Here is a 72,089-nt window from a genome sequence, read left to right on the forward strand (position 1 = left end):
TGTACAAGTCGGACTTTCCCACTTGGCTTCATTAGTCCCATTATCGGTGAATTACATGGGCTGCTTACTACTTCTTTCAGTACTCCCTGCTTTACGAATTCGTCAATAAGTTGGGCAACTTTCATGAGGCATGTGGTATTGTGGGGTCTGGGGAAAGATCGCATTGGGCTTTACCATCACTTTTACTGGTTCTACTCCTTTCATCAATCCCACCTCTTTCCCTGTCATGTCCCACACTCCCTTTCCGACTGTTTCCCGTAATTCTGCTGGGATATCTTCTTCAGTTATCATTGGTAAAAGACAAATCAGAGGATACTCTTCGTCAACTGTTTCTATCTCATCACCCTCTACACTGTCCTCTTCTTCCCCATCACTGCTCGTCTGTATTGTTATTCCCTCGTTCGAGCACATTATCGAACAACCCAACTTGCACAATAGGTCTCTTCCTAACAGTGCAATCGGGCTTGAGTCACATACTACAAACTGATGTACCCCTTGATAGTTACCAATGTTGACTGGTATCGGATCTGTTATGGGGTTCGTCAGATGTCTGTTTGCTACCCCCACCACTTGAACTGTCCTCCCTGAGAGTGGCAAATTTGGTACTTCACTGCTCTTAACAGTTGAACGTGTGGCTCCCGTGTCAACCAAGAATGAGACACGATGACCCATTACTCTTCCCTCTACGTACGGACCCCTTTGATCAACTTCTAGGGATGCCGCAAGCACACAATCTCCTTCCTCTTCTGAACTTTCACTCTCCCATACATTGTTTATTCCACTCTCACTGTGTAATGGGAACTGTTGTACTGTGCCGTTTGTGCTCATTACCTGACCCGTTCCCTGTGGAGGAACCATCATTTGCTGCTGACTCATTGGTGCCAAAGGTATTTGCATTTGCTGATTAGGTACCAAAGGTAACTGCTGTTGCATCGGCTGCATTTGCGTCATCTGCACACGGGGCATCTGCATCTGCTGCGGCTGCATAGGTTGTAATCCCTGCAATTGATTTATGGTCTGAAAATTTGGGTTTGGACCTCTCATTTTCGGTCCTCTCATTGTCTGAAATGCATTGACATCATTGTTTTGCTGACCAACACCTACACCTGCACCTGCACCTTCCTGCACCACCATCGGGCACTCGCGTTTCCAATGACCTACGTTTCCGCACGCGTGACACGGCATCACCTTCTTCATTGCCTGCACACCCGTCACAACAGTGTTCAAATCCGGACCATTATTCACAAAACCTCCTCTACCTCTACCTCTGGCCTGTGGCTGAAATGCCATGTTTCCTTGCAACTGCAACTGCGGCTGCTGTTGCTGAAACACCATGTTTCCCTGCAACTGCGGCTGCTGTTGCGGTACCTGCTGTTGGAACCCTTGCATCCCTGTCAACCCTTGCAGTCCTTGCAAACCTTGCAAGCCTGTCTGAGCCGCCTTAAGCTGCATCATCATCACCTTCTCTTTCAGCTTTTTCTGTTTTACCTCAATTTCGTCGCTACAGTATTTCGCATAAGTCAAGACTTCATCAATCGGTTTCGACTGCCAGCAGATCAAATGCGATTTTATCATCTGACTTATCTCTGGTCTCAGCCCTTCCACAAATCTGAACACAAAATGAAGCATATCTTTCGCCTCGATTGCTTCCGTGCCACTGTAATTCTTGAACGCCTTCAACAACCTCTCATAGTAACTATGAATCGATTCTTTAGCCTCTTGGGCAGTTCGATCAATTTTCTGCCAATCCACATTTTTCGCGGCAACCTTCGTCTTCAAATGCTCAATCACCTTGTAGTACAGACACATCACCATAGGTGATGGTGCACCCGTCTCTCTGTCTCTCTCTGGTTCACTTGTCGGCCAACCTACAGCTCTTTTACAATCCTCCCACAAATCTGCCGGAACCACAATCTCGAATAAAGTGTTCAGGTCTTCCCAGAGACATTTGGCAAGCTTCACAAACCTATCAGTCTGTTGATACCATTCGATCGGCTTCTCCCTCAGTTTGGGAAAATCATTCGTAAAAGACTGAATATCACTCCTGTGCCATGGTACATGTACTAATTTTCCCCCTGCTGTCTCCCTCATGGGTAACATGGTTACGGTCTCGCTGCTCTGCGGTCTTTTCTCATTGTGCTCTGTGGCACTGTCCCTCCTCTTATCCTTCCTCTTTACCCATCTGCTTTCCCACTTGTCTAAGCACCTCCACACTTGGGCACTCTGCAACAATTCTCTAAGGTGTGCCTTCATGCCTGCTGATCTCATGTGTTCAAAATCTGTGGTCCCAAAATCCAACCTATAGCTCCTGCTCAAGTGTTTCGTCTTGCCTATGTCAATCCCGTTCCTGTCTGCTACTTCCTGCAAACTTTTATGTACCTTGTTTACCTCTTTCGTGATCTTTGGACATAGATACCTCAATTCCTCTTCCGTGTAGGATTCTAACCTGTTCACACCCATATTCCCTTCCACCAATTCTTGTGCTTCCATGTTCAGCCTCATCCTGCTCAAGTAATCGTCTCCTTTCCCACTGTCTGAACTTTGTGTGGAATTTAAACTGTTGAACCACTGTGTCAGCTGTTGCGCATTTACCCCCATCAGTGTAGCATTCACATCGACTGCCATCGATGGTTGCGGCAACTTTTCAGTGTTCGATGTTAATGGTATTATCAGTGGGGGGCTCGACCTCACCAGTGTTGATTGAGCGCATACGGGACTAAACTCCATCAAGGACCCGGACCCAGTTGGCTGAGTCGCTATCGGGGTTATCCCTGGAGTATTTTCTATGCACCTTCTTTCTGTCCCATTCTGCAGCATTTGTCCCTGACTGCTCATACCTAAGTTAGGCTGACTATACAAAGGTACCACTGGACCTACAGTAATGGGCAGTGATATTGCATCTGGATTCTGTCCATTTCCCATATTCTGAGGCATGTTCATCCCCATATTATGGGTCATCATTGCCGGCATGCCCATCTGACTCCCCGTCATTTGAGCATGAACATTTCCTCCCTGTATCTGCTTTTGAGGCATCATAAACTGAGTTGATTCAGCTTGTGCCATTGTTGGGTTGTAACCATTCTGTACGCCCCTTACGGTTGGATCTAGAATCATTCCTCCACTATTATCACTGCTATAGTACCCTGACATCTGCGGCTGATAATGTTCTGCTGGTTTCAACACGGGCACATCTGGATACATTCTCCTGACTTGCGGTATCTGTGGGGTGAGCAGTAAACTCGGATCCTTAGATCCCGATGGTGCTCCTGGATTCTGCGTTTCACTGTTCTGTATCGATGCTGGAGGGGCAGAACTGGTACTTGGACCTTGTCCATTCTCTGCATAAGGTGGTGGACGGTCGTTCAGCAATTGCATTATCAACTCCTCATCCTCTAGCTCCTCTTCTCTTCTCAACTTTTCCTCGTCCTCTCTGTCCTTGGAACACTTCCTGTCTGTCTTACAGGTAGCTTTCTTACCTGTCTCCTCTTCATCTTTAGTAATTGCGGGGAACAATTTTATTCCCTGCAATACATCTGACCTCCACACCTTCTGCGCATTATCCCACCTAGCATCCGCTAGTGTCTTTTCTACCTTCCTCATCCTTGTTTCAAACTTGTTTTTCTGTTGCTGTCTAGCCATGAGTTCCCAGATTGCTAGAGCCTCAAACTGTGCTGGCCTTGGAGGCACCTTCATGTCATACATCGTGAATCTCAAGTTCTCTAGGACCCTTATATTGAATGTCCCATGTATCGGGAATGCTACGCTCCCATGTTTTTCTGTCCACTTGTGCCATTGCTTTAGCCAAAGGCACGGAGCTACCCCCTTTTCCTCCATTACAATGTAAGCTGGTGTACCCTCAGGCGGCGTTTCCTCTCCTACGCTCGCTTTAATGTATGACTCCCCCTTCATCGCACTCCTGAATGCTTTAAGGAATTTCATTTTCTCGTCTTTTAATTCACAAATTTTATAATCAATAGATCACTGTTATTCCACAAGATTTGTAATCAATAGGTGACTTTAATTCCCGGAATACTCTTCACCTGCCTTTCCCCTTCCAATCGAGCCCCACGGACTGCGTCCAATCCGTGCGCGACCCTTCTCTCCAACCAACCTATCCCAGCGCGGCTCACAGTGACGTCACACTCACACACTGCGGCTGACAAAGCCTCGCGGCTAGTCTTCCTTCACTCAGGTCCTCCCGTAACAACTTTTTGCATGTATCGCGAGCTACCAAAAACCAAAACAGATCTGTCGGTTTACTACAGGAAGGGTAACATAATCGCTTCAGGACCTTAGGGACTTTTCACTAACCTCGGCCACTATTCGATCTCTTTCACCAGCCTCGGCCGCTATTCGGTCTTTCTCAGTCCCCACATGCGCAAGCAAATCTGACCCGCAGACCTACTCTCAACTTGTCAATGATCTGTTCTAGTGCACTTAGAATCTTGTCAAAGCCCGAAGTCGAAGTTTCTTTCACTCCCTAACACACGTGCCCACTCGTTGACCACGCCCGATCAACCTACTAAACCGCCCAGACCACAACATGGATCAACATACTCCGGAGTCTCTTGACCTCGCAGGGCCCGTCTCAACAACAACAACCACGTGGACCTTTTTATGCACAAAGCGCCAGACGCACATGAAGTTCGACGACTTCCCTACTCTCACACTCGGAGCCGCACCTCCGCTAACTTTATGAAGTTCGACGACTTCTCTAGTTCTACACTCGGAGTCGCACCTCCGCTATCCTTAAAAGAAAACCCTCGCAACCTTTTCACACACTCTGCGGCAATAAGCTGTGCAAGCGCAAAACCCTTACTTCACTCATACCATCACTAGTACCGCCAACGTTGTTTCCACATCTCCTTTCTCTCCATTCGCAAGCTCCGAGATCCCGGGAAAGTCGCGGTGGACCTAGCCCATCATCATCTTGTCAATTATTTTCATCCAAGAAAATCTAATTCAACTTCTCGAATGAGGCCTCAAATGCGTAACCGTTAGTTCGACACCATGTACTCTAATGGTACAGGGTCCCAAAAGACGAAACCGTCCTCTGCTACCATCTACTGGTAGAGCGGAACGTGGTAACAGTTTACCTGCGTTCGGACGCTCTTTAGGCCGATGAATCTTTTGACTATGTGGGAACTCTCTGTACTCTTAATCGATCAATCTCATCAAAATCAATAATCAATAACAAACATAAGCAACACCTTGAACAACATAACACTTAACAATTAATCCAGAATACATTTCGGCGAACCCTGACCTTTCAGCCAGGAATAACCACACCAGTTTAATGCAAAGTTAGTGAATTTATTTCCCTATATTAACAAAGCTAGCACGATATAGATGTGTCTCAACACCAAATGATAAACATAAATGAACATTAATAGCTGTCCATATCGTCGGAACAAGTGTAATCTATGTAGCATTTGAATCACAAGGCATTCGATAGTGGCAATGCAAAGCACTAATACTATAATCTGCAATGGGCTAATTGCGTACATTTAGTCAGCATAACAAGATCTCCAATTGCATCGTGCGACATATGGAATCCTCATCTAACTTCAAATTAGCATCAGCATGTGGGACTTCATGCAAAACAATTTAGCAACATCAATTTAGAAAACTCCTAGCTAGGGTCCTTATCAAAATCAGCAGTTGGTTACCTAAAAGAAACACAATGCAATTGTACAATTCCCTTTCATAATTACCAATTCCGATCAGCAATCAATGAATTCTTCGTCTCACAGGTATCGTTTCTCGATCAGCATAGGGCCGGGACAAAGGGGCAGGGGTGAACGGGGCAGTTGCCTCACGGCGGCAAGATAAGATTACTACTTCATGCAAAGGGGCAAATCAAAGTTAAAGTCTCTAGGGCAAGAATCATTAAAGTCTCTTTCTCTCGACTAGAGAAAGCATCAAAGTCTCTCAAAATGGCGTCGCAGCAAAATGGGTCATAGTAGCTACGAAGTCAAAATGGCGGGATGTCCGAAGATAGAGAGAGAGCTTCCCTCTCGTGCACCTGGGTTTTATAGACAACAGTTCAAGTCCAGTAGGGTCTCCATTGGAGGGTTCATAGGTTAGCTTCAAATTGACCAATCAAAGACGACAGTTCTCAAGCTTTTACTTAAGCATACATTATCCTTGGAGATGGGTACGCAAGTTGCAACATTGTCTCTCGATTAGCTTACTCTCAGAGCCTCCATTGTCCGCACCTGCAAGCCGACCTTGAATTAAGGAGAAAATATGCCATGCTGGCACCAACTTTAAGATAAGCATGTGAACAGTCTCTGTGGAAAAATACAGCTTCAGGCAAAAAAATACACGTTTAATAGCACAGTGGAAAAATACGAACATCTAAACCGTGAGACCAGGCAACTAGGCCAAAGCCTCCGCTAAAGTAATGCTAAGCTAAAACATTTCAAACAAGCAAATCGTAGCACACGTTTATGATTATGTCGGATTAGTGCAATTCTAATTCACCCCGTTATATAAAGCACGCGTATAAATGATGGCAAACTACTCTGGGGGCACATTTTGTCCCCGTACAATCTTAATTAATTCGGTTAATGTCACACATGATTATTTCAGCACTACGTTTATGCGTTAATAATTCAAAACCTTCATTTTCTGCTTCATCAACTGTTTCATCGTGAACCAAGGCAGGAAAAGGAAGTGCAAGTTTACAAACCCTGAGCTTAAGGTCCAGGTCAGGGGGGTAGTAAGATACTATTGCCTTTTAATGTGCCATTTCATGCTGAAGATGCCTTTAAAAATGAACAAAACAATTCCTGTTGAAGGAGATAATGGATTAAATTATTACGGAATCAATTTATCCACGCAATGTTGAGAACATTAAAAACAGGTTCCAAACCTTGAAGTTTTAGGTACTTAAGTGAGTTTCCAAGCACAGGTGCTACAACATGGAAACTAATGGTATTGCCAGAGCCCTCGTCAGGATTCCACTTTCACTTGCACCGCCCATTGCCTCTGTCAGCTCTGCCAATTGCAGTAACAGCACAACTATTAACCATCACACTGGTACAAGTAAGGCAATTCTGACTTTCTCAGTCCTCCTAAGCTACAATAGCTTTGGGAGCGGGTAAGAAACAGCTGTTGTTGTGCTCATCTACAAATTAGACAAACACCACCAACATGTGGCAGGCTGTCATAAGTGCTAATGTTGACAATTAATTGCTGGTGGCCAGTACTGGAAACAACTAGCTTAAATTAAGCACTGTTTCAACCTGTGGTAATAAAACATTATAACCATCCTGAACATGTCTGGATTAAAAGGCATGAAAGATCTCGGGGTTGGAGGAATCCAATGTAAGAGACAAGAAAATTGTAATGGAAGTAGATTTGTTGTTAAAAAGTTGATTTGGTTGAGATTTGTTTGAGAATTATTATCATTGGGAAGCATGACCAATGTAATTTGCTACACATATTACATTGATCCACGTATGTGATGTCATACGGGCTAACAACTCTCAAATGGCTCTGCTAACATGTATTGGACTATGTTGGAAGAGGCACTTTTTTGCATAGTCTATCCCCAGATGTTTGCCTAAAGTACCATATTTTTGCTGAGCCCGTTTTTGTTGGCTTTAGGACTCTGCACCCTTTACTCCTGCTAACTAGTGGTAAAGTGCCTGAGTTCTCCCTTTCAAACATGGTAACATGCTATGCACCTGATTTATTTTACTTATGCGTCCCTAGTAGATGGTACTACATGTACCCTGGCCTGTAAATTAAATGCTATTGCCTGCAGCGCTCATTCTTCTGCCCGCTAAAGTAGCATGGTAAAACGTGCTTGAGGACTGTCATTCCAGTTCTAAAACTGCCATTTCGACCTGGCAAAATAAACCTTGTGTTAGGCCTAACCGTTCCTTTTTAATATTTATTAGATAAAGTAGACCTTAAGGCCCATATTTATACTTTTTTAGCGCCGCATTTGCCTAATTTTTTTGACGCAAAAACGGCGCAAACTTGAAAAATTCAATTGTATTTTGTAAATTTGTGCTGTTTTTGCATCAAAAAGCGGCGCAAATGTGGCCCTAAAAAAGTATAAATACGGGCCTAAATGTCCAGGGGACAGGGTGCCTGGTATTTAAAAAGTAGGACATGTGTACTTAAGTTTTACATGTCCTGGAAGTGAAAAGCCCCCAAAGTCATTTTTAGGTCGCAGCCTCCCAGCGCAGCTGTATGGTTTGCTAAAGACGTTTTGGGGACTTTCAGAAAGTTGACCTAGGTATGCATTTAGCTCATTGATTACCATTGGCTTAGTGGTTTGCAGCTCACATTTTCTGGCTTTCTATTTGCTGGGTTTATGTACTTTAGGCTCTCCAGGTTCAGTTAGTCCCTCCCATTGCCTAAACCGAATTTACCTTTTTCCTCCACGTACTCCCTTTCTGTAAACAGGCCTTTAAATTGTATTCTCATCTTGTCACATTGGCTGTGCATTTAAAGACTGAGGTCAAATGTAAGGCACTGTCTTCCAAGTGCACTTGTTTACTTTTCTTTCTCTTACTTCAAAGTGAGAGGATTTATATGACAATCTTGCTGGATACTGGGGGCAGGAAAGAGGTTGTTTCTAGCACACATCAACATTTAAATGAACTGTATAAGTATTTCAGAATGTAACAGAATTATTTCTGAAGTGTGTTGAAAAAATAATTTAATATGATAAAAAAACACTACACTAGGTGGTGCAGTTTTCACACATTTTTGTTTGTGCACTGTATAGTTTTATTAGTAAAGCTGTATGTCTGTACAAATGTAATGGTCATTCCAATTGCAAATCTGTTGTCTGTAAGGCAGTGCGCTACCACACCATGCATACTCCGCTCTACGCCACTCCACTCTACTCAGCACCAGTCCACACCACTGCACTCTACTCTGCACCACTCCACTTTACATCACTCCATGCCACTGCACTCTGCATCACTCCACTCTACACCACTGCCCTCTATGCCACTTCACATTATGCCTCTCTGTTCTACCGTTTACCACTCTGCTATATGCCAGTGCATTCTTCAGCACTCTGTTCTACACCACTGCACTCATTGCTACTGCACTGCATTCCACACCACTCCATCCTAGGCCACACAAATCTACTCTACACAACTCCACTCTACTCCACTGTACTCTATGCCAATACACTCTATGTCAATGCAATTTACTCTGTAACACTCAAGTCTATGCCCCTCCATTTTATGCCAATCCACTGTATGCCGCTCTAATCTACTCTGTACCACTGCACTCTATGCCACTGCACTCTACACCATTTTAATCTATGCCAATGCACTGTATGCCACTCTATGCAACTGCAATCTACCCAGCACCACTTCACGATAAGCCACTTCACTCTACTCTGAAACAATCTGCTCTAAACCACAGCACTCTACACCACAATACTCCACTCTGCGCCACTCTCTACTCTGCACAGTATGCCACTCTACTCTTAACCACTGCACTGTACACCTATGCACTCTACAGAACTGTACTGTATGTCACTGCACTCTATCCTACTGCACTCTACTCTCCACCACTGCACTCTAATCCACTGCACTCTAAGCCACTGCACTCTACACCACTCAACTCTGCATCACTCCACTTTGCACTGCTCCACTCTGCACCACTGCACCCTACTTTGTACCACTCTAATCTATGCCACTGCATTCTACAATGCTGCATTATATGCCTCTGAATTCAAAGCTACTCCACTCTGTGCCACTATGCTGTGTAACACTCTATGCCATTTCACTGTATACCACTCTACGCAACTCCACACTATGCCACTCCAATAGACAGTCTCTGCCACTCCACTCTACAACACTCTACTCCACTCTTTGCCATTCCACCCTACGACACTCAATGCGACTCTCTCACCAGGCCACTACATTTTAGCCATACTGAACAGCAGCCACAACATGGCTAAAATGCATTGCAAAGTCAATAACTCTTGCATAGGCAAGATCTATTGGCTCTGCAAATGCTTGTTCACTGGGCAATACTAGCCTCCCATAGACTAACACTGTGCACCATATTACAGCAAATAAGTGATCAATTCAGCATGGGAGCAACTAGATAAATACTTCTTCCACTCATTTAATTGCAATTTAAAATCAGCTTTAATGGTAAATTTGGATTTAAAATGATGATTTGGAAAAGGTAACTTTTAGAAAGTTGGTATTTTTCTGCCTAAGTCCAATGTGCCTTTCTGTCAGTGTCCTGGGTCACATGGTTGGTAATGACTCCTGTGGTGTAATCTGTATTCCTTCCATCCAGTGGGATAGGAGCTGGGTGTGGGGAAAGCTGTTCCTTTCCTGAGTATGGTGGCCTGTGGGGCTATACCCAGTCTCTTCCTGAGCTTTAAAGGTAAGCCTAGGGACTGTACCCAGCCCTTTCATGGCTTCAGAAGATGCCTACCCTGTCACTGGCAAATACAGTTCACTCCCAGGCCTGCCTGTCTTTTGTTTCACTAAACAGACTGAAACAAAACCCTGGGAAAGGGGAAGAACTGACCAGAACCAGTTTTAAGGGTAGAAAAAGAGGTGACTCCCATCCTCAGGCTGGGACTAGGTATAAAAGTGCCACTCTCAGAACGTGAAATCAGAGCACTCATGCACTAGAGAAGATTTCGAAAAAGTACTGCCCTGCTGTCTGAGAAGGAAGGCTGGACCTGCTTGCTTTGAACCCTGCACCCTACAAGTGACTCCACGGGTCAGTTGGCTGATCTCCTCTTTGAGCTACAGGGACGCAGCAACCTTCCAGTGGTCTCTCCTGTTTTTCAGCTGACCAGACCCCACTGTTACGGACCTGGTCCCCTCTACTGACCTTTGTGGGAGTGAGTCCTGACCCTCCCCCCACCCAAGTCCTTTCCTCAAGGTCCTGGACCCTTGGATTAAGTCAGAGAACACTCCTCCCTGCTCAACTGAAGGTTTGACTAGGTCCGTCGTAGAACAGCACAGGGCGACACAGGGCCTTGCATCACAGCACCACACAACCCCTGATTGGCGGCCTTATGGAATTCAATGCAGAACAGCTCAAGACAACGCAGGGCCTCTCATGGCAGCATCATGCAGGCTCTGATCGGTGGCTTCACTGGATCTGAACCAGAGCAACTTAGACCCTCACATAGCAACACTGCACAGTTCCAGATCAGCAGCATCACCAGATTCAATGCAGAGTGATGCAGAGCCTTGCATCACTGCACTGTGCAGCTTCCGTTAGCATCTCGTTGGACCTGATGCAGAGTTTCGCTGTGCAGCCCCCATATGAAGGACAAATGGTACAACTCCCAGCAGCCTGGGCCAGGTCCAATATCCGACCGGCGCTCCATCACAGTCAGACTGAACATTTGACTTAGTCCCTGTCCAGTGGGCTACATACCCACAGTCTGTGGTATTTTCACCTTAAACTTTAATTTAGCTGGAATTGTATTTAATAAAACTTTCTATTCTTTTCTAAATTATTTTGGGATTGTTCATATGTTGTGTCTTCACTTTATTATTCTTTGAGCACTGCATAAATACTTTACATGTTGCTTCTAAGTTAAGCCAAGCAACCAGAGGATTAAGCACAGATTTATATTGTGACATTAGTGATGTTTGTGGCTCACCCTGACAAGGATTTTGATTCATATTTGTGGTTGACTTCTCACCCCCTCTTCAACTAATTACCAAATTCCATACAGGCTGCAACAATCATAATGTGTTGTAATCTTGATGAGGAAGGTTTGATTTGTCTGCCCACTACCTTTAGGGTGATGTGTTACCAGAGTGTTAGACCTGGCCCTTTTGGCAGGGTCATCCCTACACTTTTTGCCTTCTTCCTCCTGTCTTTTCTGACTTATTTTTGTTGGCTCTAGGACTCTGGGCACTTTACCACTGCTGACCAGTGCTAAAGTGCAAGTGTTATCTGTCTAAATTGTATTGGTAATTGGTTTATCCATGGTTAGCATACTTGATTTATTAGTAAATCCCTAGTACAGTGTATATGTCCAGGGCCTGTAAATCAAATGCTACTAGGGGGCCTGCAGCATTGTTTGTGCCACCTACCCAAGTAACCCTTTAGACGTCTCAGACCTGCCACTGCAGTGTCTGTGTGGTCAGTTTTAACTGCCAGTTTGACCTGGCAAGTGCACCCACTTGCCAGGTCCAAACCTTACCTTTTACTACATGTACGTCACCCCTAAGTTAGGCCAATGGCAGCCCCATGGGCGGGTGCAGTCTATTTAAAAGTGTACTGGTGTGTTATACATGCTAAATCTGTTTTTTACTATTGCAAGGCCCATCTCTCCCATAGGTTAACACGGGGATTGCCTTGACATATCTTTCAAGTGTGATTTCCCATTGGGAGCAGATAGAGGTGTGGAGTTTTAGGTCTCTGAACTAACAATTTAAAAATACATCTTTTGGTGAAGTTGTTTTTTAAATTGTAAGTTTGAAAATACTTTTGGAAAGTGGGCATTTTCTTGCCTAACCATTATGATGACAGTTGGCCTGTTTGTGAATTCACTCTAGGCAGTCACACAAAGGGAGCTGAGGTGAGCCCTGAATATCCTGATGGGTCTTACTCGGCTACAGTGGAGGAAGGAGCTGACTCTTGCACCTGAATAGGGATGTGCCTGTCCTTACACAAAGAAGTCTCCAACCCCCTGGAGTTTGTTTGGGGCCAGGGCACTAAAGCCAGAGTTTTGTGCACTACAAAGACTTTCTTTTGAAGTTTGCCTACTTCAAAGGCAGTAATGACTATAAGTTTTGGGCCTCTGAGACCACAACTTCAGAACATTTCTGGACTGACGACATTCAGCCAGGAAGAAGAGCAGGATGCCATTGGAGGGACTGCCAATCTGCCTATTGCTTTGCTGTGCTGGCCTGCTGCTTGCTGCTTCTGTCCTGGGAGCAAAAGTACTGGACTTTACTTTCTACATCCTGCTCTTCAAGGTTCTCCAAGGGCTTGAACCGAACTTGCCTCCTATTAGAAGTCTCAGGAATATCAACAACTTCATCTGCCAGCACCTAGGCTCTCTTTTTGAGAGTCGTGACTCACTGAGTGGTGCCAAATCCAGTTCCTGGGCCCTTGGGAGTGAGTTCTCGTGTAACCATGAAGAAACCAAGTGCATTGACTCCAGAGCAACTTCGGAACTGGCACCACTGTCTGACTCCATGCCGCTACCTGCACCAGGAGCCATGGTCCCCGCTGAGTGCAACGACCGCAACTGACGCTGCAGGCCCGACGCCTCTGCACTGCCTTCAAAGCCCTGCCACAATGTGAGTCTCCTGAGTCTCCTGAGTGCTGTGTCCCCGATGTCCGGGACACCAGTCCTAGACTCCACTGCCACACCTGTGGCCATGTGGTGTGATCACGACATTGTGAAGTTGATGCCTCGTGTCTTGACCTGCTGGATTCATCAACCCCACCGGATCGTAAGGAACCGACGCCTCGTCACCAATGCTGCATCACCTACCCTGCAACTGTAAGGAATGACTCCACACCTCCCCTGCCTGGCAGTAAGGAACTGGTGCCTCACCTCCCTGGTAGCAGTAAGGAACTGACACAGCACATGCTCCAGCGACACCTCACCTCCCCGACTCGAGGCAGCTTCTTTGTACTCTGCCGTGCGACTCTGTGACTGCCCCGCACACCATTGTGAACAGTGTGTGTGTACAATTACTTTAAACATTGCCTCTGAGATATGCCTGACTGCTCGTGCAAAGCTACCGAGGGGGAGAGCAGGGGTTATCTTAGCTGTGTGACTCCCTTACCCTGACTAGAGTGAGGGTGCCTACTTTGACAGGGTGCAAACCACTGCCAACTAGAGACCCCATTTCTAACACAGAATATGACCAATGTTGCTTCTTGTCAGAATCATGACATTAGGGTGTCATCCAGAGCACCTAACACAGCAGTCCAGTATACCAGGATCCACGTCACACTGCATTTGCACATACATTGCGTGGTTCATATCATGATTTCAGCACTCTTGCTCCTGTCTGCCTGAAGCCACCAGGTGTACATGTGTGCAGTCTATTGACCCTAGGATGTCAGTAACTCCTGCTGTAGCATGTATGTTTGCTTTGTGGACATTAGCTGGAGGGTATCCAAGGAGAACTGCATATGTGCCTTGCTTACTCTCTGCAAAATATCCCATTATTTAGCATAGTACTAGGCTAAAGGTTCACTCAGAAATACCATGCATCAATCTTACTGTCTGCTGTGTGGTGCAAAGAATTCTAACACTGCTAGCGTTTTCAGGAAGAGGGAATGACCGTGGATCCCTGTGTTGGGCCCCTAAGTATCCGTAATGATGAAAATGTATTTTGTATGATGTCCATATTGAGCATGTGTCTCTGGCTGACTCATGTTTATCTGTTCCAGCCTTACTCTGTCAATCCTCGCATTTGAGATCATTGATTGGTACCCTGTTTTTATCCTCATGCATTATTTATTGCAGCAGAAAATAGATCTGGCATAGCATGATATGTCCACTACAGTTTATGTAGGTCTGGTCCTGTGTGCTGGTATGTGGGATATTATTTTTTTCAGCTCAAACAGTGCATGTACTGTGTTTTTGTATTATTGTGTTGGGGTTAGTTTTTATTTTATTGTTTTACATATTGTCTTTCATTCCTTACACTTTCAGGAATGTTTACCATCTCCTCTTGCCTGCTGGTGTTTAAGGTGGTATTTTTCACTCGCTTTTAATGACCTCTTATACTTGTAATTGGGTGTTATTTCCCACGTGTTACTTTTCACATGTGGTAAATATGACATGATAACCTGTACAGGTGGACCACCGGTGCGCAGTATTTAACACACGCTCTAAATATTGTATGTCATTTTTGTCATGCACTACTTTCCCTGGTTTGCTGTGATTTGCCATCACCTTTTGGTGGCATACAAAGCGTACTGACTTATCTGGCCTCCGCCAGAGCTAGTCCTATCAGTGTCAGTTTCGAGTTACTGTTCATCACCACGGTTTGTGGGGAGCGTTGTGGTGGGGCTTGCTACATCTTCAAATACTAAATCAAATAGCATCAGAATTATGTAGTCTTTCTTTCCGCTCCACTAGATTTATTTGGTAGAAGCTGCAGAATTAAATTGAAGTAAAATCACAGTGACTTACTTTTATTTCAAGCACATTCATAGACTATACTTATTTTTCGTGCCACTCTCCTTATCTAATAGCATTTTTTAGTTCCTTACTTGGCAGACATAAGTGTCAGTAGCAGCTGGAAAGTGTTCATGCCTCTGTTGCACTGTGCAGACAAGTATTGCCGAGATAAACAAACGAAGAACTGTGCAGTTCTTCTGTGAAAGTTATTTTAAGTTCTTCTCACCTCACTACAAAGGACCGGATGACTCAGAGCATGAAATAACATTGTGTTGAAAATGCCAGCTTGGAGAACGGTCACAAACGCTTGTTTCATTCCAAAGTATTAATCGTGCCCTCCATTTAAAGGGGCAATGAAGGACTGATTTTATGTACATTGGGTGTTTCTATTGCTTCAAAAGAAATGATTTGATGCTCACATCGAGTTGACCACAAAATGAATGTGGGTTAATGCCTGCTTCAGTTTTTTTTTGTTTATTGTCCTCATGACTGTTTGAAGCCATCTTAAGCGTGGGAAACTGATTATTGGTTTTGGGAGACTAGAACATTCCTGGATATAATTTGATTTGGTGGGATTCTACATTGACAGTGTCGAGGAAGGAGTAGGGGCGATATTTATCGCACCCGATAAACTTTCTCACCCAGAATTGGTCGAGTAAGATAAACAGTACTAATTATGAGTTTTGTCTGGAAGATGTGGAATAATTGTTGATTGTTCTTTTTTGCGCCAAAATCAGCAAATCTCTATATTTGTCAGGCATTTTCCCACAGTCAATTTTAGCATATTTGAGCTGCCAAAAGTTACCCGGAAAAATTGCGGAAGTGCATTTGTTGCTTTAAAACATGTAATTGTGATGTGTACCGTACATAGGCACTCGTTATTGAGACCTTAATGTTCTAAAGTTCATAATGTAGGATAAAAAAACCTCTTTATCAAAACCAGACAATCTGGATACTAATATCTAGGATTATTCTATAATGTATAATACTTTTCCCATGGTATTCACCATACTTGGATAGGAATATCTGCCCAATAGTCTGAATGAGTTTCCACTCTCCCACATTATGATGGCATTTCAAGTATACAACAGGTGGAAATATTCACCTGGTCTATACAAAACTCCGAATTGTAGAGAACAGTGTAACAGTGTTCACCTGATCTAATCACAGAAAATTGACTAACATTACCTTGGAAATACATACGAACAGCCCACAGCATAGCCTCTGCCCTCTTCCAGTTGAACTGCATGGTTTTGCTGACAATACCTCACAGCTGCAACCCACAGGATGCAGCTCACCTCACTGAAGAGGGACTACACTGAGGAAGACACAGATATTGCAGTGACTGTTGTTGCAGGTCACTACCGGGACATACATTGTTAGCCTCTGTACAGCCCTAGTGGAAAGAAGAAGGCAACCAAGTGTAATGGGCTGGCAGACTCTGTAACTGCATTGGGTGACCTAACAAAGTGGCAAAGTGAGGGAAGGGAGTGAAGGAGATGTTTTCTAGGATACAGGTGTCAATGGCTCCTCCTGGAGGCAGACATGGATCATGTCTCTGTCTCACCCTATCAATGTAAGTTTATTGTCCACCATGCAGTCGGAAAGTACTATCGTCAGGCAAGATAAGAACCAACACCCATCTTACTTTCCACTAAATGCCACAATGCCCCTCACTTACAGGTAGACATATCACACAACACTCATCTTTACCTTCTCTCATTAAAGCTTGAATTGATTATACTTATCTTCACACTCTTTTTCTTTTAAATAGTTCCCCCGCCAAGTACATTGGTAGCAACAAATGGAGCATGAGTAGCCCATTCTGTGGCACAGTGATAACCAGGCCCTATACCGAAACACTGAAATTAGTTTCGATTCTTTGTATCTACTGAGGCAGTGTAACCAACACATTCTTATATTGTAATCACTTAGGCCTCAAATATACTCATCCATCACATCTCATTTTTTACTTTCAAGGCCCTTTGTTGACAATCTTTCTGCCACCTGCTATCACCTGTTCTCCTGCTCTCTGAGCCCACATGTGGATAGGCCAAAGACTCCAGATGGATAGAAGAACCTAGTAAATTTACAGACTACTCAATTGTGATTTATCTCACCATTTCTCTCTCTGTGAAGTCAATAATATAATAAAATATCATTTTCAGCATGTCTCGATCAAAATTTCAGTGGTTGAATATGTATGTCTTGTGTCTTCGGGGATGCTTTAAAATTCAGAGGTAAGTCCATTGGTATGGCAGAGTTCTTCACTTCCACCATACAAAGGGTGCTCCACCCATCAGATTTAAAGTTGTCTGCCAGCCCTGAAGACAACTGTAAACAGTAGCAGGAACCGCTGGCTTCATCAAACATGATGACTGTCCATCAAATTTTCACATTTTACTATTTTCAAAAACAAACTCCCACAGCAGGAGCTTGTTTTTGAAAAAGTAAAACTCCATACCATGGGAGCATTCTAAAACATTATTTTTTGCCCGCTGTGCCATTGTAGACAGAGACCTGTATTATGTAAATCAGTACTGACCCTGCTCCTCTTGGTAGCAGTACTTTCTGAATTGCCAGGAAGGCCCTTCCAGAAGGGAACACAGGAAAACACCTGACTGGGTTTGGGCTTATCAGGCCTCATAAGTGAGGCCAACACTTTGGTCCCCTGTGTCATACGATTCAAGCTATACCACTTAGGACACAGTTGGTAAAAAAATAGTAGGTGGGAATTCTCCCAGGCCAATTGACAGAGGTTTAGAGTTTTTGAAAGCATTTCTCTTGTCAACTTTTGTGTGTTTGAAGTGGCACAGTGAGCAATTCTAGATGTTAAGAGAAGAGGATGCAAGGTGCCATGCTTTGGGCAGGCAGCTGATAAAGGCCTGCTCACACAATGGTCAGTCTCAAGATGCAGGGCCATGTCATGCATTTCAGTCAGTTAGGGACCAACACGAAGGCACATTCCACCTACAAACCCAACCAACAAACCACATGTATCCCAATGCACCCATCTGCTCTAACAGCACAAACTGATCCTCAACCTAAGTATGCCCAGAGTTGCATGCATGAACATGTAGATGACCCCGTCACCTTCTGCATTAACTTTCACCCACTACCCCCATAAACTATTCACCCATTACCCACTGACCCATCCTCACACAACACAACCCAACTTTTATCATCATCCATCCCGCCGGTATGTATGTGTTTGAAGCATTTACACACAAACATTTTGAGCAAACACCAACTGCATCTACATTTCAACTGTGTGTCATCACATGTGAGCCTGGCCATGATGATGAGTGTATATAAATAATGTAACACATTGATTCTGAGAATCTAGATAGATAATTTATCAGTAGCCCTTACAGTGCATTCTCACATACATTTTCAGGCATGTCTACATAGGCTTTGGAAATGTGATAAAATATGACATTGTCACATACAACACCCCCTTTTGCAAACAATAATTCCTAAATGCAACTTTTAACAGTGGGTGACTATGGTGGAGCTAAAGCACATACCAGGTCCCACTGGAACATTATTGTTTGCACATAACCTATATGGGGGCATGTCACCTTAGCACATGGGATGTGTTGACCTAGTTAATCCATGCCAAACCTGCATTCACTTATGTTAAACTGAAAGTCTGCATGATTTAAAGGTCAAGAGTTGATGACTTATTGATGCAGCCTGCATGGCTATTAAGTAGGCCTGTAATAGTGGATACTTCTAATAATGCATTGTCTGTACATGACTTGATAATGACTACTTTGTGGGCATTACTATGCCAAAATGGCCACATCACAGGTTTCACACCATCTGTGGTGTGTCTGATATAATAGAATAGACTTAGGTTATACGTGGTATGTGAACTTGCCAATAGCTAGTCAGTCATTTTAATAAATCAAGTAATCGAACAATGGTGACCTGAATGTTTTAGAAACAAGCATTTGCAATACAATGAGTCTCACGGTTGCTCAAGTTATTATGATGTAAATTCCTAAATGGACTTTTCTTTTCACATAAATTGAAAATGAAAAGTAAAACAGTTGCCATAAGCAAGTCAATTCAAAGCACCACGGCCGCCATGAGCGTGAACGCAAGAGTTATTGGCTCCCTGCGTTAATGTCCAGAAAGGATTGGGGCTGGGATGCAAGGCAAACTGAAACAGGAGGAGGGGCCATCACACCCTGTAACAAGATGAAGCGTGACGTAGTGTGATGGCCAACAAAAATGTTCACTTAGTGAAATCGCCTGGGAAGGGGCTCCGCACACAAAGGAGGGACATTTCACAAAATGCACCAATGAAAATGAAGCATTAAAGACAAGCGCAACAAAGAATGAATAGCAGTAGTGGGTGTGATTAAAAGCCCACAGAGAGATTACAACAGGCCAGAGCACTTGCGCTCGACCCTAAAAAGTACAGGTGGTTTTTCTAGAACAATTTCACGTGTGCTAACCTATTAACCAACAAACTTAAAAAATATAGAAAAATCAAGTCAGTGTAATTAGCAAATATTTGCATAAATTACATTAATTCAACTACACATATTAGAGGGCAACATACAACAGACAACATTGACAGTGATTAGTGAGGAAAAGTCTGTTGCCACCATAGACATCAATCCCTTATCCTTTTTCTTGCAGCACAATGTGCCTTCTGTGCCCACTTCTGGACAAGAAGATGCTGTGAGGAGGATCACACCTGGATCAAACATTTTACCACCATCACCAAAATCAAAGCAGATATCTGTGAGTACAGCAGTGACTGCAGTCCTGGCTGACAGCAGTGAGTCTGAAATTGAATTGTCCCAGCAGCAAACCAGATCTCCCCAAGAAACTAGGCAGCAGCTACCGTCTGCTATGCCTGATCCTCCGGAGGCAGGAGCAGAGCAGGAAGATGAACTTACCGCAGGATGTTCTGACTGCACTTCCAGTGGATACATCATATGTGTTATCTCCTCTGAGAACGAGAAAGAGGACTCACCCATCAGATGATTGTGACATGGAATTAATCCAGAGCACTGTTGCAGGAGACATGGGAAAAAGAAGGTTGCTGAAAGCATTGGAGGTAAGGAAGACGAACAGTGATTGTTCCTGTGGAGAGTGGCACAATGGAATTGCAGATCATGTCACGGGCCATGTAGTATGATCAACACCAGCTACTTCGATATTTTCAAGAACCCAAAACCTGCACCAACCAATCTCTATCCTTAGATTAGAAAAAGACAAATGCAACAGCTTAACTCCTCCGCGACAAGTTCTTTGCTTTTGACTCTTGCAAGTCTGCTCCCCCATTTGGGATGTCTTTGTACGTAGACCACATGAGAAACACATCACAGATTGCACAGTTTTCCTCAAACCAGTTCATTGTGGAAGCCAGGTGTATATTATGGTGCCAGGGGCTAACTGCCCCATCGAAAAAACCAACATGCAATCGAGGGGAATCTGCTTCTGCTCTGAAAAGTATAGGCAACAGAGAGAGAGAAGAAGTTGATGCATAGATAGAAGGAAGTGATGATGAGGACGAAGATGTAACTGCCATGCAGAGACGTCCTGTCACTCTTAGGGTGAACTCATCAACCACAGCAACCTCAGCATGGAACAAGGAGAAGAGGAATACTCTCACCCCAATGCATCTAAGAAGCCTACCTACTCTCCATAGGCCATTTGAGGTAGGATTGCCACAAAGAAGACAAAAACACAACAACCCAATATGAAGCCTCCTGTATTCAGCAAGTATTTCCCCATGGGAAGCTGGCAGAAATGTTAGCACTTAACCTCATCCATTTATCTTTGATGGAACAAGAGGAGTTTCTGGATTTTGTAGAGACTCTTTGTCCAAAACAGAATGTTCCAAGCAGGACCTATTTTTAGCTATTGCTGTACCAACACTGCACCAATAACTTCTGGAAATGGTTGGTGAATCAATAAAGAAAGGTGCTTTTCAGTCCATCCATTTCATGACAGATAAGGGGACCAGTTGTCAAGCTACAGATTATACATGCATTACTTTTCAATGGGTCCCCTTCAAGGAGACTGGAGAAAAGCAAGCCTCTTGTCTCATTGTTGATGATGTTTTACAAGGTAGTCTTCAGCATGCAACAGTTGCAATGTTCACCAAGGGGAAATTACATACATCTGTTAATATCCTGGAAGAACTTTATACCAAAACTTAAAATTACTTCAACCCACAGATTTCTGTACTAGACTTCCTCCTATGGACATGGACAGTAATATTGTCAAAGTGATGGTTGACCGAGGATGCTTCAGAATCCTCTGTTTACCTCATTGCATCATTCTAATTGTGCAGACTGTTCTAAAAAAGGGCTTACACTCATTTCAATCATTCCTTCAATGCCTAGCGCAGCTGACGATCATTCAGCACGTTGATTGAATCCTTCTAAAAGCCCTCATACAGAAGATGCCAACCAGCTGAAATGACACACTGTCCAGATCCTGCTTGCTGTCATGCTTGTTCGAGCAGTACAGGTCCACCAATAAGTATATAATATAAAGGAGAGAGGATGCAACTGCCAAAGCAATGGAACTGGTGGTTGACAATCAGGCTAGTGCAGTTCCTGATCCAAATGCTACTGCCTTTTAATATTTTGACTGAGGGAATCAGCAAGAAGGATTGTACTATGAGCCAAGCCATACCAATGTTGCATTATGTATGGGACCATTTGCAAAAGATGGAAAAACAACCATAAAAGTCAATGTAGAAGCAGCTGATTTGTTCGGCAGCTTAATCCTTCATGTGAACACAAATCAAAGACTGAAAAACGAGATTGTGTTCTCATAGCACAAAAATGGGATCCCCACTTTTATTCCTTTTTTATCACTGAATGTCACCATACAAGAATGGGATCACCAGGAAAGCAAGTGACTTAGAAGATAAACAATTGCTACTTTGAGGGTGTAGGAGAACTGAAATGCTGCTTTTAACCTCTGGAAAGTGTGGTGGTGGGTCTGAGTACAGAAGCATTTCACAGTTGCACCAGCAACACCCACCAGTGGTAACACAATCGCCTGTTACTTAACCAACACCACCAGTAGAATCACTTTCACTTCTAACATCTGGAATGGGTGGGTTTCAGCAAATACCAGGGCACAGGTACCGCCAACTCTAAAGCAGTCAGTGTCCACAACTATGATAATAGAGAGGATGATGCAAGACTACTTGAATGACCAAACCGAAGTCAACTTGGATCAAGAAGTGTTGACCTATACACATGGAAAACAGGAGCAATGGTCAAAACTCAGCAGGTTGACCATAAAGTATCTTGCAAGTTCTGCAGCCAGTCTTTCCTCAGAGAGGGTGTTCAGTGTACCTTGGGCAATTGCTTTGGTCAGAAAGCTCAGCCTCACTCACCAAACCATAGAGACACTGGTGATGATTACAATAATTAAGCATTTCATACTAAAAAATTATAAGGCTCCACAAGACACAATGATGGATGTGTATAATAACTCAGGCATCACAAATGTGGTGAGTGATCATCCTCCATATGAGCTTTCTAAATCTGAAGATGAACTCTACTTTCCAGATTTAAAAAAAACAATAATAACACAACAAAAATATCTGTTGTAGTAAAAGAGGAAATCATTTTTATTTTTATATCTTGGGCTAGTGCAGCTACTGTAAATAAACTTACTTGGTCCAGTCTGCATGGCACACATTCTATGTCAAGGAGGACAGTGTCATTTTGGTCTGGCAACTGAGTAGTGAGAGTGAGGTTACAAGAAAAAACACTAATTCAACCTTAGGGTCTACTGTTGACATGGTAATGAGCAATGGTATCTAAGTCTTCAATGGATTCCTCCATTTCGTGGAATAACAAGATGTCTGTCTCCCATACCTATTCTTCCCATGTTTGGATGTGATGATTCTAAGGGCAGCACTGCTTGGAAAAGAGTCTCATTGATAGGTATCTGGGTACCACACTTGGATGTGGAACAGGTAACCTACATCAATGAATGCCGAATGATGATTGATGTAATGGACAGGAGGAGCTCAGCTGAACTTGGTATTCATGTTTGGGAGTTCATTCTCGGTGAATGCTGGGGGTGTTACTTGATTGGTGATTTGTTAATTGTTCTGAAACATCTCAGTTTGCCTAGACTAGACTAAGGACCTGATTTAGATCTTAGTGATATTACAGCCAAGCTGCATCAGCTGTGGGCCCACAAATACTGTCACGTCGACAGTCTTACACCCGCTGTATTTACATACATTGCAGCGAAGCCAAAGACCACCACAACGGAGTGTACTCCATTGTGCCAGCTTCATCCCACAGCCGATGCAGTGAACTCCAATGCTGGCAATTAGCACTCCATCTCCATCTTGACTGCAGCATCCTGCCAACCCTATTTAGATCACTCAATTGTGCTGGCAGTGTGTCAGCGGCAGGCCCACAACGCGGGAGTCCATCGCGGGCTGCGATCAGTATAGTACTATGGCTGTGGCCATTGGTTGATTGCTAGTAACTCATACCTGTTGTAAATTGAACAAATGTGAACATCAGCAAAGCACACAATAAAACACACTCCAGTTCAGACCATGATCCTTTGCTATCACACTGCAGAAGACCATATGGATGCATGAATTACCATACAAGAGACAGTTTTTTTTCTGTTTTACTCTCCCTCTGTATTTTTTTAAACCATATTTATTGATTCTCCCTCATCTTTTTGGGCACTAGTTTACCTTTCCCCAATATTTCACTATGGCAGGAAGGAGAAATACCAATTTTTTTCAGAGGGAGAATTGTCTGTTAAGGGGGATTAAATCATTAGGGTAGAGCCACAATAGTCTGGAGCACAAGTCCAAAATACCACAATTTCCCAGAAAAGGCAAATGTGGGCCACAATAGTTGACAGAATGAATGATGTAGCTAACAACCTGCGCACACAGGAAGAGATTAGGAAGAGTGAGGGAAAGTTAATTCACTGGCTTCCAAGTGTCTTCTGGAGGTCTAGAGGACTTGTGGTAGTTCTTCCAGCCCTCCATTAGAACTCTTTCCTTACAAGCTACTAGCAATATGGTTGTAGTCCCTCTTCTACTATAATACAATATGTGTAGTCTGAGTGTGGGTAGTTCCTTATGGATCATCCCTTGCATGGGCTATGACCATTACTGTCTATCAATGTACGTTATTGTGCTTACGAAACAGGACCAAAACTACATCATATCTATGTGTGTGTACAAGTTGCAAATGTGTGTTTATCTCTAATATAGTCATTGAAAGTGAAATGTGCAATTGACTTTTCAAACAAGTATTGTCTATGGTGTCAACAGATGACTACAACTACCATGATGTTCTGTTACTGGATCTGAAAAACAATAGTGCAATGTAATGTTGTTCCACCATCCTTTACTTCCATATGTACACAACTTTCAAAAACTAGTGCATTTGACAGTCACCATGTCATGCTATTGATTAAAATATCTCTACTTGTGTATCTGAACCATGTTGACACCTACTCATAGCTGCACTGAATTGATGAAAATGTTGACATTATTTATTGTCTTTTTATCCAAGAGATCCATAAATGTGCTGTGGCATGCTGAATAGAATTAATAGCCACACACAAGTTAAATTTCACTGTTCATATGATGACCAATTACAGTTTCATGTGCATTATGAACCACTTTGTATACAAAGTATTTCAGCCTGCTAGGTCTTGGAATGGTTGAGTACTCCAATCTATTCCCCACTGTGTTGGGTTCAATGCCTGTCACATGTAACCTACAAATCTGAAATAACAATTTGGCATTTCAGGACTTCTTTACAAGGTCAGCTCTGGAGTTGTCATCTGTATAAATCAGGCTGCATGGGTGAAATAATGAATATAACACAAAGACTTAATTAGTCTATCACTCTCATTCTAGTTTTTAGGTTGGCACTTTTGTAGACACACGAAATGCACAAACTATATTTTAGTTAGATATCCTCTGTAACCTTCACACATTCAAACACCCAGCCCAGTGCATCACTGTCTGCCAGCCAAAACAACCCCCACGTCAGCACAGGAGCAAGCCTTTAGTGAAGATTCTAAAGCTGTAAGCCAGGATGTCCACAAGCCAGCTGCTCCATCTGATCTGTCTGGCCAGACAACACCAGAGTCAAACTTGGCCCACACTTATACCTCTAACCACAGCTGCAACAATATCACAGAGTGAGGACACATCCACTTCATGTGCACCAAGGACATACACACCAATCTTGTGCCCCCATAGTCCTTGCTCCTGTTGAGACACCAACAACACAGCCTCCAGTTCTACCAGGACCCAGTGTTTGGGGCACACTTCCTCATCACCTTATCTTGAATCTACAGACAAAACAATGAAAAATGAGCTCCCTGACTGGTTTGCTATTTGACACTTACCACTATATGTGCAGGGCTTTTTCTGTACCATATGTCCCTTTTGGGCAAACTACACCACTGCTAGCCACAGCCAGGGGGCCCTGCCACATGAGGAGCCTCGTCCTACCCCTCCAGTCCCTACACCTCTACCCCCCTCCTCTCCAGAGGGGATAGACATTAGGACCAGCAGGAGAGGACAGCAAGACCAACACCACTACCTCTAAGAGATGTGAAACCTAATTTCCTCCTTTTATGTCTACCATTCACTTTGTGGACTATTTCATGGACACATTTACATTTTCTGAGGACAGTTGTATTTGGAATATTGGACTTCAAACTGTTTTTGGCTCTACTGCCATGTTTCCATCCACCATGATAGACTGTTTTGTTAATTTCATCTTGTTATAAAACACCTCACTCTTGTTTTGTGTTATGTTAATAAATGTAATGGACACAGAGTACAAGACTTGTGTTGGTTTATTTTATGGCATTTCCTTTGTCATATCAATCTTCCACCATCTTGTTGCCAAATCTTTAGAACATTCAGTTTGGAAAAATGTTGCAGTTACAAAGAGGTAAAGTGTTAACCAATTTATTCAAAGAAAACAAACTCAACTCCGAATTTATTTGAAACATACACATGCTGGAAATGGGTACCTGTAGAAGTGTAGTACAGGTTACAAAAAACAGCCCTAACCCCGATAGTTAGTGCCATTTAGAGTTATATGTTCCATGACCTCAAAACCCTGGAGGAAAGGGAATATGCTATGGGAACAAATTAAATAGGCAAACTATCACTGATGCATGAGCTCAGTTGGAGCCATAAATCCTGCCCTCACAATAGGAACCCTATATCAATAACACCAATAGTCTACATCATGGCAGGGACCGCATTTGAGGCCACATGACCAGTAAAGGACACTGTGGCAATATCTGATACACTGCCACATTCACTATTCAGTGGCGAGCTAACAAACGTTCTATCACCTATGATGAAACAAATTAACAGCTACCTCCACTGTCCACAAAATGAAGATTTAGCCAATATGAAATAAGAACAGTGTGTTAGTGCATTACATAGAAATGTGGTTTGCGCAACTCAAGTGGCACATATTGTCTTGATGGTAGCGTCACACAGAAAACAGGTCAGATACAATCTTCTGAACTTCCATTCTATCAGAGTGCAAGTTGTCTTTGGAAAAGATTTGTCCATCTCAAGTGGGTGTCTGTCCCATGATCAACACATGTTTGCTTTGTATTTCCAAACAGAAACATATCACAGCAAATGCAATAATGTTGAAATGTCCATGTGGAGGACCCTAAAACAGAATAACTAGGGAACATTAATTTTTCCACAAAATAAATTGAACTCAAATGGCAAGACATGAGGACACACATACTTAGCACAAGTTCATTTACTCTATCTCAATGACCACATTACACAATGTAGGGAAACTCTGATCCACTAATATCTTTGCCTTGAACTTTCCTGCACTGACCATTCCTAACAAATTACCATTGCAGACAGATATGCTCCCTAGGTCACAAGTTGTACTGACATTGGAGCTTAAAATTTGTAAAGGTAAACTTACATTCAGGTGAAGAAGTGGGCAATCACATCTCGATGTAAGTCAACTCCTTCTTCTTCACCACTGTCATCTTCATTGGGTATTTCAACATCCTCATCCGGGGGCTCATCATGGTCTCCCTCCTCTGTAATTATAGGGATGTCTCTCCTCAGGACGATGTTATGGAGAATGTAACAAGTAGCCATGATTTGGCACACCTTATTGGGTGAGTAGAGAAAGGCTCCAAAGGTCTTGTCCAGGCACCTAAACCTAGCTTTCAGGAACCAAAAGGCCTACTCCACTGGCCTCCGTGTTTTTCCGTTGGCCTCAATGAAGCAGACTTCCCCTGGTGTTGTTGTTTCTCATTGGTGTCAATAACCACGATCTGTTAGGTTTTGCTGAGTCTCCCACACAGAAGCAACAGATCTACAGATTACTCACAAATCAAGCCATTGTCCGTTCCTGAACTAGTTTTCAGGCAAAAGATCAACAAGTCATATTATACATATCAACAAGCCAGGCCCTTTCGCGTCCAAGTTGTGACATCTGCATAGGTATATTGCTGTTCCGTCATTTGAATGAATCCTGTATTGACCCAGGGAAAAGGGCACACACACTTAAGATATATAGGTCTGGTAAGCCATCAACTTGCACATTGATGGAATGGAAGTTTACCTGAGTGCGATAGACCTGTTCTCTGTTGGGTGGAGGCACCAAGACAGTATGCGTGTCAGCTATTGCTCCAACCACATGTGGGAGTCCACCCAAAGCATAAAATTCTCCCTTCACTGTGGCTAAATCCTGTGGACGTGGGAATTTGATGTAGCTGTTGATGTTTTTCATCAAGGAAGCAAGGACTTCTTATAGCACACCACTGAAAGTTGGCTGGGACATACCCCCAGGTAAGGCCACTGTGTATTGAAAGGTGCTAGTGGCTACAAAATGCAGTACTGCTATGAATTTTACTATTCGTGTTAAGGCTGTTGGAGTTCTATATAGGAAGGGACCGCAACACCTGAGGCTGTCACCTCCTACTCTTGGCTGGGTTCAGACAAATGTATGTATGGTAAAGAAAAGATCAGGTGAAATAGTCACAGCATATGTTTAATCTAAAAAAAATCATACTTCTTGGTAACAGTAGAAATGTCATTGGGTAATACAGGTACATACATTGACATGAAATATTTGGACAGGAAAAATGTTTAAAAAAGCTTTTTTTAATTTGTTGGTCATGATGTGCAAATAATACATTTGAACTGTATTATTTGCACATCTTTTATTTATTTTTTAAATACAGTCAACTGAGGTAGTACTTCCCCTGTGGCATTTTTGTTGCGAAACACTGTCAAGGTACACATTTTATATGTGTCATATCTATCCAAGAAAAGTGTTGTTCGTATCTGACATTTAGAAATGCACTAGCCTCCATTTTGTGTGTTGGTGATGCACCAACAATTGAAAAATGTGCAGCTTCACACCCTAAAATGACGTCTGCCGAAGTTTGCCATCAGGACATTGGCTACCCAACGGCCATCAATGGAAGTTGACCACATAGTAGGTGGTAGCCTCCGTGATGGGCCCTGCTATGGCTATCATGTGTGACAGCTACGCAGGAAAGCCAATGGCTGTGGCTGTCTCCGTCACGGATCGCGTCCGCTATGTACCTGTACGCCGCATTGTGAAAAACTATCACTAGCCTCCTACAACTGCAGCCAACAAGACCTCCTCTTTTTTCCTCATGTTATCTACCTCTGGGAGCCAGGATGCTGGGCAAAGCAGGTGATGGGGTTCATGCCTTCTCCCCTAAGAAGCTGGATCTCCTTGCTAGGGAGGTTCTGTCCTTGTATAGCCAACTCTATGGGTCTCCAGAGGAACAGGGACATGTCTGATTGGGGAATGTATGACTGAGTAACCTCTTCCTTTTGGATTGACAGGCTCTTTGCTTCCTTTCTGGTAATGTGACTGAAGTTAACAGAATGATGTAGCCCCAACTGATTTTTGTTAACAATGTCTGAAATGTCTGTGCATGGCAATGTTAAGTCGCCTAAATGTAGAACCTGTAATATGTGTCCATGTAACACACAAATCCTATTTCATCACACAAACTGCAGGCCACTGACTACCAGAGACCAGTAGACAGTGTACCAGTAGTATGACTGACACCATACAGCCAATGTTGAAATGTAAGTGATGTTGATGGAAAATGTAGAGGGTCTGGAGTTGTGTGATTCTGTATTGTCACACAGGATTCCAGTACCTATTGTGCAATAGGTTTTTCTGTATGGTTTAAACCTGCCATGGAGCCACATATAGGTAAACTTATTTTAGGTGCAGCAAGTTCAGATGACACTGGCTCACAATCATCCATCCCAGTCTGTCCCATTCCAAAACACGCTTGTTAAAAAAAAAACACAAATCCCTGCTCTCATTGACACATAGCAGCCCTTCTATCTTGCCCTCAGACACTGTATGTGATTCAGACCATGGGTTCTGACTCTTGGGAGCTTAGGCGGGAAGCCAGTGTAGTTGTATGCATTATGTGCAAGGATTGTACAGGTGGTTTCGCCTTTAGTAGCTCACAACGATTGTGAGTAATTAGGGGTGTCGCTCACAACAGGATTGGTTGCCTAGCTCTTGCCAAGATGATGTTGTGGCCTGATTAGGTAACATGAGAAGCTAGCAAGTATTGATGATGCACATGAGATCACTTAAAATCAGTATTTCCACTCTACCTGTAATAATTTGCTGGTAAATAAAATCTAGTAACTGTTTGGTGAATGCACATGTGAATTTCCATAATGTTATGTCACAGCAGTACTGCCCAACAGCAACACTGAATTTTGTTTTCTTGTCCTTTTATGCCATCTATACAGGTCAACGTCCATCAGAAGTGAGAAATCTGGAAGAACATCGGAAAGAAGGTACGAATCCTGGGGGTCCACAAATGGCGTAGCGTGCACTGTTGGAAGAGGAGGGAGGACTTGCATCGTGCCACAAAAAGATCTGCTGCGAGCCGAGTTGGGCAGTCCTCCCAGCGATCCAGGTGGGTGTGCCGCACCCTGTGGCCCATATCCTTGCAGTAGCTTACCCGGAGCTTGATGGGTAGTTATGGGCCCAACAGCAGAAACAAGGGCGTAAGTTATTGTAGGTAGATATTGTTAGGTTTAACCTATTTACTTTACAGCTATGTTGTATGCCATCAACTTTGAGACTGACACACATCCAAAGCCCATGATGATTTCTGGAAATGTCAGTTGATCAGACCCCATCTGATGCTGTGTGTGGTGTATTGCTTTGTGCTGAAGAATGTCACTAGATTCCTCATCACAAGGCAAATACTACTGTGGACAGACACACGGCTGCATGCAAACAAAGGGATTACCAGCATTTTCACAATGACATAAGGGGCAGTTTCACAAAACATGCACCATGTCATGATTGGGTCAGGAGTGATGTTACGTCACAAATGTGTGTGTAGTGGGTGTAGGCTTCATTACTGGTAACTGTGGCAAACTGTACAATTATGAAGCCGGTGATATCAGACTTCACACTGCTAGGTTGGTGCTATGATAATGTGAGAATGTGCATCTGCTCCAAAAGCATTGGTATTCTGTGTGCAGTGGCATCATTCCTTATCTAACATATGTTTAAAAGCTGAGTGTCCAGCAAACTTCTAGTAAGTTAATATGGACAGTAGGAGGTGGACCCCTGTCCTTAGTCCTTCACAAATGTGTATGCAAGCCAGTCTGTAATTGCCAGCGTGAATTTCTATGCCAAGCTGTATTGTTAGCAACAGACAAGAATGTGTCCACATTGGTGATAGAGTTGTGCAACCCACAGATAATGTTTTGGTGTCATTAGTCCTTCCCAAAGGAGAAATTGGTAATGGAGAGCAATGTAATAGTGAACGGAGCATGTGCATATGGGAGGTAACATCACATAGATGTTGTGTTGTCCCATTTTGAGCAGACAATTTCCATCCAAAAATCTTACCTTTTGGAAGAACTGAACCAATTTTAGCTCTGTACCACAGTGGTTCAGAAATGTAGCCAGGTCTTTACTTTTGCTTTTGAGACACTTTGTTATAGAGTGAACTGCAAGTGTATAAGTGACAAAGGCATACATGATATGGGAGCTGAGATGGGAAATTACTGAACTTGTTGCAGATGCTGTGTGATGTACAGTGATCTCCAATTGTATTCACACAAATACACTATATAACTGTTGTATCTGTGTTTTCAGCAACAAGTGGTCAAGGCGCAGGTGACACTGGCCACATCGGTAGGAAAGAAGCTGGCCACTGGCGATTGGGCATGTACACCACAGAAACTGAGGGAGCTAGCAGCATGGAAGGTGAGGGGACTGGAATGGAGGCCACCAGTGGCTCTCCATTTTCCTCGGAGGCCTCGAATGAAGTCCAGTCCTACTGTGGGCAAACCCTGGAGAGATTGACACCTGCACCTTTGTCTGCCCCTTATTCCAATCTCCACCTTACTTCTTGCTCCCCCCAGTTGGCCGGCACCACCCCCCTAAAAGGGGAGGCATCGCCTTTGCTACAGGCACTTGTGCCCCTGCCCCGGTGTCCCAGGCTGAGCTCACTGAGGAGGCTGTGGATCTTTTAAGAACAATTGCTGTAGGCCAGACTGCACTATTGAATGCCATCCAGGGGCTGGCCGGCCAGTACACCCAGATGCTAGTTTACCTGGATGGCATTTACGATGCCCTGTCTGGCCTACAGCGGTCATTCCAGGGTGTGACTTTCTCATTTGGTTGCAGCCTCCCACCCATCCCATCCCATCCTTGTGCCCAGACTCACACCACTTTCCCATCCCATACTTCTCAACCCAGCTCAGTTCAAAGCACACACAGACATATACATGTACCCTCAACAACATTCATGAGCAGCATATCCCAACAGCAACATAGCAAAAACCACAAGCACAGACACACATATGCAGACACCATACACACCGCCACCACAGTCACATCCTCAGTTAGTGCACCCACCAGAACACAACCACACACCCACACCACCAGCACACCCACAGATACAACACCCACTACTACAGCAACACCCACACATACCACAAGCACGCCCCCAGTCAGTGCACCCACCATGACACAACCGCACACCCGCATCACCAGCACACCCACAGATACAAAAGCCACCATAACAGCATCACCCACAGACACCACAGGCACACCCCCAGTCAGAACACCACACATGCATGCACTAGTACACCCACAGACACCACACCAACACATACCACATCCACTACACACACACACACACACACACACACACACACATGCACACATAGGCGACACAAACACCCACACTCTCCCACCCAACAGACACCCAGTAAGAAACACAAATCTAAAGACACAGCACATACACCGGACCCTCAAGCACCCACACCTTCAACACACACACATGCACAGACACTCCCTCTACCTCCCAAACCCATCATCCTCATGAACACCCTACCCATTTTCCTAAGGAGAGCCTGTTTTATTCCCTGGCCCTGATCCCTTCCACATCCCCACCCAGACCACCCCTACCAAACATAAATCCACCCCTTCCAAATTCCAAACCAACCCTACCAAACCCACCTCACCCTTTCCCAATCCCTCACCTTCAAAACCCAAATCCTCCTCTCCTAAACCCAAGGACTCACCCATACTAAGATCACTGAGTAGCATGTTCTCTGCCCCATAGGTGCCCCTTCCAGAGGAGGTTTATTTTGGCACTGTAAATAGGAGGCAAGTTATGGGTCTGACAACCACCATGGCCCACATGGGCTAACGCCTTTGTATATATGTTTTTAACTCTGTCCAGTTGGACGTTTCTGATTTCTTATTGAGAGATTTATCTTATCCTTATATAAAGACATTTTAATTTGAGAACCTTTGCCCTGGCCTTATTTTTTGATAGTTACTAATTGTTTGGTGATTATGTTATTTCTGCAAATGTGTGTGCCATACACTTACTATCATTTGTGAAAGTGACAAAGACAGGTTTTATATTTTAGTTGTTTTTTTAATGCATACATTAGTGTTGTACATTAGTGATTACAATATTAATTTTGGTGCAAACATTCATGTTGTTACTGGACACTTCCACCAAAATTACATGTAGCTGTTTTTGTGAGTTGAGAATGCACATGTGTTTGTTTTGACATGATGTGCCAATAATATGTACATATGCATTACAAGGATGACCTGGTACTTTACAATTAAGTGACAGCTAATGTTTGTGATATATTGTACACACCAAGGGGACATGTGACCTTCATACATCTCTGCCATGCTTTCAGCCTACCAGGTAAAATTGTATTACATTCTGTGTACAACCAGCTGCATCATGTTGTAGTGTATTGCTACATTATCATGGGATTGTTTGGTTAAAATCGGGTATACTGTTTAAGTTGATATCTAACATTTTTGGGGGACAATATTGCACACACCTTTATGGATACATTTCTATTTGTCATTGTGAGGACTTTTTATATAGGTGTCTACTGCCATGAAGGCAGTTTGTCCCAGATAAGTGGGTGCTACCTATATCTCGAGGTCTGTTGGGATACATTTTCACACTTCAACATTGCACAACATTATGGTGGTGTTTACACAAATTAATGAACAATGCACAAGTCCAGGAGTACTGTGAAGCTACAACTCAGAGGGTTACAGGAATGCCTGTGACTTACCTCTGTTCCAACGATGACCAGGGGAATTTCCATCTTGGACCTGGCCTAGGAAACATAGGGAGGACTCGTAGCAGTGGGTTCATGGCGGCAGGATAAATGGAAAGTGTTAAAAAGGTGGGTTTTGTGTTTACATGGCTATCAAACGGCCAGCTCGGATGTGGAGATTTAGCTGCCACAGTTGCATCAGTGGGACTGCACATTGTGATTGGCTCAGCTGTAAAAGGGGCTCTGGTCCCACCGATTTTGTCTATGTCACCATTGACGCGGGTGAAGATTCTTGCCGGTGACGGCAGACCATCTGCGGTCTTTTGCCTATGCTCCCACTGACATCTAAATACGGAGAGCAGACCATCACAGTGTGGGGAGCGTTTCCCATCAAAAATTTGACAGCTGGACCATTACTGCCAACATCTAAATCAGGCCCTAATACTTAATTCCTTTTTATTTTCTTGTTCACAGGTCTGTTGTTTTTGGAAGAAAAAATCAGTAAATCCTATAAAAGTTTGTCAAACACATCCAGGGGAAGGACCAATGCTTATCTACTTCTATGTAGAAAAAAAGATTGAAAGAGGCCTACCCAGATGACCTGGAAAAATGTGATTTATTTAGAGTAATGGTTGTGGATATGATGGCTAGAGCTAAACTATTGTTATTGTTTGGGTGATCAATCATTCAAGGTAGATGGAACTAGCTAGGTGTCTGGGATCATTTGGTACTAGAGAGGCCCTTAGTTAATGATATGCCAGCTTATGCTCCAAATTCTGACCCCACACATCGTGTTTACATTGACCATAAAAAGAATTTCATTTTCTTTCCTCATTCTACCAGACTTCTCTTCTGCACAGGAACCTCCATAGAGCTGCTCTGCAGTTCACCCCTGCTCCTAATACAGATATTGGCAGAAGAATGGAGTTGCACAATTTGTATACAGTTTCATTTTACATAATTTTCACTATAAATATTCTTGAAATGGGTGTATTTTCCTCATCATTTTGGATTCCAAATAGGATAACTATAACCAACTTGGATGTGTGCTGGCTTCTAAAATTTGTTTGAGTAGGTTAGCATAGCTGTCATTGTCCTACAATGACAGATGTGACACACTCATTAAGTTGCTTAATGCTGTGTTTGTCTCTCTTCAAAGGTTTACCTAATTCCCCCTACCCATTGAGTCATCAATTTTATAACCCTCTTTCACCAAGAAATGAGAGCTATTTCCCCCTTCAACTGCTCTCCCGCTTAGAGGAATAGATGTGGTGTAGTCAACACTAATCTTTTAGAGAAGAGGTTACAAAACAATTATAAATTTCACCACACCAACTCCTTGCCCTGGCAAGGAAAGGACATCATAGTACAGAAAATGAATTTAAAAAATGGTATGCCAGTTAATGCATTTTCTTCCACAATCTACACCCCACAGGGAATCACTGTACTTGTGGATTGCTCCAAACTATCCTCCAACAAAGGCTTCAGTGTTCATTACACTCGCTTTAATGAATGATTTTTAAAATGTGTTGATTTAAACTGTTTGTTTGCCTTGGACTTTCCACTCACTCTGCAGCTGTTGTAAACAATTAGAGAAGAGATCATTTTCCAGTTTGCAAGTGTAGTTTATTTGGCAACAACCCTTTGACAGCTTAAGACCATTCATTGCAGTGCAACTGGCAAATACAATTCTAAGATAAACAAGTATGGACGCCAATGGCACAGGTATCTGGAATTTAGTTACATAGTACCCAGCAATTACAACACATATCCTCTTCTTCACAAATAACAAAACCAGAGGCAGAAACACAATGCTTACACACTTAGCCAATAGTGCAACAATTACATACAAAGGACTATGCATGACAATCCACACCATGCACATGACAGAATGGAATAATGAAGAACACAAAGGAACAAGCACATATACTCAAAAGTACTAAACCATAATACAACAAACAAACAACACACTACCTCCGCAGTCATCCAATGACCCCAGTCATTTCATGTTATAGAATGAAAATCTTTCTCGCTGGTTCAGCTGTTGTATTCAGAATAGCAAGAACCTTGTTTTTCTGATGGCATATTCCCAGTTTATATCTGTTAGGGCCACTAGCATTTAGTCCCTTTGGCAAAATCCATATATCAATAAAGAGATACCCAGAGGAATTGGTGAAGATGCAAGACAATACATTTTTGCTTATGTAAGTACTGGAAGCATGGATTAGTTGGGACTGGGGTGGGATTTTGAAGCATGTATAATGTGATTATGTGACATAACTATTCCATAAGTTGTGTAAAGTACTATTCTTTAATGGTGATTAGATGCAGAAGGAAACCAGTACACAGCCATTACTACTGATAGTCATTACTTGACTGCTCAGAGGCAGTCAATTAATGAGTAGGGAGGTACAGGTTATACATCATCACTTTTCCAACACTGATTGGAGGAGGGTCAACTGTAGGCCTGCATTGAAGTTAGCATGGGAAGGGAGCTCATGCCAACTAAAGACTAGAGAGAGGATGATGAGGGTGGACAATTTCTTTGTGGTGGATCAGGTACACCAACAGGCCGGCGGTAACAAATATGAAATTATGACCATGGCAGAAACATACAGACAGCCACTTTAACACACCGATCGCCAGGGCGAAACCAACAGGGACCACGGCGGTAACCGCCAACAGCCAGACGGAAGACAATGTACCGCCCACAGTAATATGACACACCTATCCGCCACCTTTTCGGGGCGGTACCAACGTCATCAAAAGCCTGGCCGAAACAATGCACAGAAAGGAAACAACTCACTTCTTGAGACTCAAGGAAGAACCACGCCACCATGAAGCCCGATTTGCATGTGTTCCCCATGCTCATCCACCTTCTGCTCGATTACGAACATCAACGCAGGCAAAGGCGACCATGGTGAGTACTGCCGCCTAGCACACAGGGGAGGGGGGGAAAGAGAGTGATACACACGCAACACCCCCACCCCCAACACCACACACACAACCAGACGCAGTAACATAACATATACACCCTGTACCCCTCAGGAATAATGCAAGGACAACTACTATAGTGTAAAAAGGCTGTAATAAGATAAATATAGGTAAAATACGTGCACCCAAATCAAAAAGTATATACATATTTACAATGCAAGGGACACTGCCCAGTCCTCAATGTCCATGGGGCCACATCACAAAGTCCAAGGCCCAACCTCACTCCTGCAACAACACAGAGAGAACACTGCAGGGGCATCAGGTCGAAAATAGACAGGCACCTCAGGGGGACAGGGAATGGGGGGGCACCTCAGCCAGAAGATGGTACAATGCTGCTGGTCCTGGAGGGGGCAACATGCCCTGTGCTTGGTCCTGGGGAGTGCAAGGCCACAGTTTCTCAAGTGGGTGATTTGCCCACTGCTTGGCACTAAGGAGTGCAAGGCCACAGTCTCTCAAGTGGGTGATTTGCCCACTGCTTGGTCCTGGGGAGTGCAAGGCCACAGTCTCTCAAGTGGGTGATTTGCCCACAGCTTGGTCCTGGGGAGTGCAGGCCACAGTCTCTCAAGTTGGTGACTTGCCCACTGCTTGGTCCTGGGGAGTGCAAGGCCACAGACACTCAAGTGGGTGACTTCTTCCATTGGTTCTGGAGGGGGCATTGTGCCCAGTGAGCTTCATCCTGGGAAGGATGGGGTGAATGGATGGCTTCTCCACTGGTTCTGGAGGAGGCATTGTGCCCAGTGAGCTTCATCCTGTGAAGGATGGGGTCAGTGGATGGCATCTCCACTGGTTCTGGAGGGGGCATTGTGCCCAGTGAGCTTCATCCTAGGAAGGATGAGGTGAGTGGGTGGCTTCTCCACTGGTTCTGGAGGGGGCATTGTGCCCAGTAGGCTTCATCCTGGGAAGGATGGGGTGAGTGGATAGCATCTCCACTGGTTCTGGAGGGGGCAATATGCCCTGTGATGCAGATCTTGTGGACTGCAAGGTCACAGTCTCTCACCTGGGTTTCAGACCCACAGGATTTGCTGGGGCCAGGCCGCACTACAGCCCATGGATGCAGGACTATACACTCTCTGCCGGCGGTGACGGCTGCTCAGTGGTGGCAGTGGTGGTGCTGCTGCTGCTGGCAGTGGTGGGGGGAGGCTCCAGCCCATCTCCTGCAGCCTCGGACAGCTGCCCACTGGGGCCGCTGCTGCTGTCCGTGGTGCTGGTGGCGGTGCTGGCAGTGGTGAGGGGAGGCTCCAGCCCTTCCCCTGCAGCCTCGGATGGCTGCCCACTGGGGCTGCTGCTGCTGGCAGTGGTGCTGGTAGCAGTGCTGGTGGCGGTGCTAGCAGTGGTAGGAGGAGGCTCTAGCCCTTCCCCTGCAGCCTCAGACAGCTGCCCACTGGGGCTGCTGCTGCTGGCTGTGGTGCTGGTGGTGGTGACGGTGCTGGTGGCAGTGCTGGTGGAGGTGCTGGCGGCAGTGCTAGCAGTGGTGAGGGGAGGCTCCAGCCCTTCCAGTGCAGCCTCGAACGGCTGAACCACCATGGTTGGTGGTGGGGGCTCCGACTGTGTCCCAGCGCAAGGCCTCTTGTCCTTTTTGCCTGCTGGTGCAGGCCCCTAGCCCTTCCTGCCAGCAGCTGGGGATGGCTACTTGCTCATTTTGGCAACATCTGGGGACTGCTTCTTGCCCTTACTCTCAGCAGCTGGAGATTGCTCCTTGCCCTTCCTTTTACCAGCTGGGGGTGCCTCCTTTCCCTTCCTTTTTGCAGCTGCAGGTGCCTCCTTGCCCTTCCCTGTAGCAGCTGGGGGTGCCTCCTTGCCCTTCCTTGCAACACTTGGTGCAGGCACCCTATCCGTGTGGCTGCCTGGTGCCCAGGATCCTCTCCAACCTGGTGTAGCTATGGACACTACTGTGCCCCTGGACTGTGTGACTGAGGTGCTTGCCTGTGTTTTGACCACCCTGGCCTGGCATGAGGCATGGGGGTGGTCTAGGGAAGAGGTCAATGTTGGTGAGGAAAAGCTTCTTAGGGACATGTGGGGGAGAGGGAGAGGGTGTGGGAGTGGAGGAAGAGGGAGTGGTTGTAGGAGGTGTCAGTCTGCTGTGTTTGGGTGCAGGTGCATGGGTTGGGTGCTGCTGTGAGGTGGATGGCTGTTGGGTGTCTGAGTGCTTGTGTTTGTGTACTTTGGGTGGAGAGGGCCCAGACACAGTGGGAGAGGACACAGGGGACGTGTGCATGGAAGTGGGGGTGGTGACTGCCAGTGAGGGGCATGTGCTGTTAGGTGTGCTGGTGATGGGGTAGTGGATGAGGATGTAGTGCATGCAGGTGTGAGTGGAGACGCAACTGGGAGGGAGGTGGAGGACGTGGAGGAGGGGGCCATAGTGGAGGCAGTGGATGGTGGTCTGTTTGCATCTGGATGGTGATTGTGTGAGTGCCTGTGGGATGAAGAGTGGTGCTTGTGTTTGCCATGTCCACTCTTGTGTGTTGCCCTGGGTGCATGTTCGTCTGCCTGTGTGCTTGGGCTAGGTTGGGGTTGAGGGGAATGGGACTGGGTAGAGGAAGTTGGAGGGGGGAGGCTAGAAACAGGGACAATGGCTGCCATCAGAGTAGAGGCCAGAGCCTGGATTGATCTATGTTGGCCTGCCATGCCAGTGTGAATGCCCTCCAGGAATGCATTTGTCTGTTGCATTTGGGCTGCCAGCCCCTGGATGGCATTCACAATGGTTGACTGCCCAACAGAGATGGATCACAGGAGGTCAATAGCCTCCTCACTCAGGGCAGCAGGGCTAACTGGGGCAGGGCCTGAGGTGCCTGGGGTGAAGGAGATGTCCACCCTCCTAGGTGAGCGGGCACGGGAAACTCGCTGAGGGGCTGCTGGGAGGGAGGTGCTGGTATGGGGGTGGCAGCTGTACCTGTAGCTGGGGTGGGCACAGAGGTGTCCGCCACCACCAGGGAGCTTCCATCAGAGGAGGAATCCATGTCCGAACTGTCCCCTCCTGTCTCCGCCGTGATAATCCACTCGCCCTCCGTCTGTCAGAGTCACCAGATCCTCGGGGTCTGTGCACGTTCCCAACACTTCCACCACAAGACAGCTCCAATACTCTGATTAGAATTGTCATAGAGTCTAAGAGAGTCCAAGTGGGGAAAATGGGAATTAGGAAGGGAACAGCTGGGAAGGAGACCTGTAGGAAGCAAAAGGTTAAAACACACAATATCAAGATTACATCATATTGAATCAATACTAGGCTATGACTCTAAGCTTTGTCATTCTGAAAACATGGACAACCTAAGCATAGACTTAAAATGACTAGGCTTCAAGATGACTGGATACCTGTGAGGGAATCAAGAAAGGTTAAATGCAATTTTTAAATTCAAGTATTATCCTTTGCATGAGGATCGGGAAACAATCTGAATGATTTCTAAACCATCGTATGAATCGTGTTAGAGAAACATATTAGGAACACACAACATTACATCTAGAACTCTGGCTTTTTTGTTTTCTCAAATTGTCAGAACATGAATTGCGCACATAGCAGATTTTCACATAGGTTGTAAATAGCATAGAATGATTGTGCACCATGAACAACACAAATTAGGCTTGAGAAATAAATCATGCGACTTGTCAACTCGAAAGCCACCAAGTAAATGAGTTAAAATGGTAGCGCATAATAAACACCGTGATTTTAAACACAGAAAAGGAATTGCGCTGCTTGCCGATTCGAATGTCACCAAATAAATATCTGGAAATGGTAGCGCACAATGAGTAACATGAATTACACACAGGAAATGAATCACGCGTCTTGCCGATTCGAGTACCACCATGTAACTGCCAAGGAATGGTAGCGCACAATGTATCTCAAGGGTTAAAGCACAAGAAAACGAATCGCACGTCTTGCCGATTCGAAGGCCACCATGTAACTGCCAAGAAATGGTAGCGCCCCATGAATCACATGAATTAAGCACAAGAAAAGAATTGCGCGTCTTGCCGATTCGAACGCCACCATGTAACTGCCAAGGAATGGTAGCGCACAATGAAGAACATGAATTAAGCACGAGAAAAGAATCGCGCGTCTTGCCGATTTGAATGCCGCCATGTAACTGCCAAGGAATGGTAGCGCGCAATGAATATCAAGGGTTAAAACACAAGAAAACAAATTGCTCGTCTTGCCGATTCGAAGGCCACCATGTAACTGCCAAGGAATAGTAGCGCACAATGAGTATCAAGGGATTAAGCACGAGGAAAGAATCGCGCGTCTGGCCGATTCGAATGCTACCTTGTAAATGCCATAAAATGGTAACGCATAATGAATATCAAAAGTTAACACACAAGCAAAGAATCGCGCGTCTTGCCGATTCAAGTATCAGCATGCAAATGCCACGAAACGACCAAGCGCACATTCACACGCACAAGAGTTAAATTGTTTATCAGGCAAAGATTAGGCCCAAGAACTCGAGAGTCTTCGATAACAGGGTCGGGGCCCAGCCCAACCTCCGTCTTACCGCCCTGATCTAGGATCACCAATTAAAGTGAAAAGGGCAAGGCCTGGAGGATCAAAGCAGGCCACCGGAACAGGAGCTCAGGAAGTTGCTGCTGCTCTGCACCGGGACCTCTGAATAGTAAGCACGTGGAGCTGGGCTAGCTCCCTTATATAGAGTCTTGGCCCCGCCCACAAACCACACCCAGGCATGCTGCAGGGAAAGCTTCTAGAAGGCCCTGGAAGGGGACCACACCCTGACACAGTCTGAAAACCTGCAGCAGTACATAGCATGTGAACAGTATTTATATGCCTGCTGAACATAAGTCTTTAAGATTAAACTCTGCAATGCAAAAGGTTAAACAACATCATATCAGCACAATGCATAAATTATGTTAGCTTGAAATTGTTGGGTTTTTGCATTCTAGTCGCCCGTAGAGCACGCACTGCCCTGATGTTGACACCGTCCTACTGGTGCCCTCACTGTCGATGGATTCGGCATCCTGGGTCCTGTAGGATGCAGCTCCTTCCGTCGCTGGTGCCTCTGCTCCTCCGCCAGATGATGCTAATGCACATAAGGCCAGGGTGACAAAACAAAAAAGGAGGGAGAGACAAAGGACACACCTGATCAATGGCGTCAACAACACCACTGTTGGCGTGCACAACACACACACAGGGAACAGCCCTACGCACTAGGCAATGCACTATCAGTCACAATGCTAGTCACCAGGCCATGGATAAGGACACCTAATGCTCATTGCAGCATATCTGAGACCCACAGACCCCTGCCCAGTAGTGGATGCCTACTAGCTTGGTTGGAGGTATTTTACCTCAGAACCCTGCCCAACATGGGACGTACTCTGCAATGTCAGGCATGACCTGGGGCCACCCACAGGCCCACATCCCCCACCCAGATACCACCCCACTAGGTGCAAGTTGTATATTGGGGCACTGTACTCACCCCTTTGTGGCTGCTGTGATGCCCCAAAGCACCCATCCAGCTCCTGATAGGTCACTGCCAGTATGCGGGCCATCAGGGGGTTCAGGGTTCGACGAGCACCCCTTCCTCTTTGGGAGGCCATCCCCAGCTGGGCCTCTGCTGTCTTTCCTGCCCAGCGTCTCAGGTCCTCCCACTGTGTGCGACAGTGGGTGCTCCACCTGCCGTAGAACCCCATGGTCCACACGTCCTTGGCGATGGCACGCCATATACCTTTTTTCTGATGGGCGCTGACCTGCAGGGAAATGGACACATGAAAAGGTACTATTCCAATCGTCCTGCCTGTTACACTCATGGCCCACCATGCTCCTTCCCATCCCCATTAGCACAGACATGGCCCAACATACATGCTGCAAGCTGCCCAGGGCCCAGCCACCACACACACCCCCTACATGAGGCCTTCACATACAGCACTCCATGCATTCACACACCATGCATCGTACTCACGGTGTACTCACCTGTTGGTCTGGAGGCCCATACAGTAATCGGTACTGGGGTAGGACCCCATCCACCAGTCTCGCCAGCTCTGCCGAGGTGAAGGCAGGGGCCCTTTCCCCAGTGACACGAGCCATGGTCAGTTCCAGACACAGGTCACAGCAGCACATGCAGTGTAGGTCCTCTCCTGTTAGCAAGTGAGTGAGTAAACAGATAGAAAATGGCGGTGACGTCCGCGGCAGTGCATACCGTCACCGCCGGCGTACATCACCATTGGCCACTGTACCCCATAGGGCCCAATGTTAACCATTGAGGAGTTGCACAGCGGTTTTCGACCGCCTCCCGCAACGGCACACAACATTTCCACCTGTCCCTCCAAACAGGACAGGCGGACGCCATTTCAGGGGGGGTGCAGGCCATGGCTCCTACCTGCGTCACAGTACACATATGCACAATTTCAACCTCTCCAACAAAATACTGTTACAATCACAACATGCATTGAAGTGTAATGGTTGGAAATAAGAGATACCGACCAGCTGCTCACCATTTTGCCCCATAGATTGCAACCACTGCAGATGAATAGGAGATGGAGACATCCCCCCGTGTACAGACCCCTGGTGGACTTGACAACAATGGAGGAAAGGCACATTATCCTCACCTATAGACTGGACAGGGCCACAATCACAGAGCGTTGTGCCCAATTGGACCCTGACTTAATCTCTGCTATCCGTCACCCCACCGGGATCCTCACTCTTGTGCAAGTGCTATCAGTGCTCCATTTCCTGGCAACTGGCTACTTCCAAGTGACAGCTGGCTTGGCAGCAGGAACGTCTCAGCCAGTGTTCTCAATAGTGCTGATCAGAGTGCTGTCTGCCCTGATTAAACACATGTGCAGCTACATCGTTTTCCCCCAGGTGGAGGATTTGGCCACAGTGAAAGCTGATTTCTATGCAATGGGACATATTGGGGCAATTGATGGTACACATATTGCATTTGTACCCCCCCGGCGAAATGAACAGGTGTTCAGAAATGGAAAGAGCTTTCACTCAATGAATGTGCAGATGGTGTGCCGGCGGACCAGTACATCTCCCACGTCAATGCAAAATATCCTGGGTCTCTGCATGATACCTTTATCTTAAGGAATAGCAGTATCCCATATGTGATTGCTCTACTCCAGAGGCACAGGGTGTGAGCCCTGGTTCCCACTCAGAATATGTTTGTTATGGGTATGTGTGGGCCCTAAGGGTTGGTGTGTGGCTAACAGTTGTCCCTAGATATTTGCAGGTGACTCTGGTTACCCCAACCTCTTATGGCTACTGACCCCTGTGAGGAATCCCAGGACAAGGGCAGAGGAATGTTAAAATGAGGCACATGGGCGAACAAGAAAAATTATAGAGCGGACCTTTGGCCTCCTGAAGACCTGGTTTCGTTGCCTCCATCTAACAGTGGATCCCTGTACTACCCACCCAAGAAGGTCTGCCAGATCATCGTGGCGTGCTGTATGTTGCACAACCTTGCCTTACGTCGCCAGGTGCCATTTCTGCAGGAGGATGAGGCTGGAGATGACCGTGTGGCAGCAGTGGACCCTGTGGACAGTGACGATGAGGAGGCAGAGGATGAGCATGAGGACAACAGAAGTGCAATAAGTTGTCAATACTTCCAATGACACACAGGTAAGACAGTGTAACTTCACATTTAATTTTCAGTTTTGTCTTTGACATTGTCACTGGCAGGCTGGTTTCCCACTTCTATGGCCACTCACTGTACCCTTTGGCATCTCTATTTGCAGATATTTGTGCCCCACTATCGCTCCTGGTGTGTTGGCTGCAACCAACTATAGGACATTCCTATGTATACAGTACTGTACAGTTGTTTTTCAATGTTTAAATCTTGTTAAACAAATACATAGTTAAATCATTTGACATGCTCCATACTTTGGGTGTTTATTTAAGTGCTAATAAGTAGAGGGGGATGTGCAATGGGCTGGGGTGATGATGGAGGAAAGTCCAAGTTAGAGTCCAGTCTGTAGGTATCACAGGTGCATTGTCCAAGGGCGCATAGGAAGGGGAGCAATGGCAGTTCAAGGTGGACAGGGTGACAGAGTGAGACACAAGGGTGGCAATCAGGAGAGTCTTATTTCCTGGCAGGGGTCTTGGCAATAGTCTCTGGCTTCTGCCTGGATCGCAAGGAAAGTTTGCGGAATGGTTCTCCTTCTGCAGGGGGAGAGGTGCTGGTGGCCTGTTGGTCCTGTGGCAGTCCTCCCTGATCCCTAGGTATTGTCCCTCCTGCAGCTGCATGTTCTCCTGCAACTTGTCCAGTATCTGGCCCAGCGTATCCTGGGAATGTTGGTATGCTCCCAGGATTGCGGTGAGTACCTCCTGGAGAGTCGGTTCCCTGGGCCTGTCCTCCCCCTGTAGCACAGCATTCCTCCCAGTTTCTCTGTTGTCCTGTGCCTCTGTCCCCTGAACCGTGTGCCCACTGCCACTGACCCCTGGTCCCTGATCGGCCTGTGTTTGTGGGGTGCGCTGGGGTCCCAGTAGTGGTGGACACACTGCTGATTGACGTGTCCCTGGGCCAGAGGTATGGGCCCGCTGGGTGGGTTCTGTGGTGGTGCTTCCAGATTGGAGAGGCTCTGTGGTGATGTGAGAATGTGCCTGGGTAACCGACTGTCCGGAGATCCCTGATGGGCCACATTGGTCATCCTGATCCAGGCGAGCAGAGCTGCTGTCATCACTGTGGGCCTCTTCTGTGGGGGAACTGGATGTTGCTGGCACCTCTTCTCTGGTGACATTGGCTGGGGGACCTGTGGGGATGTAAATGCAGTGTTATTGTTTCCTCGTGTGACATCATGTGCATGGGTGTGTTGCCCTCTATGGTTGTTGTTGCTCTGGCAGATTTGCCTATGTGTGAGTTGTTATTTGGTGGGCTAGGTGATTCTCTCCAGTGTGCATGCAGTAGTGATAGGTGTCCATGCAGGTCTGTGAGGGGTGTCCATGCATTGGTGTTACATGCAGGGCTTGGTATTGGGATGAGTGGGTTGTGATGGTGGGGTATGTGGGAGGTGGTGAAGTGATGGGATTGAGGGTGAGGGTGGGGGTTTGTGATGGCATGCAGGTAGGGGGGTGATAGTAATAGAGATTTGACTTACCAGAGTCCAGTCCTCCTCCTACTCCTGCCAGGCCCTCAGGATGCATGATGCCAAGACTTGCTCCTCCCATGTTGTTAGTTGTGGGGGAGGAGGTTGGGGTCCACCGCCAGTCCTCTGTACAGCTAGTTGGTGTCTTGCTGCTGTGGGACACACCTTCCCCCGTAGGTCGTTCCACCTCTTCCTGATGTCATTCCTTGTTCTGGGGTGCTGTCCCACGGCGTTGACCCTGTCCACGATTCTCTGCCATAGCTCCATCTTCCTAGCAATGGATGTCTGCTCCAAATAGCTGTGGCTCTACCTGGATGATTTCATCCACCATGACCCTTAGCTCCTCCTCAGAGAATCTGGGGTGTCGTTTTGGTGCCATGGGTGTAGTGTGTGTGGTGTGGGTGAGGATGTGTAGGGTGATGTGTTGGGGTGTGTGCTGTAAAATGAGTGTGTGGTGTATAGGTGATGGTGGTATGTGGCTCTGGTTGCGTGAGTGGTCTTGCTGTCTCTCTCTGTTGGCAATTGTTTCTAATGGTAAAGGGTTGTGGGTGATGTGTGTGTGTTTTTTATAGTGGTGTGGGGGTGTGGTGTGTGTATGTGTGTCAGGTGTGTGTAGTTTGAATTGTCCAATGTGGTATAGTTTTGTTTGAGTGTGTGTATTTTGAGCGAGGCGGTATGTAGCGCCAATGGTTTACCACCATTGAATATCTGCTGCAGTGATTCATGGGTCATAATGCTGTGGGCGTAGTTCTATTGGCGTAACGGTGTGGGTTTTGCTACCGCCAGTTTATCACTGACCTTTGGTCTGGCGGACTTGTGTGTGTGGCTGTATAGTGACAGATTGTTATGTATGTGTCATAATATGCTTGGCGGTTATGCGCCGCGGCGGTGTTATGTTGGCCGCAGTCGGCATGGCGGTAAGCGGGATTTACTGCCAATGTCATAATCAGGGCCTTAGCCTCTTTTGGTAGGTAGGTTGTGCATCCTGTTTTAAAGCGAAGATACAGTATATTGTGAAACAAAGGAAACAACTAACAATAAGATCAAAAACTGTTGAAAAAGGTTGAAAGAAAAATTATGGTGGTCATTACAACCCTGGCGGACGGTGTTAAAGCGGCGCTAAGACCGCCAACAGGCCGGCGGTAAAAAAATTGCAATTACGACCGTGGCGGAAACCGCCACCAAAGACAGCCACTTTAACACACAGACCGCCACGGCGGTACAAACAAACAGCGCGGCGGTCACCGCCAACAGACAGGCGGGAGACAATGTACCGCCCACACTATTATGACAGGCCAATCCACCACCTTTTCCGGGGCGCAGCCGGGATAAAACCTTTTCCAGGATACACCGCGGATAAAAACACGGCAGAAACAGGAATTTCGAAGGGAAAACGCTCACCTCTACACACTCCACGAGGAACGAGGACACCATGGAACCAGAACTCCAAATCCTCCCTGCGCTAGTCTTCTTGCTCCTCTACCAGGAGCACGAACGCCGGCGGCGAAGACCACAGTGAGTACTGCACCTACGACACAGGGGAGGGGGGAGGCAAAAAACAGGGACACACACACGCAACACCCCTACCCCCACCCTCACCCACTACAACACACATAAAAATGCATATCAATACATCACAGTTACACCCCCCAAACCCCTCCGGAAGAATGCAAAGACCAAAGAAAATGAGTGTAACCATCGGAATATATTACAAACAAGTAGGCAGAAATATATATATACACCATGTACAAAATATATACCAGGCATAGAAGCCCAGGTACTGCACAAAGAAAGTCAGTGGAACACTGGGACCACACGGTATGGGCGAGGCCCACACAAGATCCCCGACCATGACGGAGAGAACACTGCAGGGGCATCAGATACCAAGAAAACAGGCACCTCAGGGGGAGGGAAAGGGGGGCACCTCAGCCGCTTGAGTGCACGACGCCAAATCCACAAGGGGGCAACATGCTCACTGTTCCATCCTGGGGAGTGCAAAGCCACAGTCTCTCAAGTCTCTACAGTGGGTGGTTTGCCCACTGTTCAATCCTGGGGAGTGCAAAGCCACAGTCTCTCAAGTCTCTCCAGTGGGTGGTTTGCTCACTGCTTTATCCTGGGGAGTGCAAAGCCACAGTCTCTCAAGTCTCTACAGTGGGTGGGTTGCCCACTGCTTTATCCTGGGGAGTGCAAAGCCACAGTCTCTCAAGTCTCTACAGTGGGTGGGTTGCCCACTGTTCAATCCTGGGGAGTGCAAAGCCACAGTCTCTCAAGTCTCTACAGTGGGTGGGTTGCCCACTGCCATATCCTGGGGAGTGCATAGCCACAGTCTCACAAGTAGATGACAGTCTCCACTGGTTCTGGAGGGGGCATGGTGGCCAGAGTGCTTCATCCTGTTAAGGACAGAGGTAGTGGATGTATCTCTCCACTGGTTCTGGAGGGGCATGGTGCCCAGAGTGCTTCATCCTGCTAAGGACAGAGGTAGTGGATGACAGTCTACACTGGTTCTGGAGGGGGCTTTGTGCCCAGAGTGCTTCATCCTACTAAGGACAGAGGTAGTGAATGTATCTCTCTACTGGTTCTGGAGGGGGCATGGTGCCCAGAGTGCTTCATCCTGCTAAGGACAGAGGTAGTGGATGACAGTCTCCACTGGTTCTGGAGGGGGCTTTGTGCCCAGAGTGCGTCATCCTGCTAAGGACAGAGGTAGTGGATGTATCACTCCACTGGGTCTGGAGGGGGCATGGTGCCCAGAGTGCTTCATCCTGCTAAGGACAGAGGTAGTGGATTTATCTCTCCACTGGTTCTGGAGGGGGCATGGTGCCCAGAGTGCATCAGTGCCCCTGCCGCTCATGGGCTAGCGGTGCTTGAGGCGGCGGTGCCCTGTTCAGCGGTGCTTGAGATGGCGGTGCCCTGTTCAGCGGTGCTTGAGTTGGCGGTTCCCTGTTCAGCGGTGCTTGAGTTGGCGGTGCCCTGTTCAGCGGTGCTTGATTTGGCGTGCTCTGTTCAGTGGTGCTTGAGTTGGCGGTGCCCTGTTCAGCGGTGCTTGAGTTGGCGTTGCCCTGTTCAGCGGTGCTTGATTTGGCGGTGCCCTGTTCAGCGGTGCTTGAGTTGGCGCTCCTTCATGGGCCAGCGGGGCTTGTGCTGGCGGTCCTTCATGGCCCAGCGGGGCTTGTGCTGGCGGTCCTTCATGGATCAGCTGGGCAGGGGCTGGCGGTGGCCTCCTGGGCAGCTGGGCTGGGGCTGGCGGTGGCCTCCTGGGCACCTGGGCTGGGGCTGGCGGGGGCCTCCTGGGCAGCTGGGCTGGGGCTGGCGGTGGCCTCCTGGGCAGCGGAGATGATGGCAGTCTTCTCCGCCGTGCAGCCCTTCCCAGACTTGCCGGGTTGGCCCTTCCCCACCTTGGAAGGTGTCACAACTGACTCCACACTCCCAACGGGACCCCAAGGAGTGGCTTTGGTGGCTGGAGTCTTCCCCCTCTCCCGCCGGGCACTGGCCAACTTCTGATGCTTCACAGGTGGGGGACTGGCTGTGCTGTGGCTCCGTGCCACACTGGCTGTCCTGGTGGCCGGTGCACTCCACATACCTGTGACTACAGGCACCACTGGTCCCGGAGATGTTGTGGCTGAGGTGCTACTTCGGGACCTATGAGATGGACGGGATGGGGGAGGTGTGGGAAAAAGGGCAAGGTTGGACAGGAAAATTCTTTTGGAGACACTGGGACGGGTAGCTGGAGGGGGTTTGGGAGTGTAGGAAGAGGTGGTGGTAGTAGGAGGTGTACGTTTGGTGACTTTGGGTGCAGTTGCATGCGCTGGAGGCTGTCGTGAGGTGGATGGCTGTTGGGTGGGTGTGTGCCTGCGTTTATGTATCTTGGGAGGGGGTGTCACAGACACACTGGGAGAGGACACAGGGGACGTGTGAATGGTAGTGGGGGTGGTGACTGCACGTGAGCGGGGTGTGCTGGTGGGTGTGCTGGTGAGGGACGTAGTGGCTGTAAAGGTAGTGCATGCAGGTGTGAGTGTAGACGAGACTGGGAGGGAGGAGGGAGACGAGGACGAGGGGGACACAGTGGAGGCAGTGGATGTTAGTGTGTCTGCATGTGTGTTGCTTGCGTGAGTGCCTGTGTGATGTGTGGTGCTTATGTTTGCCTGAGCTTCCCTTGTGTGGTGAGGTGTGTGCAGGCTGGTCTGATGGTGTGCTTGGGATAGGCAGAGGTACAGGGGATTGGGTCTGGGTGGAGGAAGTTGGAGGGGGGAGGCTAGAGACGGGTACAATGGCTGCAATCAGTGCTGAGGCCATAGTTTGAAAGGCTCGGTGAAGGGCCGCCTGACCAGAATGAATGCCCTCCAGGAATACATTAGTTTGTTGCAACTGCCTTTCTACACCCTGGATGGCATTCAAAATGGTAGACTGCCCAACAGTGAGTGACCTGAGGAGGTCAATGGCCTCCTCACTGAGGGCAGCAGGGGTGACTGGGGCAGGGCCTGAGGTGCCTGGGACGAAGGTGATGCCCACCCTCAAGGGTGAGTGGGCACGGGGCGAAGGCTGAGGGGCTGCTGGGAGGGCGGTGCTGGTAGGGGGTATGGGGGCTGTACCTGTAGATGCGGGGACACAGATGTTGTCGCCACCACAAGGGAGCTCCCATCAGAGGACAAGTCCGTGTCGCTGGTCTCAGCTCCTGTCCCTGCCGTGGAGCTCCCCTCGCCCTCCGTCCCACTGGTGAATTCCGAGTCCGTAGTCTCGCCCTCCAGGGCCATGTGGGATGCAGCTCCCTCGTGCTCCGGTGCGACTGCTCCTCCGCCTGATGATGCTATCACAAAAGCACAAAAAGGGGGCGGGGGAGACAGAAGAAAGACATGTTGAGTGCATGGATTACCGCTACCGTTGGCGGACAAGACAGACACAGAAGCGCCCTGCACTACTCCGCGCTCTTGGGGTCCACAGTTCAATTCCTGGGAAATGGCCTACAAGGCTATGGACGACATCTGCACACATAGATGACACAGGGGCATGAATAGCTGTACTTGGCACTCTACAGAGGTGGGGTGGGGTGCCACCGGGCCTGCCTTACGGAGGAGCCTAGCCTACGGAACTCGCCCTGGCCTAGGGAAACCCACAGCCCTCCTCCCCCACCCAGACAACTCCACTGCGCGCAAAGTCAGCATTATGAGAGTGTACTCACCCCCTTGTGTCTGCTGTGATGCCCTCAAGCGCCCATCCAACTCCGGGTAGGCCACCGCCAGGATCCTGAACATCAGGGGGGTCATGGTGCGACGGGCACCCCTCCCACGTTGGGTGGCCATCCGCAGCTGAGCCTCCGCCGTCTTCTTGCTCCAGCGGCGAATGTCCTCCCATCTTTTCCGGCAGTGGGTGCTCCGTCTGCGGTAGACCCCCAGGGTCCGGACGTCCTTGGTGATGGCACGCCAAATATCTTTCTTCTGGTGGGCGCTGACCTACATGAAATGTACAGGGGAAGAAGAGAAGTCATTACCAACTGCACCGTCAAAGTGAGTGGCCCCCATCCCTACCCTTGCCATGTGGCACATGCATTCACCGTCTTTCATGCACGCAGCACTCTGCCCCCTTCCTTCTTACATCCAGCCCTCTCCACACAGGCATAGCCCATACCACATGCTCCCTGTGTACTTACCTGTTTGTCTGGAGGACCGTAAAGTAGCGTGTACTGGGGGAGGACCCCATCAACGAGCTTCTCCAACTCCTCCAATGTGAAGGCAGGGGCCCTTTCCCCAGACGCACGAGCCGTTGTCTCTTCCAGACCGAGGTCACAGCAGCACTTGCAGTGTAGGTCCTCTCCTGTCGAAGATAAGGTATCGAGTGATTGAACAGATAGAAAATGGCGGTCACGTCCGCGGCGGTGCGTACCGTCACGGCCGGCGTACCTCGTCATTGGCTCCTGGGACCCATAGGGTCCAATGTTAACCAATGCAGCATTGCGCCGCGGTCTTCGACCACCTACAGCGACAGTGTACAACGCCAGCGCAGTTACCTCACATCCCATTGTCCCACTTCAGAGGTAGGGCAGCCGCCATTTCAGGGGCCCACATGGCTTCATTTTCAACTGCGTCACACATACCTAGGCCTAGACTCAACACATATACAGGCCACCTTTTGTGTATGATTGGTCTTCTGGGTAAACTGTGGGTACGTACCTCTCAGTTGTTTGACTCTGTGCTTGCTGTTGTCCTTCATAGGCACCGTCCGCTGGGACATGTGAGGAGATGACGGCATCCTCCGGTGTACCGACCGTTGGTGGACCTGTCAACAATGGAGGAGCGACATTTGATAATCACCTATAGGTTTAACCGTGCCACAATCCAGGAACTGTGTACCCAGTTGGAGCCAGACCTGATGTCAGCAATCCGCCATCCCACAGGAATCCCCCCTCAAGTGCAGGTGCTGTCAGTGCTCCATTTCCTTGCAAGTGGCTCTTTTCAAACAACTGTGGCCATGGCATCAGGGATGTCCCAGCCTATGTTTTCCAACGTGCTGTCCAGAGTGTTGTCTGCCCTACTGAAACACATGCGGAGCTACATCGTTTTCCCTCAGGTAGAGGATTTGTCTACAGTGAAAGGTGATTTCTATGCCCAGTGATATATCTCCAACATCATAGGTGCCATTGATGGGACCCATGTGGCTTTGGTCCCCCCCACGAGAGTGAACAGGTGTACAGAAACCGGAAGAGTTATCATTCTATGAATGTACAGATGGTATGTTTGGCAGACCAGTACATCTCCCATGTGAATGCCATGTTCGCTGGATCAGTGCATGACGCCTACATCCTGCGCAATAGCAGCATTGCTTATGTGATGGGTCAACTCCAATGGTTGTCTGGGTCTGGGGTTATCCCTCCAGGTTAGTGTGTGTCTTACAGTTGCCACTCACCATTTGCAGGTGGCTCTGGTTACCCCAACCTGTCATGGCTACTGACCCAGTGAGGAATCCCAGGACCAGGGCAGAGGGACTCTACAATGAGGCCCATGGGCGAACTAGGAGGGTGATCGAGCGGACCTTCGGCCTCCTGAAGGCCAGGTTCCGGTGCCTCCATATGACAGGTGGATCCCTATTCTACTCACCAAAGAAGGTGTGCCAGATCATCGTGGCCTGCTGTATGCTTCACAACTTGGCTTTGCGATGCCAGGTGCCTTTTCTGCAGGAGGATGGTACAGATGGAGGTGTTATTGCAAATGTGGAGCCTGTGGACAGTGATGAGGAGGAAGCAGAGGAAGAAGACATGCACAACAGGGACTCAGTGATCCTGCAATATTTCCAGTGAGACACAGGTAAGAATACAAACCTGCCTACTCCATGTAGTTAAACACTACTACCTCTCTACTGTCTGTCGTTTTCACCCAGTGTATGGTCACTGAGTTGTCACTTTCCCTTATGGTTTCACAGATTTGGGTCCCACTATGTGACATCTGCTTAGATTCCTCATGGACTAGAGCTGTGTGACATAGGTATGTTGACATTACTATTTTAAAAAATATTTTGTCACTGTAATTGCTAATACACTATTTCGAAATCACAGACAGACTCCAGATCATTTTGTGCTTTAGGTGTGTTTATTTAAATGCTCAAAATTGGAGGGGGTAGTGAAATGGTGAGGGGTGATGGCGGAGGAATGTCCATGGCAGAGTCCAGTCTATTAGTCTCACAGGTGCATTGCACAAATGAGCATAGGAAGTGGAGCTGGGGCAGTTTGAGGATGGACAGGGTGACAAAGTGGGACAAAAGGATGACAATCAGGGTGGTCTAATTTTTTGGCGGGGGTCTTGGCATCGTTCTCTGTCTTTGTCCTGGATCTTAGGGACCGTTTGCGGGGTGGTTCTCCCTCTGCAGGGGGTGGGGTGCTAATGTGGTGGTCCTGTGGCGGGGCATCCTATCCACTAGCGCCGGTGGAGGTGGTGGGCAGTTCATCATCCAGGTTAGTATCAGGGGCCCTTTGTTGTGCCACAGTGTCCCTCCTGGTGTTGAGTACTTCCTTCAGCACCCCTACGATGGTGCCCAGGGTGGATCTGATGGTTCTGAGTTCCTCCCTGAAGTCCATATACTGTTCCTCCTGCATGCGCTGGGTTTCCTGAAACTTGGCCAGTACCGTTGCCATCGTCTCCTGGGAGTGGTGGTAGGCTCCCATGATGGAGGAGAGGGCCTCGTGGAGAGTGGATTCCCTTGGCCTGTCCGCCCCCTGTCGCACGGCAGCCCTCCCAGTTCCCCTGTGTTCCAGTGCCTCCGTCCCCTGGACTGTGTGCCACTACCACTGCCCCCAGGTCCCTGGTGTTGTTGGGGTGGTGGGTTATCCTGGGCTCCCTGCAGTGGTGGACACACAGCTGATTGACGTGTCCTGGGGACGGAGGTATGGGCCCGCTTGGTGGGTGCTGCACTGGTGTTTCCAGAGGGGGGAAAGTCTGTGGTGGCCTGTGCCTGTGTGAGGGGAACCGACTGTCCAGAGGTCCCCGATGGTCCGGGCTGGTCATCTAGATCCAGTTGGCCAGAGGTGCTGTCATCACTGTGGGCCTCTTCTGGTGGTGGTGTGGACATGTGTGGACCCTCCTGTCCGGTGACATTGGTAGGGGTCCTGCAGGGGTATAAAAGGATGTTTATTACATCTGTGTGTGTAATGGTGTGCAATGGGTGGGTGACCGTGTACCCCAGTGCTAGCATTCCTGTGTGGGAGCTTGTGTGATGATAGTTTAGGGGGGTGTATGGGTATGTGCAGTGGGCATGCTTTGGTGATGTGTGTCCATGCTTTGTTGTTGCATGCAGGGCTTGGTGTTGGGATGTGTGGTTTGTGATGTTGGGACATTTGTGAGGAGTAGGGGTGCTGGGGGTGAGGGTGAGGGTGGGGGTATGTGATTGCATGCAGGTAGAGTGGGGGATGTAATAGTAAAGCTTTGACTTACCTGAGTCCATTCCTCCAGCTACTCCTACGAGGCCCTCAGGATGCAGAATCGCCAAGACCTGCTCCTCCCATGTTGTTAGTTGTGGGGGAGGAGGTGGGGGTCTTGAGACCACGGAACGCACCTTCCCCTGTAGGTCGTTCCACCTCTTCCTGATGTACTCCCGATTTCTTGGGTGTTGTCCCACTGCGTTGACCCTGTCCACTATTCTTCGCCATAGCTCCATCTTCCTTGCAATGGAGGTGTGCTGCACCTGTGATCCGAATAGCTGTGGCTCTACCCGGATGATTTCCTCCACCATGACCCTGAGCTCCTCCTCCGAGAACCTGGGGTGTCTTTGCCGTGCCATGGGGTGGTGTGGGTGATGTGTGGGGTGGAGTGTGTGGTGATAAGTGTGGTGATATGTAATGGTGTGTTGTGTGAGGTGCGTGGAAGTTCTGTGGGTGATGGTGTTGTGTGCCTGTGGATGCTGTTGTTCTTGCTGGTGGTGTTTCTCTCTGGCCTTCTCTCGATAAATTTGTCGTAGGGGTTTGTTGGTGATGTGGGTGTGTGTTTTATATTGTAATGGGTGTGTGGGAGTGGTGTGTGTATGTGTATCAGGTGTGTGTATTTCGAATTGTCCAATGTGGCTGTGTTTTGTAAGAGTGTGTGTATTTTGAGCGCGGCGGTATGTACCGCCAATGGAATACCGCGGTTGAAAGACCGCCGCATGGATTCGTGTGTCGTGATAGTGTGGGCGTATTTTTGTTGGCGTGACGGTGGAGGTTTTGTTTTCGCCAGTTTATCACTAGACTTTGGTGTGGCGGACTTGTGTGGGTGTCTGTATTTTGGCGGATTCCGAGATGTGGGTCATAATAGCTGTGGCGGAATTCCGCGGCTGCGGCGGTGTGTTGGCGGCCTTCTGCACGGCGGTAAGCGGCTTTTACCGCCAATGTTGTAATGAGGGCCCATGTATTTTATAAAAAAACAATAAACCAACTCACTCCATTTGCAGCAGACCCACACCTCTCCCTAAATCCTAAAATGACACAAAATTTAGCTTCTGCTTCACCAGCTGCTTCCATACACACCACACGCAAAAGATTCACTGCTCCGCCTAAACCCTAAACTTCATAATACCTATCCCTTCTCCATAGGTTAACAACACACCACCCACCATAGGCTTACCCCTTCCTTAAAACAAAGTCTACTTTAAAACTACTAAAAAACTACCTATTTCCCAACTGTTAGTAAAATACCCACTCTTCCCTAATTAAAATGGCCCTTAAAACTATCAAGTCTCTTTAAAACCTTCCTCTGGTTCTTCTTGGCGACTTCCAGGCCTTGCAAGACCTCCCTGAGGAGGACCTCTGTAGTGATGAAGGAGGAGGTGTGCAGCTGTTGAGGACATTGGGCCCAGCTGTCTATGGTGGCTGTGGTGGCGGTGTGACAGTGGTGGCTTCCGGTTTCCACCAGCTAGGCACTGGAGTAAGCAGCCACTGCTGCTTTCTCCTCCTGTAGAATCACAGATGACTGAAGACGCAATGGCCTCAACCTCTTGGTGATGCAGCCAAGAGGCTGTCTCTTGCTGGTGCCAGTCCTCCTTATCCTAGAAATCCAGGCTAGGCCTCCAGCAGGCCAGCTGGATGATCTGAGGAAAGAAGAAACAACATGGATTGTAGTATTCCCTCTGTGGCCCTGGGACTTTTTTCACACAGTTCACATACTACTATTTGCAGGATGTATGTGGCATTAATTAATCCACAACCGCCTGCAAAATTAAAACATTTTGCTATAATGGATGAAAAATGTAAATAAATGGATTGATGGATTGAAACTTTCACCAGACACTTAACAGGTGTTTAAAAAAATGACTGAACTGCAAGGTAATATATATAGAGGCATAGACAAATATAGCACAACAACGGCATGCTGAAAACTTTATTTAGAATTTTATTTATATGGTTTACTTTCAGCTCTTTCAAGCTTGATTCCTTTGCTGATACCTTCTGATCAATGTCACTGGAAGAGGACCTCATCTTCTAAAGGAAATTATACAGTGAGGATTCACCTTGGGTCAGAGAGGCCAGATGTGACCTGTGTCTGTCAAAGAGCAGCAGTGGGCTGTAAAAAAATAATCAGTGAACTAATATGAAAAATCACAAACTATGAACAAAATGACACTGGCTATTTCCTAGACTGCATTACCAGAGTTGCAACTTATTCTGGCAAGTTAAAGAGGCCAAGGAGGCAGGCCAAGTGTAATTAGGCTCTGTGGTCTAGCATGTGCAGTGCATCTACTCCTACAAGTAGAAAGATACAGAACTGAGACTAAGCGGCTAATTTCATTGTAACTTGGGGGCAGATCATATCTTGAACTGGGCTATTTCCTTTTCAAGTGAGGTGGTCATTTGCAGTTAAAGCACTTCTAAAGAGAAGAAACCTTTTCAACCAGAAGTCAGTCTTCTGCACATTAGTAGTACTTCCAGGAAGAGTGCTTCTTCTTGAGACAGCCACCTCAACAAAGCACTGCCCATCACTTTCATCAGTATACTGAGGGTATGCACTCTGTCAAGTATTCCTGCCCTTGATGACTGACTGGCTGAGTCTTCATGTTCTGTTTATTAGTCACTTGAAAGAAGGTTTTATGCTTCTGTGGCAACAGAGCTATCCTCTTTCTGCATTCGGCATGTGTCCATATTTCTCCTGATGTGGTATTCTAGCAAAGAGGATGTTTTCTTTTAGGATGATGCTACCATGCCCCCTCAGTTGTATGAGAGGCTCCCATTTTGTTCTTTGACAAGAGATAATTGACTAGCAGTTCATCCTGTGGGTTTTCTACTTGTTTCTCTCTCAGGAAAAGATGTGTGTGAATCTCTAGAGTCTGGACATTGCAGGGAAATAAAACCTTCAACAGGTCAGCTCACATTATGAAATGACACATGAGTAGGCTACTTGTTATGTCTTGCACTTCTGCATGTGGCCTTCCTACACGTGCTGACAATTCCAGAAACCGATTGAGTCGTGATGTGGGCTTTCGAATGGTCTGCATGCACATGAGGGAGACTACTAGAGGTGCAATGAGTTGGAGGCAACAGCCTTCTTGTTGCAGCCACTGCCCCATATTTCAGATACAATAAACTTTACTTGAAACTTACTTGGAGGTCTCCGGCGGTTGTCTTTCCTGCTGCAACACTGGCAGCACGGATATTACCTTGGCTAAAGAGCCCATTGAGGATTTTTTGTGTTGGGGTGTGATGGTTCCTTTAATGACAGACTCTAGGTCAAAGATCGCCACTATTTCATGGGCTACCATCAACAAAATGGGTTTATAACCTGATCTTATTCCTCCTAATATAAATCTTGGGGGTGTAATGGATCCATAATTGATCCTGAAAGTTTTTTTGAAACTTCCTTTAAATTCAAAAGCATGGTGATGCAAGGGAAAATGTGTATGTCGGTGGAATGACATGATATTCTGGGATGGCACAACCAGGGATGTTTATGTATTATATTGAAACCTGGGTGTTACCGTCAAGTTTTGTGGTTGGAGGAGTTAGAGAATGTTGATTATGAGAAAGGGTTACCCAAACAAGTATCCTCTTTTACCTATGTGTTCAAGGAAGAGTTGTTGGTGATGAAAAACTTTGAGCATGTCATTAAGGTGAAGGAAGGGTATGACCAGTCAAACACAAGCTACAATCTGTACCGCTCAGTGTATAGGATGAATTGATAGCTGCTGGAAAAATTGTGTGCAGAGATTGTGAGAGTGCCCATATAGAGTCTTCTTTGTGGCTTTTGCCCATTGTGGTTGCAGGTAAGAAGAACAAAGAATTGAGGATGTGCATTGACTTATGTTGCCTTAATAAGGCAATTTGGGTTGATGGGCAACCCCTGCCTAGAATAGATAACATGTTCACTACTTTGATTGGAGCTGCAATATTATCTAAACTTGATTTATGGTCAGCTAATCTTCAGGTGGTACTCGCTGAGGAACACTGGTGCCTGACTACTTTTGTTACCCATAATGTCGTGTTCCAGTTCTGCAGGATGCTATCTGGTCTTCCTTTGATGGTGGCGGTTTTGCAGAAATTGATGAGTCCAATCTTGCCTTGTTGCGAGGGAGTCTTGGTATTTCAAGATGATATGCTAATCTGTGGGGAGACCAAGGAAGAACACATTGAGAGGTTTGTACGAGTTTTGAATGCTTTCCAAAGAGAGGCATTAAACTCAGAAAGGATAAGTGTGTTTTAGGTGTGGGTGTGGTTGAGTACCTTGGTCATACGATAACTGGGAATGGGATTAAACCTAGACCAGGACTTCTGGATGTAATTGAGAAGGTCCCCACTCCTGTGGATTATGAATAATTGTTAGCTTTCATGGGGATGTGTGAGTTTTATTCAGAATTCATTAAATATTTTGCAACTATCTCTGAACCCATGTACAAGTTCCTAAAAAAGTTCAGTTTGTGTGAGGTAAGGAACGGTTACCTTGATTAAGTCACTTTTTTTTCAGACTCCTCTTTTAAAATCTTATGTTTCTGGCAAGAAAATGTGTGTCACTAAAGAAGCCAGCAGTGTGGGTGCGATTTTGTCACAGGGCAGAGATTGCGATGCTCACACCTTCGCCTTTGCTTCCTGCACATTGTAACATCATGAACATCAGTTCTCTGTGATAGAAAGAGGCATGCTCGCTTGTACATGGGCTACTGATAAGTTCAGACTGTACATTTGGGAAACAAAATTTCTTCCACGTGCCGACCATAAACCATTAGTTTCAGTTTTAAATGGGAGCAATGTTAACTCACGTAAAGCCACTGCAAGATTATCATTTTTAAGAAGAATATCTACCTGGCAGCAAAAACAAAAAAGCACACTGTTTTTCTCGGTTGCTTGTGAGTAAGGGTTTAGAGTCTTTGGTTTCTGATGAGCAAGATAAAGAAGACATTGATTGTCTAGTTGCAAGTGTGTCTTGGATGTCTGGTAAACATGTGGGTGATGACCAATGTAAAAAAGAACTGCCGGATGATGCTGAAATCATTTAGTATGAGGTGAAAGGCTGGCCATAGAAGAATTCCCTTTCTTCCTAGTATCAACCTTACAGCAAGGTACAGAGTGAACTCACGCTGTAAAAATGTGTATTACTTTGCAACAACAAGTTGATTCCACCTTGCAAGATTTGTAACATATTGTTGGAGTTAATTCACACACTCATTCACACATACATACATGCATGCATGCATCCAATCGCAGACACATATTCACACACTTCCAAACATACACGCAGACACGCATTCACATTTCACAACATACATGCACTCACACATCCGTACATGCACACACGCATTCAACACTAAACACACACCCGCATGCACGCAGGCACATACGTGCACACACACAACACCCTCCACCCCCCTCCCCTGTCAGAGACCCGACTTACCTGGATCCAGGGGTCTTCTGGCAGGAGACGGGACGGGGCTCTGCTACCGTCAGCAGCCCTCACCTGCAGAACACCGCCAGGCTGTATTATTTGTCATAATATGGCTGGCGGCGGTCTACTGGCGTGGCACTGCTGGTGGTAGCAGCGCCACCTTATGTCCATCTGCTAGTATGGCCACGGCCGGATTTCCGCCATTCTTGTGGCAGAAATCTGTCTGTGGTCATAACATGGCAGACGGCTGGTAGCTGCGGTGACGTTTTTTTGGCGGCTGTCACCATGGCGGTTTTTACCGTCGTTCTTAAAATGAGGGGCATAATCACCAACAGCGGCTTCCTATTATTATAAGCTCATTCCATACCCAGCAAAGAAAAACATGCTTGCACAAACTAAATTGATATATTCGGATTTGTTTATTTCAGCATTACCCTGTCAGGGTTATGAATATTGGAAAAATAATATTGGTTTTAAGACTATTTTGTCAACAGGACATTGGCAGGTACAGGGTACAGGGGCATTATTTAGAGCATGCATGATACCACGCCAAATGATTTTCCTGAACAAAACGATGCAACAAACAACATGTATGTGTCTAGATAAAATTAAAGAAATGACTATGCCTAGCATTCCCTCTATTGAATGTTTTGAAAATCGGCCACATTTTACAAACTACACTGAAGATGAATTGAATGACATGATACAGAATGGTCCTTATAACTCTTCACTTTTGCGGCCCAGATGGATGGTTAGTAGGGCCAGTCGACACTAATGAATGTCATGCACGTTTTTTAGAGTCCACTTGGGTTTTAAAGGCCAGATCCTCGAATAATTATCGATTAGTCCTCCACACCTTAACAGGGGGGCCCTATTTTAATCTGTAGTTTGTTGAAGGTTGAACCTTTAAAAGGATAACCCCACTATATTGTTCCCTCTGTCTGAATCCAGTTCTTAAATATGACAAATGCAGTTTACATTCTCGTTAACTGTGAAGTTGCCGTTACAGATTATTTGACACAAGAGAGTATTTGACCAAACATGGGAGGTGAAGTTACTTTTGTGGTAGAAGCTCACGAAGCTTATAATTATGAAGTTTTTAATTCATAGGTTGATTTTCCTGCAATTGTCACAAATACACAGATATTTCAAACATACACTGAGGTGACAGCATCTAACGAATACACCAGATCAACACTTGGAAATACCATTAACATATCAAGAACACCAGAATTGCAGCATTGGTTGTGCCACCCACATGAGTAGCCCTGTAAACATGGCTCAGACCTGCCACTGCAGTGTCTGTGTGGGCAGTTTTAAACTGCCAATTCGACCTGGCAAGTGAACCCACTTGCCAGGCCTAAACCTTTTCTCTTTCTACATGTAAGGTACCCCTAAGGATGGCCATAAGTGGCCGCATGGGCAGGGTGTAGTGTATGTTAAAGGTGGGACATGTACTGGTATGTTTTACATGTCCTAACAGTGAAATACTTCTAAACTCAGCTATCACTGTTGCAAGGCCTATCTCTCTCATAGGTTAACATGGGGGCTGCCTTTAAATATCGATAAAGTGTAGATTCCCTTTGGGAGCAGATAGAAATTTGGAGTTTAGGGTCTCTGAACTCGCAATTTAAAAATACTTCTTTTAGTAAAGTTTGTTTTTAGATTGTCTGCTTGAAAATGCCACTTTTAGAAAGTAGGCATTTTCCTGCTTAATCCATTCTGTGACTCTGCTTGTTTGTGTATTGCATGTCTGGGTCAGACTGACAGTTGGGCTGTTTATGAATCTCCTCTAGACAGTGACACAAAGGAAGCTGGGGTGTAGCCTGCATATCCTGATGAGCCATCTGGGCTGGAGGGGAGAAGTGGTCAATTACACCTAAATGGGCTGTGCCTGCCTTCACACAATGTAGTCTCCAACCCCCTAGTGTGAGTCTGGAACCTGGCCTGGACAAGGCACGATCTTGCAAACAAGAGAGACTTCCCTTTAAAGTTTGCCAACTTCAAAGGCAGAAAGGGGTATAAGTATTGGACCTAAAAGCCCTAACAAATCAGATTACCTCGGGAACCAATAGGAATTTCTGCCAAGGAGAAGGTGGAGGAGGAGTACTGCCCCTTTGCCTGTGACTGTGCTTTGCTGGGTTGGCCTGCAGTAGCTGCTTCTGCCTGAGAGAGGACAAAGACTCACTTTTGTGTGACTTCCTACTGGTGAAGAATCTCCAAGGGCTTGAACTGAGCTTGCCTCCTATTGTTGAAGTCTCAGGGACATCAAAGACTTCTCTTTGCCAGCACTAGGGATTTCTGCTGAGAGTCCTGCCTGCCAAGTGGTGCCCTAACCTGTCTGTGGGAGCTTGAAAGGTGAAGCTGGTGGAAAAGGACAGAAATCCAGGCACAGACCACTGTGAGGGGAATTTTTTGATGCACCATCCGCAACGCGTCTGATAAATGACCCGCCGCTGGCCTCGTGCCTAAAATTGGCACTCCACCTGCATCGTGGCTGGAGAAACGACATGCAACACCCCCTGGAGGCTGCTGATAGTGATGCAAACACCACGCAGCCCGGTTTCCTGACACTGTGTGACCGGATTTCGAACACATCGGTGGGCGTGAAAAATCAGCGCAAATCCTGCCCGGACCCGAGGTGCCTGTCTGGAAATCGAAGCATTGCTCTCTTGTGGGAGAGAGACAATGACACATGCTGACCCAACCAGACAACGGGCGGCGCACGGTCTTGCTTGCGAATGAGAAATCAACGCTTCGCTGGCCTTTTTCGACGCAAGCTCCCCTGGCGGCTTTATTTTTTACGCTAACCAGGTACTTTGTGTAACAATAGCGTTCTCACTGTTTTCTAAGGATTAAGACTCTTATTTTTTTTTTTAAATTCATATCTTGACTTGTGTATGTTGGAATTTTGTCATTTTGGTCTTGTTTGATTTAGATACATATTGCCTATTTTTCTAAACTGGTGTGGTGTCCATTTTGTAGTGTTTTCACTGTATTACTGTGTGTGTTGGTACACATACTTTACACATTGCTTCTGGGGTTAAGCCTTTCTGTTCATGCCAACCTACCAAGCGGGTGAGCGGGGGTTAACCAGACGTGTTTCTCCTTTACCCTGAGTAGAGTGAGGGTCCCTGCTGGGACAGAGCGCAAACTGACTGCCAACCAGAGACCCCATTTCTAACAAGCAGCATTAACTGCTAATGAGCTCCGTCCCTTAAACTATAATCCTGTAGGATTATATAGATGTTTGATACAATTTGTTATGCAAACAATAACAGCTATTCCACCGAGGGCTGTTCAAGCTGTACAGCCACAGCTAGCTGTGCCTGCAATTAGTCCAGTCACTATTAAAGCAATAATAGGCAAGATACTCACCAAATTGGAAGAGATCACATTTTGGATTGCTCAAAAAACAAATCAGCTTGCAGCAGTGTTTCCTTTTACTGGACCCCAAGATAAACGCAGGATTCTAACTATTTTCCTACCATTTGGTATGGTTCCTCCAGTTGAAGATTGTGCCACATGAGACACAGTCTTTGCTGCTGTCTATACCATACCTCATGGTACACCATCCATGGCTCTTTTGCCAGTGGTGCTAAAACAGATTCATTTTTGCTGAAGATTCCTCAATTACTTTAAGCAATATTAAAGGGGAGACAGCAGCGCTGGCAGTGCACCAGAGTCTTGCTCAAGTTCCTGCACAGGATCAGGAACATGAGTTGCTGAAAATAATTGGGGACACCTATACATCTATAAGTCAAGATAATTTGTGAGGTAGGCCTAACAAGCCACAGCTTAAGAGCAAAGCTGACAAAGAAGGTTGTAAACAGCCACTGGAGTCCTCTAAAAAACACTTGGACAAACAATCAAATAGTTAAGACAGAATGAAAACACAAGGTGGTTCTCCGCAACCAGATCCCACTGCTTAACATTATAATCTGTGTAACTGTGATGCACTTAAACATCCTGATAAGTATCAGTATACAGATACACGACCTTCTCACTCTTTTCATGGCTCACCAGACAAACGGTCTGATAGAAGAGGATTATCTGACGCAGGTGTTAAGAGTATGTGAAACGGAAAGTGGACTCACAACGTTCATCCAAAATCCTCATAAAAAAGGAAGAGAAACTTCTACAACAACAACCCAATTCAAAAAGGAGAAAGTTGCAAGTATTTCTGATAAAATATGCCACACGTACTGATAACACTCATTCTGAACAAGATGTGGGCATTGATACTGCTAGACAGTGCAGCAGAAGTGATGATAGTTTGCTGGAATCATCAAGAGTTTCTGGTTTTGAGAGCAACTAGTAAATTCGTACAAGTTGAAACATCAGATCAGTGAGTGAGTCCTCCAAACTGACTATAAGAACTGCACATTCAAATTGAGGGCGATATACTGTGCACTATTAAAAATGATTTTCTGGGAAAAATAACATAGAGTTATGATATTCACTTGGCTGAAGTAGATTGCCTGCCTAAGTTTGTTAGGAAAGTCCAAGAAGGGGAAGATGGTGTGCTACTGTATTCCCATTTCTTGTTCCTGAGCAGTAAAACAGGCATATGCAGAAGATTAAGCCTTGCACAAGGCCCTGCATTGTATCACAGTCATGTAGGTTGGGACAAAGATTCCCCCTTCTATATAAAACCCATACAGTCAAGCCCACAGGTGCAAACACAATACCCTATTAAACATGAAGCAAAATATCCAGTGAGAGAAATACTTCCACAGCTTGAATACCTGGGTGTAATAGAACCATGTTTGTCTCCTATGAATAATTCTCTTTTTTTTCGGACATGACACCTGATCATTCCTATCGTACAGTTTTAGACTACGGACATTTGAATACTCACACATGAATCTTTGCAATTCAAAACTCACACACTACGGCTCTAATGAACATCATAGTCCATAAAAAATACAAAACAACCTTGGACATCTTCATTTTTTTTCTGTCAAAATATAGCACCTGAAAGCAGAGATCTAACAGCGTTCTCTGCCCTAGGCTCACAACGTTGGTTTTGCTGACTCCCTCAAAGGAATAATAACAGTCTTGGACTGTTTGCTGCCCAAGTAACATCTATTTTAGATGAAACTGATTCCGAAGTAGTGTCCTATGTTGATCACATCTATCTGATGGACGATGACTTAAACAGACACTTAGCATGAGTAGATTGCTTAGTGTTGGAATTTGCTGAGTAAGGCTACAGATTTAATTTTTAAAAACTCAAAAATTGCCTTTGTTAATGTTCTGTTTCTAGGATATGAATTATCCACTGCAGGCAAAATCCTTGCACACACTTCCTCAAGCAATGTGCTCTTTTGCAGCCACCAGACACCATAAAGAAACTAAAGTCGCTGTTAGGGTTCTTATATTTTGGTAGAACATGCATACTAGACTATGCACAATGGATTAAACCGCTGTATGACCTAATTCATCCATATTTCTCCAACACACATCGGGCATCTAAACGCTCACAAATTCTCAGATCATTACAGACTGACATGCTAGCATTCAGATACATACACACTTGTGTCAACACAACAAATTGGTGATATTTGTCACTGCAAGTTCCACTGGTTACACTTAGGTCACCTTCAATGAGGGTGAAATAGTGCTGATTGCATATAAATCACATTTCTATTTCATGCTGAAATGTGTTTTGCATCCACTGAAAAAAATATTGACTGCAGTTCAGATCATTGGCTCAGGGGAAACGTATCATTGCTGTATCTCCCGTACCAGCCCTGGAGGTTGTTTCCAAGGCGAGCTCCCCGAACGCAAAAGCTTTACATCCAAGATTGATATAGTGGGCCACTTCCCTGACAGCTACTGATGAAGATTGAGTCTTTGATCCAACTTTGCAGATTCAAGAATTTCTTCAATATGAACAAGAATATCCTGTGCCAAGTGAAATATTGCCTATTGAACTGTATGATTATATAATCTATACTGATGGTCCTGTGCAACCTGCAAATGGAACAAATCACCAATACTCCACTGGTTGCACACCCAACCCTGTGTGTTGCTGTGCATTATTTTTCTCCCTATCATCCTGAGGGAAATTTGATAGTGGAAAGGAAGAACCATGACTTAAAACAATCCTTAACAGCTAGAGTATTATGTTCAAGTGATAGCTGGATCCATCACTTGTATGGAGTCCAGAGAGCTTCAAATAATCTGCCCAGATAATCTTTGGGAGTCCAGACCCCATACGAGGTCCTGTTCGGCATTTAAATGCACATTCCAGATCTTTAGAACCCTGGCACAATGGCATTGGACACGCCTTTTGACACAAATGAACGTTTTGCTTTCTTACAGGTATTACAAGACTTCTCAGATGAGCACTCATATGAACTTACCAAATGTTCTGCCAGTGATAGAGTGAAGGTGCAACCAGCAACTCCCAGCTGGATGTCAAAGGTTGGGGATCCAGTACATACACAGAGAAGGTTGCCAATAAGAAAGAATTACTGATCGCTGGTACCAGTCCTGGACATTCAAGTTTCAAGAACTGTGATTCTACCACCGGTTGCTGGTAGTAAAAGTAATCACTTTGTCTCAATAGATCAGATAAAGCATCACCATGTAGCCAGTCCTACACAGTCAACCACGGGAGCTCCTGAGTATTTACCTGTCTCCTATCACTATTCTGCATGAGATCCCCCTACTAGAAATAGATAATACAAGTATTACTGCTCCCTGGCAGGGGAATGATGATGCTGATTTTCCACTGATTCATGTTACTACTAATACTACAAGACAAGTTCCAGATGAGAGTTTACAGTCTTCAACTGCTGTTTCTAACAATGAAATTGTGTATTACTAACCACCCTTGGAAGTTAACTGAAGTTCCCATTTACCACATGAGGGTTGCACAACCTGTCTAGTTTCTTTATTTACATTGAGGATTTTTCTTCACATTCTTCACACTTGTCTGTGGATGGCTGGAGTCACAATGTTCAGGGGTAGTGACCATTTGCAGTGTGGGGAAGTTACGTCAGCAATGGTTACAACATTCCACATTAGCTGCAGTAAAATAACATCTATCTCTCCTATCTGATGACATGGATTGAGTAGATGTTTGGTTAGATCCTAGAACACCATGTCAGAAATGCTTCTTATATGCAACAAACAATGAGATTTGGAACATCTCTCAACAAGATGCTGCTGAACATTTAAGACAGATTGATAGTGAAAATACAGAAAAAACCTTGGGTGTTGTGGATAGTGGTATAACCACTCTTTCAACTCAAACTAATTATTTGAATAATATTATGTCATCTGAATTCGACATCATACTAAGTGAAATGTTGTTGTTGCAGCATGGTCAGAACCAGCAGAGGATGATTATGCAATTGATTGGACATCACAGGTTGTGAAATCAAATTGCGTGGCCTTGAAATACCTGAACACAACAGAGTTGTTTCTGCTGTTTAATTTAACATGCATTTAGCAAATTATGGCAAAGAAAGATGCAAGTAACATCATGCTTAATACTGAGCTTTTAGAAAAGTTGCCCTTTTTAGTAACAGAGACTCATCAGCTGTGTGGTTTTATCTCATTACCAATCTCCTCATTTCAGTTTACATCTTGTTCACAACACTGCCAAGTGGGTAGATATGATGTCATGGGGGACAGTTTTGTACATGAGTCCTGGGTTCTGCCTTTCGATTACAGATGTGTGTATGGGGAAACTGAAGCACTCTTTGGTGTAAACAAATGTGAAACTTCATTTGCCACTTGTTCATTTGTATAGAGGTCACACTGCATGGCGCTTGCAATGTGTCCATGGTGAACTTAGTGTGTTATCTGAAATGTGCACCAGTTTACTTGATTCGCCCAGTGTTCTGATTGCTCTTGAATTGGAGTTATTTGGTACTGAATGATCAAGGTGTTTATGGGTGTCCCATATGGGGTGATGGTCTCCAGGGTAGTGACCTACTGTAGCAATGTGTTATTTCTGCCCATGCATGTAATATGGGAAAGTACAATTTGGCCTTCCATCCCTATTTTCAGGTTAAATTTTGATAACCTGAGCAGATTGAAAGCCTTATTGTTTCACAAGGACTGTGCTTTGACAACTGCTAGGGAAATCTTTAAGCTCCAAGTTGCAAGGTCTTCTACCAAAGTAATCTCGCTCCTATGTACTGACTAAACCCAGCATGTTGAGAAGTTATTCACTGGATATTTAATGCCTTAAATAAAGCTGGCATAATACACATTTTTAAAGCGGTTAGGTCTGGGTATGTGAACACATTCCAGGCAGTTTTTGGAATGATTCTTTCCTTTCTGCACCCTTTGGTTTCACATTTCTGGAGGGATACTGATTGCCCTTTTCCTGGTCATTGACATTTTAGTTTAGTTTTTTCTGCCTCAAAATGAATGTTCCACTGCTCCATGGCCAAATGGTAATTAATCTACTGTGTTGTGAATGCATAATACGGTGCTTTGAAATGTTCCTGCTCCAGGAATGGAATTTGAATTGGTCTCTGTCATTTCAGCCAGTTTGGTTACAATGTGTACAGTCCGTGGTGTACCGCTGTCTGCTTTGCCCTTTTGAGAGTGCACTGGATCTGTGTCTGGCTGCGCAAATGATTCAGCCTGTGGACATTTATTTGCACGTGAGTTCATTGAGGACCCACCTTCATTGTTGTCCCATGAGAATGCCTTTGCTGTTAGATGCGTTTTATGAGCCTCTCTTCCAGCTGATATGGACCCTTTGGCTCCTGGATTCCTGGCGCCATTTTCATGGGCTGATTTGGCTGGATCCGACCATTTCTGTTCTCTGGAATTTGCTACTCAGGTCTCAGTTGATCTGTTGTCTGTGGTTGCGGCTTCCATCCTTGATCCCATTGGCTTTGGACCTGGACATATGTTGGGAACTTCCTAGATTATGACTCAGCTTTTTTATTTTTATTAAAATGGGTTTATTTTTCCCTATTTTTAATTAGAATGTTTTGAGGCATTTGGATTTCATTTGCTTTAATTATTGAAATACATTTTTATTTGCCAAGTGTCACGCTTTCAAAGATTTTAGTATAACTTGATATTTTTATTTTAGCTTCCGCTTTCTCTCACTGCCAAGGGGGGGTGTAGTGAGGACACATTAGAGCCTCATTAGAGACTCCGGCCCATATTTATACTCTGCTTGCGCCAGATTTGCATCATTTGTTGTTACGCCAATTCGGCGCAAACCTAACACCATATGTATACTTTGACGCCCGACCCCGCGAACGTCAAAATTCCGCCATGTGCGTCATTTTCTGGATGCATGAAACCGCCTTGCGTTAATGACATGCAAGGTAGGCGTTCCCGTCCAAAAAATGACAAACACCTGTGCGTCATACGCAAAAATCCTGCACGGCTGGGAGGCGGAGTCGAAAAATGGCGCACAGCCCGATTTGCGTCTAATTTTAATGCTTGGGTCAGGTGTTAAACTGGGGCAAACACACCAGTACTTAAGGAAAACACACAGAAGCAACATCAGAGCTAAAAAAGGAAGACATGGAGGTGCTATTCATCCAGCATGCACGAAGACGCAGAGCACAGGACCAACCACAGCAGCTTCCACCACACCAACAGGGACCCCAAAGGCAACGCAGAAGGCAGGAGAGGATATTCAGGACCAGGACAACCCTTCTGGGCCTCAGGGAACATGACATCATCCAGAGGTACAGACTAAACTGGCAAGCCATACTACAGCTGCTGCCCAACATTGAGCCACAGTTGGCACCCAGCTTGCAGACACCCCACACCATTCCACCAGAGACAAAGCTGCTAGCTGTCCTCCACATGTTGGCAAGTGACTCTTTTCAAACAACTGATGCCCTGGTTGCCAGGATCTCACAGCCCTCATTCTCTGCCTTCCTACCCAAGATACTGGATACCATCATCTCCCTCACACCCCGCCACATCAGCTTCACCAACACACAGCTGAAGCAGCAGGAGATCAAACAGGGCGTCTACCAAATCAATGGCTTTCCACACCTGCTTGGTGCCATTGACTGCACACATGTACGGATTGTGCCACCTTCTGTAACCAACCATCTATACTGCAACAGGAAGCACACACACTCCATCAATGTGCAGGCCATTGTGGATCACCGGGGATTGATCACCAATATCGTGGCAAAGTATCCTGGGAGTGTACATGATTCATTCATCTTCCACCACAGCACCATCAATCAACACTTCCAGGATGAACAATATGGAAATGGCCTACTTGTTGGTAAGTACAGAAACCCAGTTATATACACACTGCACAGCAACCCTGTAGGACACACAACACATACATCACTACATTGACACGTGGCTAGGAAGACACTGAGGTTGTGACACTGCTAGTCATGTTTGATATCCTGACCCAATGGGATACACACCTATGGACAAATGACGGATGCAAATACAAATAGATGCCACTCCAGAGCCACAAGGGACCAATTTAAAACCACACAGTGACAATGACATGGCCTTAACTGGCAGTACAACTTGGAAGATTAATCTTTCAATATCACATCAATAACACTCAATCACACACCCTTCCAACCAATACGTACTGTGTAAGGGGTGTGTTATGTGTTTCGCTGCAGGTCAAACACGATGAGACACATAGCATGATGATGATGACTCTAATGAAGGTGAAGTGGAATCATTGAGGCAGTACCAACATCTCACATCACTCCTGGGGTGACATTGCCCGCTACCAATAAGCAAGTGGACTGTGCGAAGAACACATATTGATGGGACATTATTGCAAAGTGCATATTGCTACACATACGGATTGAGACAATTACACATAAACACAACGGATGTAGAGGCATATGCACCTTCTGACAATTAAAACTTCACCCCCACAACCAAGTTAGCCAGCTTACCTGGAGCAGGTTCAGTAGTGTAGGTACACGTTTGCACATGAGCCAACTCAGTGAGGGCACAAAAATAGGTTTGCATAGAACTCGTCACCAATGGGTTATTTTTGCATTGTCAATTTTCAACACTTCAGTGCTGCCAACTTATGGAGATGTGTTGTACATAGTCACCTAGCCAAATCAAAGGTCCTCACTGTTGTTTTTCACATGCTATTACATATGTTGAATTGGATGGGATCTTCAGGCCGCATAGTGCAACCGTTTTACCACCACTGTGGAATCAATTCTGTGTGTAGAAGTATCATGTCACCCCCAGTGAAGACACATGGACACTTCTTTCACATGACATAATGCATGGGAGTACACAATGTACTGTAAGTGTACAAAAATACCGCTGATATCCGGTCCATCAGCCAAACACCAGTTTAAATAATTAAACAACCCAATGCTGATGGTACATCCTAGAAGCCTAGGATTCCACACAATAACACAAACACAGAGGAGTCACAGACAACACAAGATAACAACTGCCATGCAAAGTGGTAATCATGGTGCAAGCTACACCAAAATGTTTTCACTCATTTTCCCTTTCAGCTGGTCCGGGGGTATGGGATCCAGCCATGGATCATGACCCCATTTGCCAACCCAAGCATAGCATCAGAGAATGCCTATAAAGAGGACTTTTGGCATCCTGAAGTCACGATTCAGGTGCCTCGACATTACTGGAGGCAGCCTCTTATAGTCACCTGAAATGTTCTGCAAGATCATTTTGACTTGTGCCATCCTGCACAACATATGTGTAAGGAGGAACATTCCCCTCTAAGAACCAGACCCACAAATGCCTGAAGGGGAGGAAGAAGATGATGCTGTCCATCAACCGGGGGGACCATCCAAACACTGCAGCAGGATTGCGTTGGAGACAACACATTGTACAAAACTTCTTTTAACTATAGTCACCATCACCACTGGCTTACCATATGCCATTAAACACCTCAATTCATCACTAAATCACGGGCTGGGTAATTATTTATGTAATCACATGATCCCTAGGAACCATTATCAGAGTTTAGCCTCATGGATCATTGCAGATATACAGATTAGGATACTGAAAA

The sequence above is a fragment of the Pleurodeles waltl genome, chromosome 8 (assembly GCF_031143425.1).
Source record: "Pleurodeles waltl isolate 20211129_DDA chromosome 8, aPleWal1.hap1.20221129, whole genome shotgun sequence".
Classification (NCBI taxonomy): Eukaryota; Metazoa; Chordata; class Amphibia; order Caudata; family Salamandridae; genus Pleurodeles; species Pleurodeles waltl.